This window comes from Henckelia pumila, chromosome 3, assembly GCF_033568475.1.
Source record: "Henckelia pumila isolate YLH828 chromosome 3, ASM3356847v2, whole genome shotgun sequence".
In the NCBI taxonomy this organism is placed as follows: domain Eukaryota; kingdom Viridiplantae; phylum Streptophyta; class Magnoliopsida; order Lamiales; family Gesneriaceae; genus Henckelia; species Henckelia pumila.
The window spans coordinates 127,162,044-127,234,132 of NC_133122.1; the positions used below are offsets into that span (position 1 = coordinate 127,162,044).

Below are 72,089 nucleotides of genomic sequence, written 5' to 3' on the forward strand. Positions count from 1 at the left end.
GCTCTTTCTCCAATCTTGTCTAGGATCTCGAAAGGCCCTATATATCTCGGACTCTGCTTTCCTTTCTTCCCAAATCTCAAAACTCCTTTCCAAGGTGACACTTTCAAGAACACATGATCACCTACCTGAAACTCCAAGTCTCTACGCCTCTTATCGGCGTAGCTTTTCCGTCGACTCTGTGCTGTCAACATTATGTCCTTGACTTTTGCTATCATGTCGATTGTCTGTTGCACTATTTCTCGTCCCAATACAGCTCTTTCTCCCATTTCATCCCAATGCAATGGAGTCCTACACTTTCTCCCATACAAAGCCTCATAAGGAGCCATTCCAATAGTAGCTTGATAACTATTGTTATATGTGAACTCCACTAAAGGAAATTTCGATTCCCAATTTCCTCCAAAGTCAATCATGCAAGCCCTAAGTAAATCCTCCAGTATCTGAATCACTCGCTCAGATTGTCCATCTGTTTGTGGATGAAAAGCTGTACTGAAGGCTAACTTTGTCCCCAATCCATGATGTAGACTCTTCCAAAAGTTTGATGTGAACCTGGGATCCCTGTCAGAGACTATCCTTGCTGGAACTCCATGCAATCTAACTACCTCTCGAATATACAACTCTGCATATTGATTCATCGAGAAGTTGTTTCTAACTGGTAAAAAGTGAGCTGACTTCGTCAACCTATCAACTATTATCCATATTGAATTCATTCTTCGTTGTGTAATTGGCAGTCCAATCACAAAGTCCATGGTGACATCTTCCCATTTCCAAGTGGGAATGTGTAATGGTTTCAGAAGTCCTGCTGGCCTTTGATGTTCAACTTTGACCTGTTGACATGTCAAACATTCGCTAACAAACTTAACGATGTCTTTCTTCATACCTGGCCACTAGTATAGCATCTGTAAATCCTTGAACATCTTTGTACTCCCTGGATGAATAGAATATGGTATAGTGTGAGCCTCAGTCATCACATCTTCCCTCAGTAAATCTACTGCTGGTACCCACTTTCGCCCTTTGTGATGCACGATCCCATCCTTCACTGTATACAATGCACCCCCTTTAGCTTCATCTTTAAGTTTCCAAGTTAATAATTGCTGGTCTGAAGCCTGACCTGTTCGAATCTTGTCGAGCAAACTTGGAACCATTGTTAAGGCTGATAGGGCACAAACTTCCATCGGCTCAACTACTTCCAATCTGAGTCGTTCAAAATCTGCAATCAACTCTTGTTGAGTTGTCATTTTGTTCAAGGTTGCAGATTTACGACTCAAAGCATCTGCTACTACATTAGCTTTACCCGGATTGTAGCTAATACTACAGTCATAATCTTTCACCAATTCGAGCCATCTTCTCTGCCTCATGTTCAACTCCTTCTGGGTGAAGAAGTACTTCAAACTCTTATGATCAGTGAAAATCTGACACTTCTCACCATAAAGGTAATGTCTCCACAGTTTGAGTGCGAAGACAACTGCTGCCAATTCAAGGTCATGGGTAGGGTAATTCTTTTCATGAATCTTCAACTGTCGTGAAGCATATGCTATCACCTTTCCATCTTGCATCAAGACAGCCCCTAATCCACTCTTGGAAGCATCTGTATAAATTACGAATCGACCTGTTCCTTCTGGTATGGCTAGTACTGGTGCTGTCATCAACTTTTTCTTTAACACTAAAAAGCTTTTCTCACACTGATTAGACCATTCAAACTTCACACTTTTGCGAGTTAATGACTTTAGTGGCAGCGCTATCTTGGAGAAATCCTGAATGAATCTCCTATAGTAACCCGCTAATCCCAAGAAACTCCGTATCTCTGTAGCATTCTTTGGAATAACCCAATTTTTAATTGCTTCTATCTTTGCTGGATCAACCTCTATTCCCTTAGCCGAAACTATGTGACCCAAAAATGCAATCTGTTCCAGCCAAAATTCACACTTACTGAACTTAGCAAACAATTGTTTTTCTTTCAGAATCTGCAAGACTGTAGTTAGATGCTGACGATGCTCATCTAAACTACGAGAGTATATCAGTATGTCATCTATGAATACTGTGACAAACTGATCTAAGAAAGGCTGAAACACTCTGTTCATAAGATCCATGAATACTTCCGGTGCATTGGTAACTCCAAATGGCATGACTAAAAACTCGTAGTGGCCATAACGAGTCCTGAAAGCCGTCTTATGAATATCTTCATCTTTCACCTTCAATTGGTGATAACCTGATCTCAAATCGATCCTGGAGAATACTACTGTCCCTTGTAACTGATCAAACAAATCATCAATCCTTGGCAGTGGATATTTGTTCTTCAATGTTACTCGATTCAGCTCTCTATAATCGATGCACAGTCTCATAGACCCATCTTTCTTCTTGACAAACAATACCGGTGCACCCCAAGGCGATATACTCGGTCTAATAAAGCCTTTATTGAGTAGCTCTTGTAGTTGCTCCTTCAATTCTTTCATTTCAGTCGGTGCTAATCTGTATGGTGCTTTGGAAGCTGGTTGGGTTCTGGGCATTAATTCAATCCCAAATTCTACCTCCCTAGCTGGAGGTAATCCTGCAATATCATCAGGAAATACTTCTGGGAAATCTCTCACTACCTCGACGTCTTCAAGTTTCGGTCGAGCTAATTCTTGGTCGCAAGTGACACTTGCGAGGAAACCTTCACATCCTTTATTCAACAGTTGCCATGCCTTACCTACTGAAATTAAAAGAGATGAATTATTTTTCGGTGTGGCATGGAATAGAAACGTTTCTCCATCCTTAGTTTTCAAGGAAACCGTCCTCCGTTTACAGTCTATGGTAGCCTCGTAACAAGACAACCAATCCATACCAAATATCACGTCAAAGTCCGACATTTTGAGGATAATAAGATCAGCATACAACTCATGACCTTGCATCTGTATACTGCATCCTTTGATAATCAAATCACTACTCAATTCTTCCCCTGAAGGCAAAGATATACTAAATCCTGAAATTGACATATCCGGTACCAAACCCGATTTATTAACAAATTCAACAGATGTGAATGAATGTGTAGCTCCAGTATCAATTAAGATATGAGCAGGAATACTGGAAACATTAATCATACCTGTGACGATGGCTGAGTTTGTGTCCACTTGCTCATGAGTCATGGCAAACACTCGGCCTTTGGCCGGTCCTCTTTGTTGGGGACATTCCTTTGCAAAATGTCCTGGTTGTTTGCACAAGTAACATACACCAGTTCCCATCATACATTGGCCTGAATGAAGTTTTCCACATTTTTGACAAGCTTTTGGTGCATTTGCCGGTTTTGGTGCTGGCAGGGCCAACTGTTTCTGCCCTTGAGGTCGAGGCTGTTGTTGTTGGTACGGTCGGTGTTGAGGAGGGGCTTGGTACGGCCTCTTTTTGTTAGAATTTCCTTGTTGGTCTCGACCCTGATAGTTAGATCTCTTTGCCTGTGACTCTTTGATAATATCGTTTCTGTCCTTTTCGGACAGCATGGCCTGATCTACCGCTTCTTTGTAATTTTTCGCTCCACTTAGTCTAACATCCTTTCTGATGAAGGCATTCAACCCTTCTGTAAAGTGTTTCAACTCTTCAGTAGGATCACCAGAAATCATCAGTACAAAGTATCTTCCCCTTTCAAACTTCTTTACATACTCCGCAATTGACATGTTTCCTTGACGGATCTCCAAAAACTCTCTAGCCAACCTGTTTTGGGTGCTCACCGTGAAATATTTGCCGTAGAACACATCCTTGAATCCATTCCAAGTAAGGGTGGTTAGGTTCAACGCTGCTTTGGCTCCATTCCACCAAACACGAGCGTCATCACGGAACATATAGGTAGCACATCTCAATCTATCCGCATCCGTGATCTGCATGAATTCAAAAGCAGTCTCCATAGCTTGGAACCATTGTTCCGCAATCAAAGGATCAGTCTCTCCTTTGAACTCAGGTGGTCCCAACTCTAAGAACCTTTTGTAGATATGGTTTTGATTAGCCGCAGGATGGTTATTTCCGGCATTAGCTGTCTGGGCTTGAAGCAACTGTTGGATTTGAGCTCCCTGAGCACGGCTTTGCTCTTGAAGCAGAGCAGTTAATCCCGCCAAAAACTGGTTGTTTTGATTGTTCTCACTATCTGGCCCGCAATCATTATGGTTGTTGTTAGCGGCATTGGCGTTGGCGTTGGTGTTATTTCCCTTACGTGATGCCATAGTCCTAAAGTCCAATATTATCCACACCGCTCAGTCACGATTCAATACGTAAATATACTTTAACATGTAACATGCATACAATATCTCATCGCATTATCATACACATAATCGAATAAACATCATAACTTACAGACATGAAGACTGAGCGTTGGAGTCGTGGCGAGTATGCATGAATGTTTCAAGAAAACCCAGAGCGAATTGCTCTGATACCAAACTGTAACGCCCTCAACCGATGAAGATGTTACAAAACTAACATAACCTTACAATAACGCGGAAAAGAAATTATTTTTTTTTTTTTGAAAGATGTATGCATACATCAAACCTTACTTAAAACATTTCAGAATAGTTTACAAACCAAATCCAAACCTTAAAATTTATAAAACTTGTTTACAACCTTAAAATACATCATAAAGTTGCAAATAGCTCAAGACATAGCATATCACACTCAACACATAACACACTCATGCATCGCCCGCCGGTCCGACTCCTTGCTCTTCTTCATGTCCGACATTAAACTCGTCGACATATGCATAAATGTCATCCTCATTACCTGCACCATTCAAGTATAGTGAGTCTAAAGACTCAACAAGTATATGCAGTAAAAATCGTGAGATTTCAAATATCATTTAAACGTAACATAACATAACATAAACTCATCATTTGGTGATGAATTATGCGAAATTGTGGCAACCGTCATAATGGGCACATTCATCCTTTTCTTGTTGATCAACAAGCATATGGCACTAAGCCTCATAACATTCGTTATTTGGAAAGGCCCTCTCCGGAGCTCATCCCGGAGCACGAGTCCCGTGTACTTATCTGTCTCATGAGCCATGTTTGGAAAGGCCCTCTCCGGAGCCCAAACCGGAGCACCAATCCCGTGTTTGCCACCACAAAGACACATAAGACATCAAAATCTTTTCATGCATCAACATATCATATCATGATTCATCTTAACATCATTCATCATATCATTTCATTCATTATGAAACATCATTGTTTCATCGTAAATTCCGTCATAACTTTCATTTCATGAACATAAAACTTTACTCCATTACTTCATGCATGTCATAGATGATAAAAATCATACTTTCATATTGAACATAGGTTTCATGAATGAAACTTAGACATTTACATGCATCACATAGCGTAATCGATCCACGTAAGTCGTTCTTGTCGTTCTTGACTTAAAACTTGAAACTTTTTGCATAGAAACTCTTAAATATATTTTATAAGCCTTTGAAGATCATAATCATGAATTTAGGACCCTAAAATAACATAAACAAATCATGAATTTCGAGTGAAAGGCGCGGCCGCTCAACTTCTAGGCGCGGGCGCGCCTGACCTGCGCAAATGGTTCATCTTGCTCGCTCCGAAACTCTATTTTTAAGTTAGAATTTGAAAACGTGGCAAACATAAAAGTTGTAGCTCTGGAGCTTGGCTTTCTAATGCCCAAAACCGCACCTCAATTGAAGTTTTCAGTAAAACGTTATGCTCATTCTCCCTAAATGTGTCACTGCCGGGAAATCAAAACACTCTACACACTTTGGGATGATTTTGACCAATCTTTCAAAATTATTTTGACAAAACTCAAAACATGAAAGTTGTAGATAAATAAGCTAGATTTCAAATAGAATTGGCCTCATATCATTTGGATTACTACCCTAATTGTTATCCTCAAAATCATAACAAGTATAGGTAATCCGATGCCACCAAACACAATTTCAACACTTCAAACTTCAAACATAAACTTCTTTTAATCAAAATCCTAACTACATAAATCATCAAAGCTCATTTTCTTGTAATTGAACATGGTTTAACTAACTTCAAAACATTAAAATCTTAAAAGAACATGAACCTCTTGAATCAACTCAAGTACTTGACAAGAACAACCTGCGCTTCACGATCTCGTAAAATCATAACTTCACGCTCTTGAAATTCATGAAAATCATGCATACATATTTCAACACACAACAATTCATATCAAAATACATAATAGCTTGAATTGGTTTCAAAATCTTTTAAATTTGTACTTGCCTTGAAATGAAGACGAAGTTGATTCGGATTCTTGGCAACGAGCTAACCACACCAAGAACGAGATTTGGAACTTTGGCTTGTGACTTTCTTCAAGAACCGTGAAGGTTCAATAAAGAAACAAGAAGGAGAAGATGATAGAATAGAGAGAAGGGGAAAGAATCGTGTAGAGGATAGGGAAGAAGAGAGAGTCAAGGGAACAAGGGGACATGGGAAGTAATGGGGTGGGGAACCGGGTAGATAGATAGGATAATGATCATTCAATACATAATGTGTGTTCATCTCTAAAATGCAGTCAGTCACCCGTCCCGACTCGTCTGATAAAAATACCATCCCCCGACTCATGCATCAAAAACATATCAATATTATACTTAAACGTTCGTAAAAATACACTCTATCATCTCGTTCGTAGGTTAGCATCTTCCCATGATTCCAAAATCAAACTCGACCTGAAACCATTAACTTAATCGAAAGCGTTAAACATAAAATAATTATATCATGAAACCATAATCATTAAATCATAACTTAAACAATTTATGGCATAAAATCATAAAAATTATTTTAAAATCATCGTAAGTGAGTTTAGTGGATTTGGACCTTACAGTAGGCGCTGAAATTTTCTACCGCTCGATCTGCAACATTTTACTGATCGAGCGGCCAAATTATATTTGAAGGATAGTAGGACAACATTTTTGCTCGCGATCGATCGGCAGACTTTTACCGATCGAGTGCGAGGCATTTTTCGGGAAGGAGTTTTTATTTTTGAAAACTCTTTTATTTTGGACGTTAGACTTTTATTAGGCTTTTTATTCCATTTTTCAGACTTTAATTATCATACTTTGAAGTTCTCTATTGACGGATAGGTTTTGTACTCCAACTTTCTCAAGATTTCTTCTTTTCTTTTGATTTTTCTTTGGTTTTTCATGAATCGTTGTGGCTAAACCTTAAAACTTGGTTGAGGAAGACAAGACCTTGATTTAGTTTATTCATGAGATTCAAATTTTTCAGTGTTTAATACTTATTGAGTATCAAAAGTTTTTCTGGTTTATTCTATGCTTGTTTGTGAGATTTTTAGATTGGCCATCTTAAGATTTTGTTTTACAATCTAATGCTAAATTAGAATTCAAATCCGTAATTGTTTGAATCATCTAATTTGTGAAGAAACTGCGTTTAATATTTTATGCTAGTGAATTTGTTAAATTGTAGGAACAACAATTGACTAGGCTAAATGTAAGAGTGGGTGCCCAGTGAGCCAACTGTGTGGCTATGGGCTTTGTTGACTCTTTGTATAAACAATCTTTTGTTTAATATTATTTACACTTTTATGGCAATGACTTTATATTACTTCATATTGTTATATTGTGATATACTATTGTTGTTTTGATAAAGACCTTGAATATACTATAGTGTATGTAAGATGTGGTAGAACATGGAGATGTCTATCATGAAATACATCTTATAGTCACTGTATATTCTAAAACCGTTCCTAGTCGATTGAGCCGTCCGATAATAAGGATAAGGATCGCTCGAGTTTGAGACTAGCATTTGCGATGCGGAGTACCACGTTTCATTGGTAGGGAACATGGAGATGTTCGAAGCATGCAAATGGATATTCATAGGATGAATAATCGAACTACCCTATCCGGACTTTCCAAGTGGTTATCACTTATCGAGTGGATAAAGTCCGCGGTTTTGGTTGTACACCATTAGTCCTTACGACTTGAAACATCATGGAGACTCTATATGCTAGTACTGTGCTTTGACTCGTTTACCGACTCTGAGGGGGTCATCAGGTGTCGAGATTGGGTACAGTTACGACACATATAGGAGTCAATGCATTGTTGTCAAGGATTCACCACATACTTGCGAGTGTGGATATCCTATGCGATCTGAGGAGATATTAGTGTGATAAATCTCTGGCCAGAGTAATTGATGTGATTTAAGAAATGGTTTCTTAGTAGCACATGCGATGTCACTAATTTGATCTTCAAGATGTATTGCATAGTTATCGAATCTTGAGCGACTCTCGATATACCAATGGTTGTTGATTCGATCGGGATATATGGATGAAGGGACCGTACTGTACGTTAACCAAAATCTACTGGTTCTTGTAGGCACTATCAGTGATACCTAGGGAATCATGGGGCGATGTTGCTAGGCGCTTTACCATGATTCGTTGGGCAAGTCGGAAAGTGTTGTTCCGAGTCACAAGGAGTTGTGAGCCCACGGCTAGCTGTATCCCTGAACCATTGAGGGTCACACAGTGTAATGGAGTTTTAATCCCCGTTGAGATAGTTGAATTTAAAGAGTTAAATTTAATGAACTAAGGAGTTGGACTTCTTAAAATAAGAGTAAGGGAGTAGGATTTCCTAAAATGACATAGGGATGGACATTTTTGGAAACCACTGAATTCGGATTCAGGAAAATTTATTTTGACTTTAAAACGTGCAGAAATGGTTTCTGTGCACATTGGTGAAATCGTTTCATCAATCGGAGTCACGATGAATTTTATATTAATTTCTGAACGAGCGGGCTTTGCTTGTCGGGCCCCAGCTTATGACTAATGGGCCCTAAGGTGTTAGTGGCCTGCATTATAAATAAGTTATTTCAGTACAGAAATTACACACAACAGGTCATAATTTTTGAGACAGGATTTTTGAAAACCCTAGCCTCTCAAAACGTTTTTTGGCCGCCCCCCTTCACTCTGCCCGAGAAATTCCGGTCTGTGATTTTGAATTGCAGTCAGGAATAACGAATCAAATTCGTGTATTCTCTTCGCAGAAAACTTCTGATAGATTTTCTAGTGCAATCTATCAGAGGGATTAAACCTCTGTTCGTGGACCTGATTGAAGGCGTTCATCGGTTCCAGGGAGAGACAACAAGAGCAGAATTGTTCTGTTGGTGTCCATTAATCTCGTTGCGAGATTTGAGGTAAAATTTATTTAATTGTTATTTAAATTTTACACACACGTAATTCAATCGATGAACGGTTGATACCCATACCATGGAAACGTTCCATGAAAAATTTTTAAACTTCCGCTGCACCGGGTATCAATCGTAATTGGTCTGAGAACTCGCCAGTTTTCCAACAGTGGTATCAGAGCCAGGTTGCTCAGATCAATCGATTGAATAATCAATTGTACAAAATTTTTGAGTCTCGGTTTATGAAACAAAATAAATATTTTTAATAAAAAAAATTTTTTTCGGGGCAAAACCTGGGCAGCGATTGGATCGCTGCCCGGTGGGGCAGCAATTGTTGCTGCCCCGGGCGGCGCACGGCGCCGCCCAAAGGGGGCGCACAGCGCCGCCCAAGGCGGCGACCGTCGCCGCCCAGGGCGGCGCACGGCGCCGCCCAGGGCAGCGCTGTGCGCTGCCCAGCGCAGCGCTGGGCGCTGCGCAGGGCAGCGCTGGGCGCTGCGCAGGGCAGCGCTCGGCGCTGCCCAGGGGCGGCGCTCGGCGCTGCCCAGCGCAGCGCTGGGCGCTGCGCAGGGCGGCGCTCGGCGCCGCCCAGGGCAGCGCACGGCGCCGCCCAGGGCGGCGCCAGGCGCTGCCCTAAGGGGGCAGCCGGGCTGCCCCCGGCCGCGCCCCGGGTGCGGGCCGACCCGGGAGTGTCCCGGGTGGCCCGCGGGAAAAATTAATTTTTAATTTTTTATTAATTTTAATATTTAAAATTTTATTTTTGGTCCGGTCAAAAATTGTTTTTGATTGGTTCACGAGATTTCGGATCGAATTGTTCGAGTCCGTAAATTTTAAAATTGATTTTGGATAAATTTGAATTTTTGGAAAATTTTAATATTTTATCCGTAAATTGAATTTTGAAATCAATTATTTTGGTACAATTGATGATAAGATATGATCTTATGATATATTAGATAAAATATGATTTTATTTGTAAAATTGGATTTTATAGATAAAATATGATTTTATTTGATATGGAGATAAAATATGATTTTATATGTGAAATGTGATTTTATATATAAAATATGATTTTATCTTGTTTAAATTTGAATTGCCACAGCATGTTATCCAATAAATTAATTTTGAATTAAATGTTATTGGATAAGGATGATCGATTGCCATGACCAATTTTGTAGGTGTATGTTAGGAATTTACATTTTGTCTTTATTGTTGTTGGTTTTATTAATGGGCCTGGTTTATGGCCCGATATGAATGTCATATGTAATAAAAGTGGGCTTGGTTTATAGCCCGTTCCCCCCCTAAAAATGTATCCCCTACTTGTCATTGTTATTTAATTGTAAATACATTAGATTTAGTGGGAGATCAAGATTTGAAGATGGTGGGCCCAGCAGACAATGAAGACTGAAGAAATGTAAATTGGAAGCATATGTAATAGGATTGCATTTGCATACTGCATATTACCTAGGATTGGACTAAGACCCGTGATTGGCAACCACTGGTCAATTAGAAATGGAATCGATCATCCTATATAATATGTGATATTATGATTGTATGCATGTTTAGACATAAATTGCGTGAATCCGGCAATGCATGCAATAAATTAAAAATGATGAGACAAATATTTTTATAAATAAAATCCCTCATTTTAAATATGATTTAAAATTTATATCAAGATAAATAAAGGAAATTTAAATATTGTTTAAATGTTCCCACCTTCCATCAACGGTCAATGTATGTGATGCTACCCGCGGATACGGTCCGGCTCATATTATTGGGGGGGCCCGTTCGTCGGAAAGCTGTACATTGGATCGACAAATGTTGTAAGTTGGGTGGAACTCCCATGGGATCGGCTCATATTATTGGGGATCCACATGGCGACCGTCCATCACAACTTAATATTGATGGGTCATCTTGACATGTCACTTTAAACGGCGTCATATTATTGGGCCCTTATTGGACATGAGGTAAATACATGGGGGTTGCTTTGGAAGCAATTGGGCTCTACCTTTTGAGAATTATGGTTGGCTGATATTATTCGGGACCATAAGTTTGTCAATTGGACTCCATGTTCTCACTAAGGAAAAAGTTTCCCGTTTTCACTAGAGGGTGGTGAAATCGTTAAAATAGTGGGAGTGAGATTCATAAAATTAAATTCGCCTATTTTATGTCTTAGTAAATTGTTAAACAATCATTGATATATGTCTGTTTTTCCTTTTCAGTATTTCACACAATGAATTCGCGAAATCCTTTATTCTCGATCCTCGAACAAAACAAGCTGACTGGCGCCAACTATACGGAATGGTTCCGGAAGTTGAAGATTGTCTTAACTTCGGAGAAAATGCTCTACGTGTTAGAGAAAGCACCTCCGAAGGAAGCACCAGCTGACATAAGTCCGGAGGAATTGGCCAAACTTGATGCATGGTGTGACCATGACATCAAGACCAAATGCTATATGCAAGCCTCGATGTCTGATGAACTCCAGAGGCGATTTGAGGACACGGTGAATGCTGCTGACATTCACACGCAACTCAAGGAACTTTTGGGGCTCAGTCGAGGGCTGAAAGGTTCTCTACTGTTAAGGAGTTGATGACGTGCCGCATGCGTGAAGGGACTTCGGTCCGTGATCATGGGGTACGAGTGATTTGGCTCATACAGAAGTTAGCGACCCTTGATTTGGTGTTGGAGCATGAACTCAATGTGGACTTGCTGCTTCTATCTCTTCCTTCTTCATTTGATGGATTCGTGATAAATTTTAATATGAACAAGATAGAGGCCACCCTTGAAGAGATGGTCAATATGCTCGTTACATATGAATCCACACTTAAGAAGGATAAGCCAGCTTTCTTGGTGGGCTCCTCATCTTCTGCTAAGAAGGGGCCAAGTATGAAGGGCAAGAAACGTTCTGCCCCACCCAAGAAAGTGGAACCCGAGAAGAAGCAAAAGACAAAGGCTTCAAACGATGGAAAATCCAAGGATGTTTGCCATTACTGCAAGAAGCCGGGTCATTGGAAGCGCAACTGCAAGGAGTATCTTGAGCAGTTGGGAACTGCAAAGGGTATGTTCTATATCGAAATAAACATGTCACTTAATACAACTTCTGTGGTATTGGATACCGGATGTGGTTCTCACATTTGCAATGATTTGCAGGTGATGACAAGAAGTCGCAGGCTTAGAATGGGTGAGACCCAGCTAAGGCTCGGGAATGGTTCCAGAGTTGAAGCTACGGCCATTGGAGATGTTTGTTTGATTTTGCAGAATGGTTTTAAATTATTGTTGAGAGATGTTTTATTTGTGCCAGATTTAATTAAAAACATTATTTCTATTTCTATGCTTGATAGAGATGGTTATTCTTGTAATTTTGTGAATGGGATTTGCAGTATTTACAAGAATGAATGTTTAATTGGAAATGGACAACTTGAAAACGATCTATATAATTTAAAACTAAAAGACGTTCCAGTGAATTGTATTGACAAACCGCGACAACAAACAAAAGGAAAATCGATAGTCAAAACCCGGCAAACCTTTGGCACGCTAGACTAGGTCATATTTCCTCAAGGAGGATGAACAAGCTAGTGGGAGAGGGCATGTTTGATATGTCTGATATTAACTCTCTACCTACTTGTGAATCCTGCCTAAAAGGGAAAATGACTAAATCTCCTTTTAAGGGGAAGCCTGAACGTAGTCAAAATCTGTTGGATTTGATCCATACAGATGTTTGTGGTCCATTTAGAGTAGGGACTCAACATGGCCACACCTACTTCATTACCTTTACTGATGATTATTCTAGGTATGGGTATTTATATTTAATGAAATATAAGTCTGAAGCATTTGAAAAGTTCAAAGAATTCAAGGCTGAAGTAGAAAACAAGCTAGGTAAAAGTATTAAAGCACTTCGATCGGATCGAGGTGGAGAATACTTGAGTACCGAGTTTTTGGACTATCTAAAAGAGAATGGGATTCTCTCTCAGTGGACTCCTCCTATGACACCACAGCTTAATGGTGTATCGGAGCGCCGTAATCGAACTTTGTTGGACATGGTTCGATCCATGATGAGCTTCACTGAGCTTCCACCTTCGTTTTGGGGCTATGCGCTTGAAACGGCGGTATTGTTGTTGAATAACGTCCACACTAAAGCAGTGGACAAAACACCATACGAGTTATGGAATGGCAAAGCTCCTAAGTATTCATACTTGAGGATTTGGGGATGTCCTGCTTACGTGAAGCGGACAGTGGGAGATAAGTTGGATAGTCGATCCAGCTTGTGTTATTTTGTGGGGTATCCGAAGAATTCAATCGGATATTATTTCTATTATCCTGCTGAAACAAAGGTGTTTGTTTCGCGGAATGCCACCTTCTTGGAGAAGGAGTTCTTATTGGATAAGAAAGGCGAGATGATGGAACTCGAAGAAGTTCGAGAAGAACCCGAAATACAAAATAACGATCCCACACCTCAGGAACCATTGCTGGACACGCCTGCACCTAGAAGATCCGAGAGGACTTCTAGACCTCCAGTTCGATATGGTCTTCTTCTTGAAGAGGGTCAAGATGAACCCGACATTGGATATGATCCAAGAAGCTTCAAGGAAGCAATTTCTGATGCGGATTCGAATTTATGGCTTGAAGCTATGCAGTCAGAATTGGATTCGATGCATACTAACCAAGTCTGGACTTTAGTGGATCCTCCCGATGGAATTGTTCCAATAGGGTGTAAATGGATCTACAAAAGAAAGCTTGGGCCTGATGGTAAGGTATTGACCTACAAGGCGCGATTGGTGGCGAAAGGTTATACTCAAAGGCAAGGAGTTGACTATGATGAAACCTTTTCACCAGTTGCTATGTTCAAGTCCATAAGAATCCTTATTGCCATAGCTGCATGGTATGACTATGAGATATGGCAAATGGATGTGAAGACTGCTTTTCTTAATGGAGACATTAAGGAAGAAATCTATATGAAGCAGCCTGAGGGGTACACATCCATAGGAAGCGAGCATAAGGTATGCAAGCTTCAGAGATCAATTTATGGTCTAAAACAAGCATCAAGAAGTTGGAACCAGAAATTTGATGAAACAATTAAAGACTTTGGTTTCATCAAGAACCCGGAGGAACCTTGCGTGTACAAGAAAGTAGTTAAGGATACTGTGACATTCTTAGTACTTTATGTTGATGACATCCTACTCATTGGGAATGATGTAGGGATGTTTCAGTCAACAAAGATATGGTTATCAGGTAGATTTTCGATGAAGGATTTGGGTGAGGCATCCTACATTCTTGGGATACAGATCTATAGGGATAGATCTAAGAGAATGATAGGACTCACTCAATCAACCTACATCGATACCATATTGAAACGGTTTTCAATGGATGGGTCCAAGAGAGGACATCTACCCATGTGTCATGGAGTTTCTCTATCCAAGTCTATGTGTCCCAAGACTGATGCAGAGATAGAGAATATGACACATGTACCATATGCGTCAGCTATAGGTAGTATCATGTATGGGATGATATCTACCAGACCGGATGTAGCATTTGCTCTGAGTGTCACGAGCAGATATCAGTCTAATCCTGGTCAGATGCATTGGAAAGCCGTGAAGGACATTCTTAAGTACTTGCAAAGGACTAAGAATATGTTCATGGTTTATGGAGGACGAGAACTCAAACTGGAAGGCTATACCGACTCTAGCTTCCAAAGTGATGTGGATGACTCGAAGTCAACCTCTGGATTTGTGTTCATGCTCAATGGCGGTGCTGTCTCTTGGAAGAGTTCCAAGCAGGACACCACAGCGGATTCCACCACTGAGGCTGAATACATTGCAGCATCAGCTGCTGCTAAAGAGGCCGTTTGGATGAGGAATTTCGTCCAAGAGTTGGGCGTCATTCCTGAATTTGTTGGTCCAGTCCCGGTGTACTGCGACAACACGGGTGCCGTTGCTCAAGCAAAGGAACCAAGGTCTCATCAAAGATCCAAACACGTACTGAGGAAATACCACATAATCCGGGAGATTGTGGAAAGAGGAGACATCAGTGTCGAACGAGTGGCCTCTGCAGACAATATCGCTGATCCACTTACTAAGCCTTTGCCAGGACCATTGTTTGACAAACATCGCGAAGCAATGGGTCTACGTAGTATGACTAGTTGGCTATAGGGCAAGTGGGAGATTGTAAGAGTGGGTGCCCAGTGAGCCAACTGTGTGGCTATGGGCTTTGTTGACTCTTTGTATAAACAATCTTTTGTTTAATATTATTTACACTTTTATGGCAATGACTTTATATTACTTCATATTGTTATATTGTGATATACTATTGTTGTTTTGATAAAGACCTTGAATATACTATAGTGTATGTAAGATGTGGTAGAACATGGAGATGTCTATCATGAAATACATCTTATAGTCACTGTATATTCTAAAACCGTTCCTAGTCGATTGAGCCGTCCGATAATAAGGATAAGGATCGCTCGAGTTTGAGACTAGCATTTGCGATGCGGAGTACCACGTTTCATTGGTAGGGAACATGGAGATGTTCGAAGCATGCAAATGGATATTCATAGGATGAATAATCGAACTACCCTATCCGGACTTTCCAAGTGGTTATCACTTATCGAGTGGATAAAGTCCGCGGTTTTGGTTGTACACCATTAGTCCTTACGACTTGAAACATCATGGAGACTCTATATGCTAGTACTGTGCTTTGACTCGTTTACCGACTCTGAGGGGGTCATCAGGTGTCGAGATTGGGTACAGTTACGACACATATAGGAGTCAATGCATTGTTGTCAAGGATTCACCACATACTTGCGAGTGTGGATATCCTATGCGATCTGAGGAGATATTAGTGTGATAAATCTCTGGCCAGAGTAATTGATGTGATTTAAGAAATGGTTTCTTAGTAGCACATGCGATGTCACTAATTTGATCTTCAAGATGTATTGCATAGTTATCGAATCTTGAGCGACTCTCGATATACCAATGGTTGTTGATTCGATCGGGATATATGGATGAAGGGACCGTACTGTACGTTAACCAAAATCTACTGGTTCTTGTAGGCACTATCAGTGATACCTAGGGAATCATGGGGCGATGTTGCTAGGCGCTTTACCATGATTCGTTGGGCAAGTCGGAAAGTGTTGTTCCGAGTCACAAGGAGTTGTGAGCCCACGGCTAGCTGTATCCCTGAACCATTGAGGGTCACACAGTGTAATGGAGTTTTAATCCCCGTTGAGATAGTTGAATTTAAAGAGTTAAATTTAATGAACTAAGGAGTTGGACTTCTTAAAATAAGAGTAAGGGAGTAGGATTTCCTAAAATGACATAGGGATGGACATTTTTGGAAACCACTGAATTCGGATTCAGGAAAATTTATTTTGACTTTAAAACGTGCAGAAATGGTTTCTGTGCACATTGGTGAAATCGTTTCATCAATCGGAGTCACGATGAATTTTATATTAATTTCTGAACGAGCGGGCTTTGCTTGTCGGGCCCCAGCTTATGACTAATGGGCCCTAAGGTGTTAGTGGCCTGCATTATAAATAAGTTATTTCAGTACAGAAATTACACACAACAGGTCATAATTTTTGAGACAGGATTTTTGAAAACCCTAGCCTCTCAAAACGTTTTTTGGCCGCCCCCCTTCACTCTGCCCGAGAAATTCCGGTCTGTGATTTTGAATTGCAGTCAGGAATAACGAATCAAATTCGTGTATTCTCTTCGCAGAAAACTTCTGATAGATTTTCTAGTGCAATCTATCAGAGGGATTAAACCTCTGTTCGTGGACCTGATTGAAGGCGTTCATCGGTTCCAGGGAGAGACAACAAGAGCAGAATTGTTCTGTTGGTGTCCATTAATCTCGTTGCGAGATTTGAGGTAAAATTTATTTAATTGTTATTTAAATTTTACACACACGTAATTCAATCGATGAACGGTTGATACCCATACCATGGAAACGTTCCATGAAAAATTTTTAAACTTCCGCTGCACCGGGTATCAATCGTAATTGGTCTGGGAACTCGCCAGTTTTCCAACACTAAATACAATCGCTGGTATTTGTGTTATCTAGATTTATCAGTTTTACTCATTTGAATGCTACCTTAAATTTAAATCTAGATCGCTGGTATCCGGGTTGATTTATTGGTAACGGTTAATCTAGAACATTGGTGTCTAATTAACTAGGATTAAGGTGAAATAGGAATTTAATTTTCAATGATGAATATTTGATACGATTAATTATTTTAAGGAAATCAATGATTGAATGAATGATATCAAGGGTGTATTCGACCGATACCAAGGCTCGTTTCTCATTGAATTCTTCAGTTATAATTTAATCTTGCGTGTTAGTTGTTAATAATTTCATTAAATATTGTTTTTAAATTTTTAGTAGTTAATCTTAACTCAAAACCCCCTTTATTTTATTTTAGGAACACACTTAAATTTCACTTTCCTCGTGGGAACGATCCCTTCTCACACTACTGCATATTTATTTATCTGATTGAGTTAGGTAATTTGGGCGTGACACGACTTAGCTACCAAATTTTGGCGCCGTTGGCAGGGAACAGTGTTTAATTTATTGTGTTCTTTTTTTATTTTTATTTTGTTTAGTATAATCTCACTCTCTTCTCTTTTCTTTGTTTCTAGTTTTTCTCTCGTTCATGCTTTCAGGTGATTTATCTGAAGAAGACTTTCTCTACGACCCGGAGATCGAAAGAACTTTACACAAGCGAAGGAGAGAAGCTTGTAGAAGACAGGAAGAGGAAGAGATTCGTAATGAAATTCCTGAGCAAGAAATGACTGCTAAAGCTAATCTGTGTCTTAGAAAATTGGGCACTCCTGATCCTAACCAACAACCCTTATGCATTACTTTTCCTACTTTAGAAAATAAGGCTACTTTTGAGCTTAAATCTGGATTGATTCACTTATTGCCTTCTTTTCATGGTCTTGCAGGTGAGGAACCTAACAACCACTAGATGGAATTCCATGTGGTTTGCACAAGTATGAAACCCCATGGAGTGATAGAGGAGCAGATGATAGAGGAGCAGATCCAACTGAGTGCCTTTCCTTTCTCTTTGAAGAGTGCTGCTAAGGACTGGCTGTATTATTTACCCTCTGGATCCATCACGACTTGGACTGAGATGAAAAGAATTTTCCTACAGAAGTACTTCCCAGCTTCTAGAGCCGCAAATATCAGGAAGGAAATCTATGGGATAAAACAATACACAGGGGAATCACTTCATGAATACTGGAAGCGGTTCAAAAAGCTTTGTGCTAGCCGTCCGCAACATCAGATAAGTGAAAACCAATTAATTCAATTTTGATATGAAGGTTTGTTGCCTCATGACAGGAGTATGCTAGATGCAGCCAGTGGAGGAGTTTTTGTGGATAAAACTCTGGTAAGCGAGGAATTTAATTGAGAACATGGTGTTGGAAAACTGGCGTTCAGATCAATCACGATTGATACCCGGTGCAGCGGATGTTTAAAAATTTTATTATGGAACAATTCCATATTGTGGGTATCAACCGTTCAACGATTAAATTATAAGTGTGTGTAAAATTTAAATAACAATTATTAAATTTTACCTTCAATCTCGAATCGAGATTATTGGACTCCAACAGATTTCTCTGCTCTTGTTGTCTCTCCCTGGAACCGATGAACTCCTTCAATCAGGTCCACGAATAGAGGTTTAATCCCTCTGATAGATTGCACTAGAAAATCTATCAGAAGTTTTCTGCGAAGAGAATAACGAATTTGATTCGCTTATTCCAGACTGCAATTCAAAATCACAGACCGGAATTTCTCAGACAGAGAGAGAGGGGGGCGGCCGAAATATTTGAGAGAGAGGAGGCTAGGGTTTTCGAAATTTTGCTCTCAAAATTATGACCAGTTGTATGTAATTTCTGTACTGCAATAACTTATTTATAATGCAGGCCACTAACACCTTAGGGCCCATTAGTCATAAGTTGAGGCCCGACAAGCAAAGCCCGCATGTTCAGAAATTAATATAAAATTCATCGTGACTTCCGATTGATAAACCGATTTTACCAATGTGCACAGAAACCATTTCTGCACATTTTATAGTCAAGATAAATTTTCCTGAATCCGAATTCAGTGGTTTCCAAAAATGTCCATCCCTATGTCATTTTAGGAAATCCTACTCCCTTACTCTTATTTAAGAAGTCCAACTTCTTTATTCATTAAATTTAACTCTTTAAATTTAACTATCTCAACGGGGATTAAAACTCCATTACACTGTGTGACCCTCAATGGTTCAGGGATACAGCTAGCCGTGGGCTCACAACTCCTTGTGACTCGGAACAACGATTTCCGACTTGCCCAACGAATCATGGTAAAGCGCCTAGCAACATCGCCCCATGATTCCCTAGGTATCACTGATAGTGCCTACAAGAACCAGTAGATTTTGGTTCGCGTACAGTACGGTCCCTTCATCCATATATCCCGATCGAATCAACAACCATTGGTATATCGAGAGTCGCTCAAGATTCGATAACTATGAAATACATCTTGAAGATCAAATTAGTGACATCGCATGTGCTACTAAGAAACCATTTCTTAAATCACATCAAGTACTCTGGCCAGAGATTCGTCACACTAATAATCTCCTCAGATCGCATAGGATATCCACACTCGCAAGTATGTGGTGAATCCTTGACAACAATGCATCGACTCCTATATGTGTTGTAACTGTACCCAATCCCGACACCTGATGACCCCCATAGAGTCGGTAAACGAGTCAAAGCACAGTACTAGCATATAGAGTCTCCATGATGTTTCAAGTAGTAAGGACTAATGGTGTACAACCAAAACCGCGGACTTTATCCACTCGATAAGTGATAACCACTTGGAAAGTCCGGATAGGGTAGTTCGATTATTCATCCTATGAATATCCATTTGCATGCTTCGAACATCTCCATGTTCCCTACCAATGAAACGTGGTACTCCGCATCGCAAATGCTAGTCTCAAACTCGAGCGATCCTTATCCTTATTCTCGGACGGCTCAATCGACTAGGAACAGTTTAGAATATACAGTGACTATAAGATGTATTTCATGATAGACATCCCCATGTTCTACCACATCTTACATACACTATAGTATATTCAAGGTCTTTATCAAAACAACAATAGTATATCACAATATAACAATATGAAGAAAGATAAAGTCATTGCCATTAATAAAAGTGTAAATTGTATTAAACAAAAGATCGTTTGTACAAAGAGTCATCAAAGCCCATAGCCACAAGTTGGCTCACTGGGCACCCACTCTTTCAATCTCCCACTTGCCCTATAGCCAACTAGTCATACTACGTAGACCCATTGCTTCGCGATGTTTGTCAAACAATGGTCCTGGCAAGGGCTTAGTAAGCGGATCAGCGATATTGTCTGCAGAGGCCACTCGTTCGACAGTGATGTCTCCTCTTTCCACAATCTGCCGGATGATGTGGTATTTCCTCAGTACGTGTTTGGATCTTTGATGAGACCTTGGTTCCTTTGCTTGAGCAATGGCACCCGTGTTGTCACAGTGCACCGGGACTGGACCAACAAATTCAGGAATGACGCCCAACTCTTGGACGAACTTCCTCATCCAAACGGCCTCTTTAGCAGCAGCTGATGCTGCAATGTATTCAGCCTCAGTGGTGGAATCCGCTGTGGTATCCTGCTTGGAACTCTTCCAAGAGACAGCACCGCCATTGAGCATGAACACAAATCCAGAGGTTGACTTCGAGTCATCCACGTCACTTTGGAAGCTAGAGTCGGTATAGCCTTCCAATTTCAGATCTCGTCCTCCATATACCATGAACATATTCTTAGTCCTTCGTAAGTACTTAAGAATGTCCTTCACGGCTTTCCAATGCATTTGACCGGGATTAGCTTGATATCTGCTCGTGACACTCAGAGCAAATGCTACATCCGGTCTGGTAGATATCATCCCATACATGATACTACCTATAGCTGACGCATATGGTACATGTGTCATATTCTCTATCTCTGCATCAGTCTTAGGACACATAGACTTGGATAAAGAAACTCCATGACACATGGGTAGATGTCCTCTCTTGGACCCATCCATTGAAAACCGTTTCAATATGGTGTCGATGTAGGTTGATTGAGTGAGTCCTATCATTCTCTTAGATCTATCTCTATAGATCTGTATCCCAAGAATGTAGGATGCCTCACCCAAATCCTTCATCGAGAATCTACCTGATAACCATATCTTTGTTGACTGCAACATCCCTACATCATTCCCAATGAGTAGGATGTCATCAACATAAAGTACTAAGAATGTCACAGCATCCTTAACTACTTTCTTGTACACGCACGGTTCCTTCGGGTTCTTGATGAAACCAAAATCTTTTATTGTTTCATCAAATTTCTGGTTCCAACTTCTTGATGCTTGTTTTAGACCATAAATTGATCTCTGAAGCTTGCATACCTTATGCTCGCTTCCCATGGATGTGAACCCCTCAGGCTGCTTCATATAGATTTCTTCCTTAATGTCTCCATTAAGAAAGGCAGTCTTCACATCCATTTGCCATATCTCATAGTCATACCATGCAGCTATGGCAATAAGGATTCTTATGGACTTGAACATTGCAACTGGTGAAAAGGTTTCATCATAGTCAACTCCTTGTCTTTGAGTATAACCTTTTGCCACCAATCGTGCCTTGTAGGTCAATACCTTACCATCAGGCCCAAGCTTTCTCTTGTAGATCCATTTACACCCTATTGGAACAATTCCATCAGGAGGATCTACTAAAGACCAAACTTGGTTTGTATGCATCGAATCCAATTCAGACTGCATAGCTTCAAGCCATAAATTTGAATCCGCATCAGAAATTGCTTCCTTGAAGTTTCTTGGATCACATCCAATGTCGGGTTCATCTTGATCCCCTTCAAGAAGAAGACCATATCGAACAGGAGGTCTAGAAGTCCTCTCGGATCTTCTAGGTTCAGGCGTGTCCGGTAATGGTTCCTGAGGCATAGGATCGTTATTTTGTATTTCGGGTTCTTCTCGAACTTCTTCGAGTTCCATCATCTCGCCTTTCTTATCCAATAAGAACTCCTTCTCCAAGAAGGTGGCATTCCTAGAAACAAACACCTTTGTTTCAGCAGGATAATAGAAATAATATCCGATTGAATTCTTCGGATACCCTACAAAATAACATAAGCTGGATCGACTATCCAACTTATCTCCCACTGTCCGCTTCACGTAAGCAGGACATCCCCAAATCCTCAAGTACGAATACTTAGGAGCTTTGCCATTCCATAACTCGTATGGTGTTTTGTCCACTGCTTTAGTGTGGACGTTGTTCAACAACAATACCGCCGTTTCAAGCGCATAGCCCCAAAACGAAGGTGGAAGTTCAGTGAAGCTCATCATGGATCGAACCATGTCCAACAAAGTTCGATTACGACGCTCCGATACACCATTAAGCTGTGGTGTCATAGGAGGAGTCCACTGAGAGAGAATCCCATTCTCTTTTAGATAGTCCAAAAACTCGGTACTTAAGTATTCTCCACCTCGATCCGATCGAAGTGCTTTAATACTTTTACCTAGCTTGTTTTCTACTTCAGCCTTGAATTCTTTGAACTTTTCAAATGCTTCAGACTTATATTTCATTAAATATAAATACCCATACCTTGAATAATCGTCAGTAAAGGTAATGAAGTAGGTGTGGCCATATTGAGTCCCAACTCTAAATGGTCCACAAACATCTGTATGGATCAAATCCAACAGATTTTGACTACGCTCAGGTTTCCCCTTAAAAGGAGATTTAGTCATTTTCCCTTTTAGGCAGGATTCACAAGTAGGTAGAGATTTAATATCAGACATATCAAACATGCCCTCTCCCACTAGCTTGTTCATCCTCCTTGAGGAAATATGACCTAGTCTAGCGTGCCAAAGGTTTGCCGGGTTTTGACTATCGATTTTCCTTTTGTTTGTTGTCGCCGGTTTATCAATATAATTTATTGGAACGTCTTTTAGTTTTAAGTTGTATAGATCGTTTTCAAGTTGTCCATTTCCAATCAAACATTCATTCTTGTAAATATTGCAAATCTCATTCACAAAATTGCAAGAATAACCATCTCTATCTAGCATAGAAACAGAAATAATGTTTTTAATTAAATCCGGAACAAATAAAACATCTCTTAAAAATAACTTAAAACCGTTCTGCAAAATTAAACAAACATCTCCAATGGCTGTAGCTTCAACTCTGGAACCATTCCCGAGCCTCAGCTGGGTCTCACCCATTCTAAGCCTGCGACTTCTTGTCATCACCTGCAAATCATTGCAAATGTGAGATCCACATCCGGTATCCAATACCCAAGAAGTTGTATTAAGTGAAATGTTTATTTCAATATAGAACATACCCTTTGCAGTTCCCAACTGCTCTAGATATTCCTTGCAGTTGCGCTTCCAATGACCGGGCTTCTTGCAGTAATGGCAAACATCCTTGGATTTTGCATTGTTTGAAGCCTTTGTCTTGTGCTTCTTCTCGGGCTCGACTTTCTTGGGTGGGGCAGAACTTTTCTTGCCCTTCATACTTGGCCCCATCTTTGCAGAAGATGAGGAGCCCACCAAGAAAGCTGGCTTATCCTTCTTAAGTGTGGATTCATATGTCACAAGCATATTGACCATCTCTTCAAGGGTGGCCTCTATCTTGTTCATATTAAAATTTATCACAAATCCGTCAAACGAAGAAGGAAGAGACAGAAGCAGTAAATCCACGTTGAGTTCATGCTCCAACACCAAATCAAGGGTCGCTAACTTTTGTATGAGCCAAATCACTCGTACCCCATGATCACGGACCGAAGTCCCTTCACGCATGCGACACGTCATTAGCTCCTTAACAGTAGCGAACCTTTCAGCCCTCGATTGAGCCCCAAAAAGTTCCTTGAGTTGAGCGTGAATGTCAGCAGCATTCACGGTGTCCTCAAATCGCCTCTGGAGTTCATCAGACATCGAGGCTTGCATATAGCATTTGGTCTTGATGTCATGGTCCCACCATGTATCAAGTTTGGCCAATTCCTCCGGACTTACGTCAGCTGGTGCTTCCTTCGGAGGTGATTTCTCTAACACGTAGAGCATCTTGTCCGAAGTCAAGACAATCTTCAACTTCCGGAACCATTCCGTATAGTTTGCGCCAGTCAACTTGTTTTGTTCGAGGATCGAGAATAATGGATTACGCGAATTCATTGTATGAAATACTGAAAAGAAAAACAGACATATATCAATGATTGTTTAAGAAATTTACTAAGACATAAAATAGGCGAATTTAATTTTATGAATCTCACTCCCACTATTTTAACGATTTCACTACCCTCTAGTGAAAACGGGAAACTTTTTCCTTAGTGAGAACATGGAGTCCAATTGACAAACTTATGGTCCCGAATAATATCAGCCAACCATAATTCTCAAAAGGTAGAGCCCAATTGCTTCCAAAGCAACCCCCATGTGTTTACCTCATGTCCAATAAGGGCCCAATAATATGAAGCCGTTTAAAGTGACATGTCAAGATGACCCATCAATATTAAGTTGTGATGGACGGTCGCCATGTGGATCCCCAATAATATGAGCCGATCCCATGGGAGTTCCACCCAACTTACAACATGTGTCGATCCAATGTACAGCTTTCCGACGGACGGGCCCCCCCAATAATATGAGCCGGACCGTATCCGCGGGTAGCATCACATACATTGACCGTTGATGGAAGGTAGGAACATTTAAACAAATTTAAATTTCCTTTATTTATCTTGATATCAATTTTAAATCATATTTAAAATGAGGGATTTTTAATTATAAAAATTTGTCTCATCAATTTTTCAAATTATTGCATGCTTGCCGGATTCACGCAATTATGTCTAAAACATGCATACAATCATAATATCATATATTATATAGGATGATCGATTCCATTTCTAATTGACCCGTGGTTGCCAATCACGAGTCTTAGTCCAATCCTAGGTAATATGCAGTATGCAATGCAATCCTATTACATTAGCTTCCAATTTACATTTCTTCGTCTTTATTGTCTGCTGGGCCCACCATCTTCAAATCTTGATCTCCCACTAAATCTAATGTATTTACAATAAATAACAATGACAAGCAGGGGATACATTTTTAGGGGTGGGAACGGGCCATAAACCAAGCCCACTTTTATTACATATGACATTCATATCGGGCCATAAACTAGGCCCATTAATAAAACCAACAACAATAAAACAAATGTAAATTCCTAACATACACCTACAAAATTGGTCATGGCAATCGATCATCCTTATCCAATAATATTTAATTCAAAATTAATTTATTGGATAACATGCAGTGGCATTTCAAATTTAAACAGGATAAAATCATATTTTATATATAAAATCTCATTTTACATATAAAATCATATTTTATCTCTTTATCAAATAAAATCATATTTTATCTACAAAATCCAATTTTATAGATAAAATCATATTTTACTTAATATATTCATAAGATCAAATCTTATCATCAATTGTACCAAAAATAATTGATTTCAAAATTCAATTTAAGGATAAAATATTAAAATTTTCCAAAAATTCAAATTTATCCAAAAATCAATTTTAAAGTTTACGGACTCGAACAATTCGATCCGAAATCTCGTGAACCAATCAAAAATAATTTTTGACCGGACCAAAAATAAAATTTTAACACATTAAAATTAATTTTAAATAAAAAATTTAATTTTTCCCGCGGGCCGCCCGGGACACTCCCGGGCCGGCCCGCACCCGTGGGCGCGGGCCGGGGCAGCCCGGCTGCCCCTTTAGGGCAGCAACAGTTGCTGCCCTGGCGGCGCCTGGCGCTGCCCTGGGCGGCGCCGAGCGGCGCCCCTGGGCGGCGCGTGCGCCGCCCTGCGCAGCGCCCAGCGCTGCGCTGGGCAGCGCCGAGCGCCGCCCCCTGGGCGACGCCGTGCGCCGCCCGGGGCAGCAACAATTGCTGCCCCACCGGGCAGCGATCCAATCGCTGCCCGGGTATTGCCCCGAAAAAAAAAAATTTTTATTTAAAAATATTTATTTTGTTTCAAAAACCGAGACTCAAAAATTTTTGTACAATCGATTAATTTAATCGTTTGATCTGAGAAACCTGGCTTTGATACCACTGTTGGAAAACTGGCGTTCAGATCAATCACGATTGATACCCGGTGCAGCGGAAGTTTAAAAATTTTATTATGGAACAATTCCATATTGTGGGTATCAACCGTTCAACGATTAAATTATAAGTGTGTGTAAAATTTAAATAACAATTATTAAATTTTACCTTCAATCTCGAATCGAGCTTATTGGACTCCAACAGATTTTTCTGCTCTTGTTGTCTCTCCCTGGAACCGATGAACTCCTTCAATCAGGTCCACGAATAGAGGTTTAATCCCTCTGATAGATTGCACTAGAAAATCTATCAGAAGTTTTCTGCGAAGAGAATAACGAATTTGATTCGCTTATTCCAGACTGCAATTCAAAATCACAGACCGGAATTTCTCAGACAGAGAGGGAGGGGGGCGGCCGAAATATTTGAGAGAGAGGAGGCTAGGGTTTTCGAAATTTTGCTCTCAAAATTATGACCAGTTGTATGTAATTTCTGTACTGCAATAACTTATTTATAATGCAGGCCACTAACACCTTAGGGCCCATTAGTCATAAGTTGAGGCCCGACAAGCAAAGCCCGCATGTTCAGAAATTAATATAAAATTCATCGTGACTCCGATTGATAAACCGATTTTACCAATGTGCACAGAAACCATTTCTGCACATTTTATAGTCAAGATAAATTTTCCTGAATCCGAATTCAGTGGTTTCCAAAAATGTCCATCCCTATGTCATTTTAGGAAATCCTACTCCCTTACTCTTATTTAAGAAGTCCAACTTCTTTATTCATTAAATTTAACTCTTTAAATTTAACTATCTCAACGGGGATTAAAAACTCCATTACACTGTGTGACCCTCAATGGTTCAGGGATACAGCTAGCCGTGGGCTCACAACTCCTTGTGACTCGGAACAACGATTTCCGACTTGCCCAACGAATCATGGTAAAGCGCCTAGCAACATCGCCCCATGATTCCCTAGGTATCACTGATAGTGCCTACAAGAACCAGTAGATTTTGGTTCGCGTACAGTACGGTCCCTTCATCCATATATCCCGATCGAATCAACAACCATTGGTATATCGAGAGTCGCTCAAGATTCGATAAATATGCAATACATCTTGAAGATCAAATTAGTGACATCGCATGTGCTACTAAGAAACCATTTCTTAAATCACATCAAGTACTCTGGCCAGAGATTCGTCACACTAATATCTCCTCAGATCGCATAGGATATCCACACTCGCAAGTATGTGGTGAATCCTTGACAACAATGCATCGACTCCTATATGTGTTGTAACTGTACCCAATCCCGACACCTGATGACCCCCATAGAGTCGGTAAACGAGTCAAAGCACAGTACTAGCATATAGAGTCTCCATGATGTTTCAAGTAGTAAGGACTAATGGTGTACAACCAAAACCGCGGACTTTATCCACTCGATAAGTGATAACCACTTGGAAAGTCCGGATAGGGTAGTTCGATTATTCATCCTATGAATATCCATTTGCATGCTTCGAACATCTCCATGTTCCCTACCAATGAAACGTGGTACTCCGCATCGCAAATGCTAGTCTCAAACTCGAGCGATCCTTATCCTTATTCTCGGACGGCTCAATCGACTAGGAACAGTTTAGAATATACAGTGACTATAAGATGTATTTCATGATAGACATCCCCATGTTCTACCACATCTTACATACACTATAGTATATTCAAGGTCTTTATCAAAACAACAATAGTATATCACAATATAACAATATGAAGAAAGATAAAGTCATTGCCATTAATAAAAGTGTAAATTGTATTAAACAAAAGATCGTTTGTACAAAGAGTCATCAAAGCCCATAGCCACAAGTTGGCTCACTGGGCACCCACTCTTTCACATGGCTGCCAATTCTCAACAATTTGGCACCAACAGGAATGATCATGTACCAAGGAAAAAAAATGAGGTTAATGTCCCTTCCCTTGAGCAACAATTGATTGAATTGACGTCTCTTGTGCATCAAATGGCTATAGGGAATGGACAAACAGCAAAGGCATGTGGAATCTGCGCTGCAATGGGACACACCACTGATATGTGTCCTACTCTTCAAGAGGAATCGGTCGAACAGGTTAATGCTACTGGAGGATTTCCCGGACCACCACAGCGGAAGTATGATCCATATTCCAACACATACAATCCTGGTTGGAAGGATCATCCAAATCTAAGATATGGAAACCCTCAGGCAAATCAACCTGGACCTCAGGCACCACCGCACAATCAAGCTTATAGGCCACCGTATCCTCAACAGCAGCAATATCCTCAGATTCCAACTCCAGGTGAGTTTCTCGAAAATATTGTTAAGGATCTTGCTACTAATACTGTAACTTTTCAACAGGAAACAAGAGCAAGTATCCAGAAATTGAATACCCAGATGGGACAGCTCGCCACCGCAATCAATAAGTTGGAAGCAGAACATTCCAACGCTTTTCCATCCCAAAAAATTCTGAACCCAAGAGAGAACACAAGTGCCATTACTCTAAGGAATGGGAAGAAGTTGAAGGTCAAGGAGAAAGAAGTTGATGCTTCGCCCAAGGAGAAGCTACAAGAAGAACCAAAGGCGAATGATAGAGAAGCATCCAAGGAAGAAGCGCCAAGAGGTAAGTTTCCTCCCCTTTCTGAATATAAACATGTTTCCCCTTTTCCCTTAGCATTTAAGGAGTCTAGAAAATATGAAGGGATAAAGGAACTTTATGAGACTTTTCATAGATGTGAGGTGAACATTTCATTGCTAGATGTTATTAAGTAGGTACCTGGTGAAAGAGTGGGTGCCCGGTGAGCCAACTTGTGGCTAAGGGCTTTGATGACTCTATGTATAAACAATCTTTTGTTTAATATAATTTACACTTTTATAAAGGCGTTTACTTTATCTTTTATCATATTATTATGTTGTGACATACTATAAGATGTTTAGATGAAGACCTTGAATATACTATAGTGTATGTAAGATGTGGTAGCACATAGGGATGGCTATCATGAAACACATCTTATAGTCACTATATATTCTAAACAGTTCCTAGTCGATTGAGCCGTCCGTAAATAAGGATAAGGATCGCTCGAGATTGAGACTAGCATTTGCGATGCCGAGTACCACGTTTCATTGGTATGGAACATAGAGATGTTCAAAGCATGCAAATGGATATTCATACGATGAATGATCAAACTACCCTATCCGGACTTTCCAAGTGGTTATCACTTATCGAGTGGATAAAGTCCGCGGTTTTGGTTGTACACCATTAGTCCTTACTACTTGAAACATCATTGAGACTCTATATGCTAGTACTGTGCTTTGACTCGTTTACCGACTCTATTGGGGTTATCAGGTGACGGGATTGGGTACAGTTACGATACATATAGGAGTCGATGCTTTGTTGTCAAGGATTCATCACATACTTGTGAGTGTGGATATCCTATGCAATCTGAGAAGATATTAGTGTGATGAATCTCTGGCCAGAGTACATGATGTGTTTTAAGAAATGGTTTCTTAGTAGCACATGCGATGTCACTATTTGATCTTCAAGATGCATTGCATAGTTATCGAATCTCGAACGACTCTCGATTTACCAATGGTTGTTGATTCGATCGGGATATATAGATGAAGAGACCGTACTGTACGCTAACCAAAATCTATTGGTTCTTGCAGGCACTATCAGTGATACCTAGGGAATCATGGGGCGATGTTGCTAGGCGCTCTTACCATGATTCGATGGGCAAGTCGGAAATTGTTGTTCCGAGTCACAAGGAGTTGTGAGCCCACGGCTAGCTGTATCCCTGAACCATTGATGGTCACACAAGTAATGGATTTTTAATCCCCGTTGAGATAGTTAAATTTAAAGAGTTAAATTTAATGAACAAAGAAGTGGGACTTCTTATTTAAGAGTAGAGGGAGTAAGATTTCCTAAAATGACATAGGGATGGGCATTTTTGGAAATCACTGAATTCGGATTCAGAAAATTTATCTTGACTTTAAAAGATGCAGAAATGGTTTCTGTGCACATTGGTGAAATTGGTTTATCAATCTGAGTCACGATGAATTTTATATTAATTTCTGAACATGCGGGCTTTGCTTGTCAGGCTTGAACTTATGACTAATGGGCCCTAAGCTGTTAGCAGCCCACATTATAAATAAGTTATTGCAGTACAGAAATTACACAACAGAGGTCACAATTTTCGAAAACCCTAGCTGTTTTTCTCTCTAAGAGGGATTCGAATTCCGTTCGTGGACCTGATTGAAGAATTGTTCGTCCATCAGTTCCTGGGATATACAACAAGAGCAGAGTAATCTGTTGGTGTCCATAATCTTGTTTCGAGATTGGAGGTAAAAATTTAATTGTGATTTAATTTTTACACGCACAATTTAATCGTAAAGTTTTGATACCCATTATGGAATCGTTCCATATACAAATTTTAAACTTCCGCTGCACCGGGTATCAATTCTGATTGATCTGATCACCATTTTCCAACAGTGGTATCAGAGCAAGGTTGCTCAGATCAAGCGATTAAATTAATCGATTGTACAAAAAAATTTTAAGCCTCGGTTTTTGAAACAAAATAAATTTTTTTAAAAATAAATTTTTTTTTTTTTGGGCAAAACACGGGCAGCGATTGGATCGCTGCCCGGGGGGGTGGGGGGGCAGCGATGGGCTGCCCGGCCCGAGCCCCTTTGGGGCCCGGGCGGCCCGGGAAAAATTAATTTTTTATTTTAAATTAAAATTTTAATATGTTAAAATTCTATTTTTGGTCCGATTGAAAATTGTTTTTGATTGGTCCACGAGGCGTCGGATCGAATTGTTCGAGTCCGAAAATTTTAAAATTGATTTTTGGATAAATTTGAATTTTTGGAAAATTTATAGATTTTATCCGTTAAATCAGATTTTATGAAATTAATTATTTTTGATACAATTGATGATAAGATATGATCTTATGGAAATATTGAGTAAAATATGATTTTATGTATAAAATTGGATTTTATATGTAAAATATGATTTTATTTGATAAAAAGATAAAATATGATTTTGTATGTACAATAAGATTTTATATATGGAATATGATTTTATCCTTTTAATTTAATTGTCATTGCATGTTATCCAATAAATTAATTTTGAATTAAATATTATTGGATAAGGATGATCGATTGCCATGACCAATTTTGTAGGTGTATGTTAGGAATTTACATTTGTTTTATTGTTGTTGGATTTATTAATGGGCCTGGTTTATGGCCCAATATGAATTGTCATATGTAATAAAAGTGGGCCTGGTTTATGGCCCGTTCCCACCCCTTAAAATGTATCCCCTACTTGTCATAGTTATTTATTGTAAATACATTAGACTTAGTGGAAGATGAAGATTTGAAGACGGAGGTGGGCCCAGCAGACAATAAAGACTGAAGAAATGTAAATTGGAAGCTCAATATAATAGGATTGCATTGCATACCTGCATATTACCTAGGATTGGACTTAGAGTCGTGATTGGCAACCACGGGTCGATTAGAAATGAAATCGATCATCCTATATAATATATGATATTATCGTTGTATGCATGTTTTAGACTAAATTGTATGAATCCCGCAAGCATACAAATTTTAAATGATGAGACAAATTTCGCCTATTTTATGTCTTAGTAAATTAATTAAACAATCACTGATAATTGTCTGTTTTTTTTCAGTATTTCATAAAGATGAATTCGCGCAATCCACTATTCTCTATTCTCGAACAAAATAAACTAACTGGCGCAAACTATACGGAATGGTTCCGTAAGTTGAAGATTGTCTTGACCTCGGAGAAGATGCTCTACGTGTTAGAAAAATCTCCTCTGAAGGAAGCACCAGCTGACATAAGTCCGGAAGAGTTGGCCAAACTTGATACATGGTGGGACCATGATATCAAGGCCAAATGCTATATGCAAGCCTCGATGTCTGATGAACTCCAGAGGCGATTTGAGGACACCGTGAATGCTGCTGACATTCACGTAGAACTCAAGGAACTTTTTGGGGCTCAATCGAGAGCTGAAAGGTTCGCTACTGTAAAAGAGCTAATGACGTGTCGCATGCATGAAGGGACTTCGGTCCGTGATCATGGGGTACGAGTGATTTGGCTCATACAGAAGTTGGTAACACTTGATTTGGTGTTGGAGCATGAACTCAACGTGGACTTATTACTTCTCTCTCTTCCTTCTTCGTTTGACGGATTTGTGGTGAATTTCAATATGAACAAGATAGAGGCCTCCCTTGAAGAGATGGTCAATATGCTTGTAACATATGAAGCCACTTTAAAGAAGGATAAACCAGTTCTCTTGGTGGGCTCCTCTTCTTTAGCTAAGAAGGGGCCAAGTACAAAGGGTAAGAAACGTTCTGCCCCACCCAAGAAAACCGGACCCGAGAAGAAGAACAAGACAAAGGCTTCAAACATGGAAAAATCCAAGGATGTTTGCCATCACTGCAAAAAACCCCGGTCATTGGAAACGTAACTGCAAGGAATATCTAGAGCAGTTGCGAACTGCGAAGGGTATGTTCTATATTGAAATAAATGTTTCACTTAATACTACTTCTTGGGTATTGGATACCGGATGTGGATCTCACATTTGCAATGATTGCAGGTGATGACAAGAAGTCGCAAGCTTAGAATGGGTGAGACCCAACTGAGGCTCGAAAATGGTTCTAGAGTTGAAGCTAAAGCTGTGGGAGATGTTTATTTAATTTTGCAGAACGATTTTAAGTTACTTTTGAGAGATGTTTTATTTGTTCCAGATTTGATTAAAAACATTATTTCTGTTTCTATGCTTGATAGAGATGGATTTTCTTGCAATTTTGTGAATGAGATTTGCAATATTTACAAGAATGAATGTTTGATTGGAAATGGACAACTTGAAAACGATCTATATAACTTAAAATTAAAAGACGTTCCAATAAATTATATTGATAAACCGGTAACAACAAACAAAAGGAAAATCGATAGTCAAAACCCGGCAAACCTTTGGCATGCTAGGCTAGGTCATATTTCCTCAAGGAGGATGAACAAGCTAGTGGGAGAGGGCATGTTTGATATGTCTGATATTAACTCTCTACATACTTGTGAGTCCTGCCTGAAAGGAAAAATGACTAAATCTCCTTTTAAGGGGAAACCTGAGCGTAGTCAAAATCTGTTGGATTTGATCCATACAGATGTTTGTGGTCCATTTAGAATTGGTACTCAATTTGGCCACACCTACTTCATTACCTTTACTGATGATTATTCAAGGTATGGGTATTTATATTTAATGAAATATAAGTCTGAAGCATTTGAAAAGTTCAAAGAATTCAAGGCTGAAGTAGAAAACAAGCTAGGTAAAAGTATTAAAGCACTTTGATCAGATCGAGGTGGAGAATACTTAAGTACCGAGTTTTTGGACTATCTGAAAGAGAATGGGATTCTCTCTAAGTGGACTCCTCCTATGACACCTCAGCTAAATGGTGTATCGGAGCGTCGTAATCGAACTTTGTTGGACATGGTTCGATCCATGATGAGCTTCACTGAGCTTCCACCTTCGTTTTGGGGCTACGCGCTTGAAACGGCGGTGATGTTGTTGAACAACGTCCACACCAAAGCAGTGGACAAAACATCATATGAGTTATGGAATGGCAAAGCTCCTAAGTATTCGTACTTGAGGATTTGGGGATGTCCTGCTTACGTGAAGCAGACAGTGGGAGATAAGTTGGATAGTCGATCCCCCTTATGTTATTTTGTAGGGTATCCGAAAAATTCAATCGGATATTATTTCTATCATCCTGCTGAAACAAAGGTGTTTGTTTCAAGGAATGCCACCTTCTTGGAGAAGGAGTTATTATTGGATAAGAAAGGCGAGATGATGAAACTCGAAGAAATTCGAGAAGAACCCGAAATACAAAATAATGATCCTACAACTCAGGAACCAATGATGGACACGCCTATACCTAGAAGATACGAGAGGACTTCTAGACCTCCTATTCGATATGGTCTTCTTCTTGAAGGGGATCAAGATGAACCCGATGTTGGATGTGATCCAAGAAACTTCAAGGAAGCAATTTCTGATGCGGATTCAAATTTATGGCTTGAAGCTATGCAGTCGGAAATAGATTCGATGCATACAAACCAAGTTTGGTCTTTAGTAGATCCTCCCGATGAAATTGTTCCAATAGGGTGTAAATGGATCTACAAGAGAAAGCTTGGGCCTGATGGTAAGTTATTGACCTACAAGGCACGATTGGTGGCGAAAGGTTATACTCAAAGACAAGGAGTTGACTATGATGAAACCTTTTCACCAGTTGCAATGTTCAAGTCCATAAGAATCCTTATTGCCATAGCTGCTTGGTATGACTATGAGATATGGCAAATGGATGTGAAGACTGCATTTCTTAATGGAAACATTAAGGAAGAGATCTATATGACGCAGCCTGAGGGATACACATCCATGGGAAGCGAGCATAAGGTATGCAAGCTTCAGAGATCAATCTATGGTCTCAAACAACATCAAGAAGTTGGAACCAGAAATTTGATGAAACAATAAAGGATTTTGGTTTCATCAAGAACCCGGAGGAACCGTGCGTGTACAAGAAAGTAGTTAAGGATGCTGTGACATTCTTAATACTTTATGTTGATGACATCCTACTCATTGGGAATGACGTAGGGATGTTGCAGTCAACAAAGATATGGTTATCAGGTAGATTCTCGATGAAGGATTTGGGTGAGGCATCCTATATTCTAGGGATACAGATCTATAGAGATAGATCTAAGAGAATGATAGGACTTAATCAAGCTACTTACATCGAAACCATATTGAAAAGGTTTTCAATGGATGGGTCCAAGAGAGGACATCTACCTATGTGTCATGGAGTTTCACTATCCAAGTCGATGTGTCCCAAGACTGATGAAGAGATAGAGAAAATGACACATGTACCATATGCGTCAACCATAGGTAGTATCATGTATGGGATGATATCTACCAGACCGGATGTAGCATTTGCTCTGAGTGTCACGAGCAGATATCAAGCTAATCCCGGTCAAATGCATTGGAAAGCCGTGAAGGACATTCTTAAGTACTTACGAAGGACTAAGAATATGTTCATGGTATATGGAGGAAGAGAACTGAAATTGGAAGGCTATACCGACTCTAGCTTCCAAAGTGACGTGGATGACTCGAAGTCAACCTCTGGATTTGTGTTCATGCTCAATGGCGGTGCTGTCTTTTGGAAGAGTTTCAAGCAGGACACCACAGCGGATTCCACCACTGAGGCAGAATACATTGCAGCATCAGCTGCTGCTAAAGGGGCCGTTTGGATGAGGAATTTCGTCCAAGAGTTGGGCGTTATTCCGGAAGTTGTTGGTCCAGTCCCGGTGTACTGTGACAACACGGGTGCCGTTGCTCAGGCAAAGGAACCAAGGTCTCATCAAAGATCCAAACACGTACTAAGAAAATACCACATCATCCGGGAGATCGTGGAAAGAGGAGACATCACTGTCGAGAGAGTGGCCTCTGCAGACAATATCGCTGATCCACTTACTAAGCCCTTGCCAGGACCATTATTTGACAAACATCGCGAAGCAATGGGACTGCGTAGTATGACTAGTTGGCTTTAGGGCAAGTGGGAGATTGAAAGAGTGGGTGCCCGGTGAGCCAACTTGTGGCTAAGGGCTTTGATGACTCTATGTATAAACAATCTTTTGTTTAATATAATTTACACTTTTATAAAGGCGTTTACTTTATCTTTTATCATATTATTATGTTGTGACATACTATAAGATGTTTAGATGAAGACCTTGAATATACTATAGTGTATGTAAGATGTGGTAGCACATAGGGATGGCTATCATGAAACACATCTTATAGTCACTGTATATTCTAAACAGTTCCTAATCGATTGAGCCGTCCGTAAATAAGGATAAGGATCGCTCGAGATTGAGACTAGCATTTGCGATGCCGAGTACCACGTTTCATTGGTATGGAACATAGAGATGTTCAAAGCATGCAAATGGATATTCATACGATGAATGATCGAACTGTTGGAAAACGCGGCGATCAGATCAATTAGGATTGATACCCGGTGCAGCGGAAGTTTAAAAATTTTATATGGAACGATTCCATAATGGGTATCAACCTTACGATTAAATTGTGTGTGTAAAAATTAAATAACGATTATAAAATTTTTACCTCCAATCTCGAAGCGAGATTATGGACACCAACAGATTTCTTTGCTCTTGTTGTATATCCCTGGAACTGATGGACGAACTGTTCTTCAATCAGGTCCACGAACGGATATTTAATCCCTCTGAAAGATTGCACTAGAAAATCTATCAGAATTTTCTACGAAGAGATTAACGAATTTGATCCGTTAAACCAGACTGTAATTCAAAATTCACAGACTGGATTTTACCGAGCAGAGGGAAGAGGGGGTCGGCCACTTCAGAGGAAAATCACTAGGGTTTTTCGAAAATTTTGTGGCCTGTTGTGTGTAATTTATGTACTGCAATAACTTATTTATAATGTAGGCCACTAACAGCTTAGGGCCCATTAGTCATAAGTTCAAGCCCGACAAGCAAAGCCCGCATGTTCAGAAATTAATATAAAATTCATCGTGACTCCGATTGATAAACCGATTTCACCAATGTGCACAGAAACCATTTCTGCACCTTTTAAAGTCAAGATAAATTTTTCTGAATCCAAATTCAGTGGTTTCCAAAAATGTCCATCCCTATGTCATTTTAGGAAATCTTACTCCTCTACTCTTAAATTAAGAAGTCCAACTTCTTTGTTCATTAAATTTAACTCTTTAAATTTAACTATCTCAACGGGGATTAAAAATCCATTACTCTGTGTGACCCTCAATAGTTCAGGGATACAGCTAGCCGTGGGCTCACAACTCCTTGTGACTCGGAACAACAATTTCCGACTTGCCCATCGAATCATGGTAAGAGCGCCTAGCAACATCGCCCCATGATTCCCTAGGTATCACTGATAGTGCCTGCAAGAACGAATAGATTTTGGTTAGCGTACAGTATGGTCCCTTCATCCATATATCCCGATCGAATCAACAACCATTGGTATATCGAGAGTCGTTCGAGATTCGATAACTATGCAATACATCTTGAAGATCAAATAGTGACATCGCATGTGTTACTAAGAAACCATTTCTTAAAATACATCATGTACTCTGGCCAGAGATTCGTCACACTAATATCTCCTCAGATCGCATAGGATATCCACACTCGCAAGTATGTGGTGAATCCTTGACAACAAAGCATCGACTCCTATATGTGTTGTAACTGTACCCAATCCCGACACCTGATGACCCCAATAGAGTCGGTAAACGAGTCAAAGCATAGTACTAGCATATAGAGTCTCAATGATGTTTCAAGTAGTAAGGACTAATGGTGTACAACCAAAACCGCGGACTTTATCCACTCGATAAGTGATAACCACTTGGAAAGTCCGGATAGGGTAGTTCGATCATTCATCGTATGAATATCCATTTGCATGCTTCGAACATCTCTATGTTCCTTACCAATGAAACGTAGTACTCTGCATCACAAATGCTAGTCTCTAACTCGAGCGATCCTTATCCTTATTATCGGACGGCTCAATCGACTAGGAACAGTTTAGAATATACAGTGACTATAAGATGTGTTTCATGATAGACATCTCCATGTTCTACCACATCTTACATACACTATAGTATATTCAAGGTCTTTATCAAAACAACAATAGTATATCACAATATAACAATATGAAGAAAGATAAAGTCATTGCCATTAATAAAAGTGTAAATTATATTAAACAAAAGATTGTTTATACAAAGAGTCATCAAAGCCCTTAGCCACAAGTTGGCTCACCGGGCACCTACTCTTTCAATCTTCCACTTGCCCTATAGCCAACTAGTCATACTACGTAGACCCATTGCTTCGCGATGTTTGTCAAATAATGGTCCTGGCAAGGGCTTAGTAAGTGGATCAGCGATATTGTCTGCAGAGGCCACTCTTTCGACAGTGATGTCTCCTCTTTCCACAATCTCCCGGATGATGTGGTATTTTCTCAGTACGTGTTTGAATCTTTGATGAGACCTTGGTTCCTTTGCCTGAGCAACGGCACCCGTGTTGTCACAGTACACCGGGACTGGACCAACAACTTCAGGAATGACGCCCAACTCTTGGACGAAATTCCTCATCCAAACGGCCTCTTTAGCAGTAGCTGATACTGGAATGTATTCTGCCTCAGTGGTGGAATCCGCTGTGGTGTCCTGCTTGGAACTCTTCCAAGAGACAGCACCGCCATTGAGCATGAACACAAATCCAGAGGTTGACTTCGAGTCATCCACGTCACCTTGGAAGCTAGAGTCGGTATAGCCTTCCAATTTTAGTTCTCTTCCTCCATATACCATGAACATATTCTTAGTCCTTCGTAAGTACTTAAGAATGTCCTTCACGGCTTTCCAATGCATTTGACCGGGATTAGCTTGATATCTGCTCGTGACACTCAGAGCAAATGCTACATCCGGTCTGGTAGATATCATCCCATACATGATACTACCTATGGCTGACGCATATGGTACATGTGTTATTTTCTCTATCTCTTCATCAGTCTTGGGACACATAGAATTGGATAGAGAAACTCCATGACACATGGGTAGATGTCCTCTCTTGGACCCATCCATTGAAAACCATTTCAATATGGTGTCGATGTAGGTTGATTGAGTGAGTCCTATCATTCTCTTAGATCTATCTCTATAGATCTGTATCCCTAGAATATAGGATGCCTCACCCAAATCCTTCATCGAGAATCTACCTGATAACCATATCTTTGTTGACTGCAACATCCCTACATCATTCCCAATGAGTAGGATGTCATCAACATAAAGTACTAAGAATGTCACAGCATCCTTAACTACTTTCTTGTACAAGCATGGTTCCTCCGGGTTCTTGATGAAACCAAAATCCTTTATTGTTTCATCAAATTTCTGGTTCCAACTTCTTGATTCTTGTTTTAGACCATAAATTGATCTCTGAAGCTTGCATACCTTATGCTCGCTTCCCATGGATGTGTACCCCTCAGGCTGCTTCATATAGATTTCTTCCTTAATGTCTCCATTAAGAAAAGCAGTCTTCACATCCATTTGCCATATCTCATAGTCATACCAAGCAGCTATGGCAATAAGGATTCTTATGGATTTGAACATTGCAACTGGTGAAAAGGTTTCATCATAGTCAACTCCTTGTCTTTGAGTATAACCTTTTGCCACCAATCGCGCCTTGTAGGTCAATACCTTACCATCAGGCCCAAGCTTTCTCTTGTAGATCCATTGACACCCTATTGGAACAATTCCATCGGGAGGATCTACTAAAGACCAAACTTGGTTTGTATGCATCGAATCTATTTTCGACTGCATAGCTTCAAGCCATAAATTTGAATCCGCATCAGAAATTGCTTCCTTGAAGTTTCTTGGATCACATCCAACATCGAGTTCATCTTGATCCCCTTCAAGAAGAAGACCATATCGAATAGGAGGTCTAGAAGTCCTCTCGGATCTTCTAGGTACAGGCGTGTCTATCAATGGTTCCTGAGGTGTAGGATCGTTATTTTATATTTCGGGTTCTTCTCGAATTTCTTCGAGTTCCATCATCTTTCCTTTCTTATCCAATAAGAACTCCTTCTCCAAGAAGGTGGCATTCCTTGAAACAAACACCTTTGTTTCAGCAGGATAATAGAAATAATATCCGATTGAATTCTTCGGATACCCTACAAAATAACATAAGCTGGATCGACTATCCAACTTATCTCCCACTGTCCGCTTCACGTAAGCAGGACATCCCCAAATCCTCAAGTACAAATACTTAGGAGCTTTGCCATTCCATAACTCGTATGGTGTTTTGTCCACTGCTTTAGTTTGGACGTTGTTCAACAACAATACCGCCGTTTCAAGCGCATAGCCCCAAAACGAAGGTGGAAGCTCAGTGAAGCTCATCATGGATCGAACCATGTTCAACAAAGTTCGATTACGACGCTCCGATACACCATTCAGCTGTGGTGTCATAGGAGGAGTCCACTTAGAGAGAATCCCATTCTCTTTTAGATAGTCCAAAAACTCGGTACTTAAGTATTCTCCACCTCGATCCGATCGAAGTGCTTTAATACTTTTACCTAGCTTGTTTTCTACTTCAGCCTTGAACTCTTTGAACTTTTCAAATGCTTCAGACTTATATTTCATTAAATATAAATACCCATACCTAGAATAATCATCAGTAAAGGTAATGAAGTAGGTGTGGCCATATTGAGTACCAACTCTAAATGGACCACATACATCTGTATGGAGCAAATCCAACAGATTTTGACTACGCTCAGGTTTCTCCTTAAAAGGAGATTTAGTCATTTTTCCTTTCAGGCAGGATTCACAAGTAGATAGAGAGTTAATATCAGACATATCAAACATGCCCTCTCCCACTAGCTTGTTCATCCTCCTTGAGGAAATATGACCTAGCCTAGCATGCCAAAGATTTGCCGGGTTTTGACTATCGATTTTCCTTTTGTTTGTTGTTGCCGGTTTATCAACATAATTTATTGGAACATCTTTTAGTTTTAAGTTATATAGATCGTTTTCGAGTTGTCCATGTCCAATCAAACATTCATTCTTGTAAATATTGCAAATCCCATTCACAAAATTGCAAGAATAACCATCTCTATCAAGCATAGAAACAGAAATAATGTTTTTAATCAAATCCGGAACAAATAAAACATCTCTCAAAAGTAACTTAAAACCGTTCTGCAAAATTAAATAAATATCTCCCACGGCTTTAGCTTCAACTCTGGAACCATTTCCGAGCCTCAGCTGGGTCTCACCCATTCTAAGCCTGCGACTTCTTGTCATCACCTGCAAATCATTGCAAATGTGAGATCCACATCCGGTATCCAATACCCAAGAAGTAGTATTAAGTGAAACATTTATTTCAATATAGAACATACCCTTCGCAGTTCGCAACTGCTCTAGACATTCCTTGCAGTTACGCTTCCAATGACCGGGCTTCTTGCAGTAATGGCAAACATCCTTGGATTTTTCCATGTTTGAAGCCTTTGTCTTGTACTTCTTCTCGGGTTCGATTTTCTTGGGTGGGGCAGAACGTTTCTTACCCTTTGTACTTGGCCCCTTCTTAGCAGAAGAAGAGGAGCCCACCAAGAAAGCCGGTTTATCCTTCTTTAATGTGGATTCATATGTCACAAGCATATTGACCATCTCTTCAAGGGAGGCCTCTATCTTGTTCATATTGAAATTCACCACAAATCCGTCAAACGAAGAAGGAAGAGACAGAAGTAGTAAGTCCACGTTGAGTTCATGCTCCAACACAAAATCAAGGGTTACCAACTTCTGTATGAGCCAAATCACTCGTACCCCATGATCACGGACCGAAGTTCCTTCACGCATGCGACACGTCATTAGCTCCTTTATAGTAGCGAACCTTTCAGCCCTCGATTGAGCCCCAAAAAGTTCCTTGAGTTGTACATGAATGTCAGCAGCATTCACGGTGTCCTCAAATCGCCTCTGGAGTTCATCAGACATCGAGGCTTGCATATAGCATTTGGCCTTGATATCATGGTCCCACCATGTATCAAGTTTGGCTAACTCTTCCGGACTTATGTCAGCTGGTGCTTCCTTCGGAGGAGATTTTTCTAACACGTAGAGCATCTTCTCCGAAGTCAAGACAATCTTCAACTTACGGAACCATTCCGTATAGTTTGCGCCAGTCAACTTATTTTGTTCGAGGATCGAGAAAAATGGATTACGCGAATTCATTTTTATGAAATACTGAAAAGAAACAGACAAATATCAGTGATTTTTTAAGCAATTTACTAAGACATAAAATAGGCGAAATTTATTTTATGAATCTCACTCCCACTATTTTAACGATTTCACTACCCTCTAGTGAAAACGGGAAACTGTTTTCCTTAGTGAGAACATGGAGTCCAATTGACAAACTATGGTCCCGAATAATATCAGCCAACCATAATTTTCAAAAGGTAGAGCCCAATTGCTTCCAAAGCAACCTCCACGTGTTTACCTCATGTCCAATAAGGGCCCAATAATATGACGCCGATTATTGTGACATGTCAAGATGACCCATCAATATTAAGTTGTGATGGACGGTCGCCATGTGGATCCCCCAATAATATGAGCCGATCTCATGGGAGTTCCATCCAACTTACAACATGTGTCGATCCAATGTACAGCTTTCCGACGAACGGGCCCCCCCAATAATATGAGCCGGACCGTATCCGCGGGTAGCATCTCATACATTGATCGTTGATGGAAGGTAGGAACATTTAAACAAATTTAAATTTCCTTTATTTATCTTGATATCAATTTTAAATCATATTTAAAATGAGGGATTTTAATTATGAAAATTTGTCTCATCATTTTTAAAATTTTGTATGCTTGCCGGATTCACACAATTTTGTCTAAAACATGCATACAACAATAATATCACATATTATATAGGATGATCGATTCCATTTCTAATCGACCCGTGGTTGCCAATCACGAGTCTTAATCCAATCCTAGGTAATATGCAGTATGCAATGCAATCCTATTACATTTTGCTTCCAATTTACATTTTTTCTGTCTTTATTGTCTGCTGGGCCCACCTCCATCTTCAAATCTTGATCTCCCACTAAATCTAATGTATTTACAATAAATAACAATGACAATTAGGGGATACATTTTTAAGGGGTGGGAACGGGCCATAAACCAAGCCCACTTTTATTACATATGACAATTCATATTGGGCCATAAACCAGTCCCATTAATAAATCCAACAACAATAAAAACAAATGTAAATTCCTAACATACACCTACAAAATTGGTCATGGCAATCGATCATCCTTATCCAATAACATTTAATTCAAAATTAATTTATTGGATAACATGCAATGGCAATTTAAATTTAAAAGGATAAAATCATATTTCATATATAAAATGTTATTTTACATACAAAATCATATTTTATCTTTTTATCAAATAAAATCATATTTTATCTATAAAATCCAATTTTATACATAAAATCATATTTTACTCAATATTTCCATAAGATCATATCTTATCATCAATTGTACCAAAAATAATTAATTTCAAAAATTCAAATTTATCCAAAAATCAATTTTAAAATTTTCGGACTCGAACAATTCGATCCGACGCCTCGTGGACCAATAAAAAATAATTTTCGATCGGACCAAAAATAGAATTTTAACATATTAAAATTTAATTTAAAAATTAAAAAATTAATTTTTCCCGCGGGCCGCCCGGGACATTCCCGGGCTGCCCGCGCCCTAATGGGGTCGGGCTGGGCAGCGATCACATCGCTGCCCCCCCGGGCAGCAATCCAATCGCTGTCCGGGTTTTTGCCCGAAAATTTTTTTTATTTATTTTTTATTTTTTAAAATATTTATTTTGTTTCAAAAACCGAGGCTTAAAAATTTTTGTACAATCGATTAATTTAATCGCTTGATCTGAGCAACCTGACTCTGATACCACTGTTGGAAAACGCGGCGATCAGATCAATTAGGATTGATACCCGGTGCAGCGGAATTTTAAAAATTTTATATGGAACGATTTCATAATGGGTATCAACCTTACGATTAAATTGTGTGTGTAAAAATTAAATAACGATTATAAAATTTTTACCTCCAATCTCGAAGAGAGATTATGGACACCAACAGATTTCTCTGCTCTTGTTGTATATCCCGGGAACTGATGGACGAACTGTTCTTCAATCAGGTCCACGAACGGATATTTAATCCCTCTGATAGATTTCACTAGAAAATCTATCAGAAGTTTCTACGAAGAGATTAACGAATTTGATCCGTTAAACCAGACTGTAATTCAAAATTCACAGACTGGATTTTACCGAGCAGAGGGAAGAGGGGGTCGGCCACTTCAGAGGAAAATCACTAGGGTTTTTCGAAAATTTTGTGGCCTGTTGTGTGTAATTTCTGTACTGCAATAACTTATTTATAATGTAGGCCACTAACAGCTTAGGGCCCATTAGTCATAAGTTCAAGCCCGACAAGCAAAGCCCGCATGTTCAGAAATTAATATAAAATTCATCGTGACTCCGATTGATAAACCGATTTCACCAATGTGCACAGAAACCATTTCTGCACCTTTTAAAGTCAAGATAAATTTTTCTGAATCCAAATTCAGTGGTTTCCAAAAATGCCCATCCCTATGTCATTTTAGGAAATCTTACTCCTCTACTCTTAAATTAAGAAGTCCAACTTCTTTGTTCATTAAATTTAACTCTTTAAATTTAACTATCTCAACGGGGATTAAAAATCCATTACTCTGTGTGACCCTCAATGGTTCAGGGATACAGCTAGCCGTGGGCTCACAACTCCTTGTGACTCGGAACAACAATTTCCGACTTGCCCATCGAATCATGGTAAGAGCGCCTAGCAACATCGCCCCATGATTCCCTAGGTATCACTGATAGTGCCTGCAAGAACCAATAGATTTTGTTTAGCGTACAGTACGGTCCCTTCATCCATATATCCCGATCGAATCAACAACCATTGGTATATCGAGAGTCGTTCGAGATTCGATAACTATGCAATACATCTTGAAGATCAAATAGCGACATCGCATGTGTTACTAAGAAACCATTTCTTAAAATACATCATGTACTCTGGCTAGAGATTCGTCACACTAATATCTCCTCAGATCGCATAGGATATCCACACTCGCAAGTATGTGGTGAATCCTTGACAACAAAGCATCGACTCCTATATGTGTTGTAACTGTACCCAATCCCGACACCTGATGACCCCAATAGAGTCGGTAAACGAGTCAAAGCACAGTACTAACATATAGAGTCTCAATGATGTTTCAAGTAGTAAGGACTAATGGTGTACAACCAAAACCGCGGACTTTATCCACTCGATAAGTGATAACCACTTGGAAAGTCCGGATAGGGTAGTTCGATCATTCATCGTATGAATATCCATTTGCATGCTTCGAACATCTCTATGTTCCTTACCAATGAAACGTGGTACTCTGCATCACAAATGCTAGTCTCTAACTCGAGCGATCCTTATCCTTATTATCGGACGGCTCAATCGACTAGGAACAGTTTAGAATATACAGTGACTATAAGATGTGTTTCATGATAGACATCTCCATGTTCTACCACATCTTACATACACTATAGTATATTCAAGGTCTTTATCAAAACAACAATAGTATATCACAATATAACAATATGAAGAAAGATAAAGTCATTGCCATTAATAAAAGTGTAAATTATATTAAACAAAAGATTGTTTATACAAAGAGTCATCAAAGCCCTTAGCCACAAGTTGGCTCACCGGGCACCTACTCTTTCACGAACTACCCTATCCGGACTTTTCAAGTGGTTATCACTTATCGAGTGGATAAAGTCCGCAGTTTTGGTTGTACACCATTAGTCCTTACTACTTGAAATATCATTGAGACTCTATATGCTAGTACTGTGCTTTGACTCGTTTACCGACTCTATTGGGGTTATCAGGTGTCGGGATTGGGGTACAGTTACGACACATATAGGAGTCGATGCTTTGTTGTCAAGGATTCACCACATACTTGCGAGTGTGGATATCCTATGCAATCTGAGGAGATATTAGTGTGACGAATCTCTGGCCAGAGTACATGATGTGTTTTAAGAAATGGTTTCTTAGTAGCACATGCGATGTCACTATTTGATCTTCAAGATGCATTGCATAGTTATCGAATCTCGAACGACTCTCGATTTACCAATGGTTGTTTATTTGATCGGGATATATGGATGAAGGGACCGTACTGTACGCTAACCAAAATCTATTGGTTCTTGCAGGCACTATCAGTGATACCTAGGGAATCATGGGGCGATGTTGCTAGGCGCTCTTACCATGATTCGATGGGCAAGTCGGAAATTGTTGTTCCGAGTCACAAGGAGTTGTGATCCCACGGCTAGCTGTATCCCTGAACCATTGAGGGTCACACAAGTAATGTATTTTTAATCCCCGTTGAGATAGTTAAATTTAAAGAGTTAAATTTAATGAACAAAGAAGTGGGACTTCTTATTTAAGATTAGAGGGAGTAAGATTTCCTAAAATGACATAGGGATGGGCATTTTTGGAAATCACTGAATTCGGATTCAGAAAATTTATCTTGACTTTAAAAGATGCAGAAATGGTTTCTGTGCACATTGGTGAAATTGGTTTATCAATATGAGTCACAATGAATTTTATATTAATTTTTGAACATGCGGGCTTTGCTTTTCAGGCTTGAACTTATGACTAATGGGCCCTAAGCTGTTAGCAGCTCACATTATAAATAAGTTATTGCAGTATAAAAATTACACAACAGAGGTCACAATTTTCGAAAACCCTAGCTGTTTTTCTCTCTAAGTGGCCGCCCCCCTCTCCCTCTCTGCTCGAAAATTCCAGCCTGTGAATTTTGAATTTGCAGTCTGGTTTAACGGATCAAATTCGTTAATTCTCTTCGTAGAAACTTCTGATAGATTTTCGAGTGCAATCTATCAGAGGGATTCGAATTCCGTTCGTGGACCTGATTGAAGAATTGTTCGTCCATCAGTTCTTGGGATATACAACAAGAGCAGAGTAATCTGTTGGTGTCCATAATCTCGTTTCGAGATTGGAGGTAAAAATTTAATTGTGATTTAATTTTTACACGCACAATTTAATCGTAAAGTTTTGATACCCATTATGGAATCGTTCCATATACAAATTTTAAACTTTTGCTGCACCGGGTATCAATTCTGATTGATCTGATCACCGTTTTCCAACACCTGGATATGTGAAGTTTTTGAAGGAATTGTGCACAGAAAAGAGGAAACAGACACTGAAGGGTTGTCAAAAAGCGGAGTTGGTGAGAATGTATCTGTTGTGATCCAACAAAAATTGCCCGCAAAATGCAAGGATCCAGGTATGTTTTCTATCCCATGCACTATAGGGAATGTTAGACTTGAGAATACCATGTTAGATCTAGGAGCATCAATCAATGTTATTCCATACTCTATTTATGCATCCTTGAAACTTGGTCCTTTGAATAAAACTAAATTTGTTATACAGTTAGCTGATAGATCTAATGCATACCCTAGGGGAATAGTAGAAGATGTGTTAGTGAAAGTGAATAACTTAGTATTTCCTGCGGATTTTTATGTGCTCGACATAGAAAACGGTTATCACAATAGTGCTATACTGTTAGGCAGACCATTCTTAAAAAAATCTATGACTAAAATTGATGTTCACAGTGGGACACTCACTATGAAATTTGATGGAGAGGTTGTGAAATTCAATATTTATGATTCCATGAAATTTCCTGACAGTGATGATTGTGTATATTCTGTTGATATTGTGGATTACTTGGCACAAGATTATTATGAGCATGCAGGAAAAGATGAGCTGGAGGTGGCTATTACAGCACCCATTCTGCAGGATGATGGAATTGGATGCAGTGAAGAAGCACAAGAAATTGAGAACATTCTGAACAGTGCTCCTGAGCTACCTCAGTTAGGTAATTTTTATTAATTATCTTTACCAATTTCTAATACTCGACGCATCCCATCTGTTTTGCAGGCACCAGTTGTTGAACTGAAGACGCTTCCCAAACATCTGAAGTTTGCTTTCCTTGGAGAAGGAGAAAAATTACCAGTCATAATCTCCAACAGTTTGGAAGCCGAACAAGAGGAGCAATTGGTCAAAGTTCTAAGGGAGCACAAGACTGCTATTGGGTGGACCATAGCAGACATCAAGGGAATTAGCCCTTCTACATGCATGCACAGAATTCTGATGGAGTAAGGAGCGAATCCTTTGCATCAGGCGCAAAGAAATTTGAACCCACCTATGATGGAGGTGGTGAAGGCTGAAATTTTGAAACTTCTTGAAGTAGGAGTCATCTACACACTAGTAGAAAATGTGTCTTTTACTTCTTCAGTTTTTACTTCGCCAATTAGTAAATACGAAGTAAAAGGTAACAATCTACTTCGGTACTAACCCAGATGAAGTAAAAACGAATCTTTTACTTCGGTACTTGAAAAACGCGGGCTTCACTAATTATTTTGGACATTATTTTACTTCAGCACACTATTATTGCTGAAGTAAAAAGTAAAAAAATTAATATTTTTTATTATAATTGATGAAGTAAAAATTAACCGGATATTTTGACCTCAACACTTGTGAAAAAACAAAACAATATCCGATCCCCTTTCTTCTTCGTCGTGGGAAAGAAAACCTAGCTAGCTGCTCGATCCCTTTCTTCTTCAGCCGCCCCCCATCAACCACCGCCGGGAACCGATGCCAACACCCTATTTCGAAAGCAAAAGGTCTGAATCTCTCTATTTTTCTTTCAATTTAGGTTTTACATGTTTGGAAGATTTCAGTGCAGAAAGTATGTTTCCTTTTCTATCTCTGAACCTTCTTTGCCGAACAAAATCCTTCTCTATTGATTCATTCAACTTAAATATTAGCCATCATTAATTTCGTCTTGATTAAAATATTTTAGAGATTGAACGACATGCATTATAAATTTGTACCTAATTAGCATAAATGTTCGACGATCGGGTGAGTAGTGTGTGTCTCCAGGGGGCATAATTCACGTTGCTCTGTTTCATATTCTTGCGCATTTGTGTTCATGGACTCTTAAAATCTACTGTAAGTATTACCTTGATTGTGACGAGTGATAGGTGCCTCATCTGGGAGATTATGATGAATGAAAATAATTCTCACGGCCTAACTGCTTTTTCACCATATGAGAAATGACCATTTAGTTAAATCTTTGAAGTGCAAGGTTAATCATCATAAATTATCCTATTTAGTTTTTCTAGTCAAAGGACGAACCCTATATATCTCTGTGTTTAGGTCCGCAAGCAAATGTGTTCTTTAAGCTTTGTTCCCATTAAAAAAAATTCTTTAGTAATTCAGCTTTTGATTTGATTCATCGTATCTCTGTTCCATTTGTGTTAGCTGCATTATTTTGATACTCTATCTATATAGTTATTCTTGCGCATATAGAGGAGTGTTGTATGTGTAGTGGTGTGTGTGTGTGTAAATATAGTTTATCTGTGGAGGAATTTGGTTTTTTTAACATTCTGTAGGCTAGATTTTGTTTCAGTTTGGGTTTTACTTTAAAATACTGGTATTTTTTTCTTGAGTGGTTGCCACAAATATGTACCTTGAACATTGAAAATTATAAAGCATATTGTGGTCCTAGAGCTTTAGGTGTTTTGAAAATAGAGAAATGTCAAATGTTAGCCTTTTTTCTTAAAGGAAATGACTGTGAGTTAGTCGCCACATCATAGTTTTCATAATTCTACTATTTCTTAAAGCGCTTAGCTTTAGTTGTTTAGAATGCATGAGTTTCTGTGTCACACAATAGCTTGGGCATGGTGTCAAATAATTTGTGCGAGTTGCTATTTCAAGTAACAACCATTTTTACGTGAGTATATTCTATGCCATTGTGGTTAGAAACAGCTTTGGTCTTTGGTTAGAGAGTTTTTCATGTAGGGGCTTGGGGACAAGTTAAGTAACGTGTAAGGGTTTGATGCAAAATAGAATGGGAAAGTGATACTGAGTAGATGACAGTCTGAATGGAGGAAACACTGAAAAAAAGTTACCTGTCAATTCGTTTGGTCTTTGGAGTGTTGGATCCCAACACTGGACATGCCTGAATCATTCCACAATATAATTCTAGTAAATTATTTTTTGTTGCTTTCTTTGCTAAACAATCTACAGTTCTGATAGTTACCACTCCATCTGGTTTTTTTTTTTCCAGCACTATAGTCGCTCGCACCTCAATCTAACAACTCTAAACATGGATTCTTGCACTACACATTGGACAAGTTTTTTATGGAATCTGATTTTAACTTTCTGGATGTTTCTATAGTGGAGCATTAAGTGCTCAAGAGAGAAGTTAAAAGACTACGAAACTTGTATAAGCAGCAAACTTCACTGCCGCAACAAAAGCAGGAATTTTTAGAACTTTTTCTACTTCGGTGGACCTTTAATGTGCTTTGAAATTAAACCTGGTCGCATATTTTCTCCATGTGCTTACAATATTTTGATTATATGATGATTCATTGTTCTCATTGGGAATTTCATTTCTTATGCTAGTAATTGTGCTCGATACGACTGTTAAATTAATTTCCTAGCTTTTGTGCTTGAAAAAGTAAGTTTATTGTCATAGTGGTTATAAGTTTCGTTGTGGTGAATATCTTCTTGTAGCAATCATGTTTTAGTGGTCCTTCCCTGTTAATCTTAGTGGCAATGCATTTTCTGAATTAGATTAGATACATCCTTCCTTGCTCATTTTCTGTTTAAATAAATTAATATTTCGCATATTCTATTTTTTATTTCTGCTCACTAGTAAAATTAATTTCCAGTTTTGACTTTGAAACCAAAAGTATTCATTCTTGATTTTGAAAACAGTTTCCTGTATTTGAGCTTGGCTCGGTAATATTTGAATTTAAATTTTTTTTCTAGAACTATTCCTAAAATTAGCATTGATTTTTGGAGTCACATTGATGTTTTGCGCTATAGAGGTGGTTGCAAGCCATCCATTTTTTAAAAAATCCCTTTGGTTTTGAAAAACCAAGTAACTAGTGCTTGAAGTGGAAATCATTCATGATTCTTGTATATTAATCTTTTAGTATTTGTTATTATATATAAATATCATAAATTTAATTGTTTGTTGAAGATAAGTTGTGAATTATGGATAAATCTTGGATTCGCTCGGATAGAAGATCTAAACAGTATCAGGAGGGTGTTGAACAGTTCATCAGCAGTTGTTTGCAAAATCTCCACGTTGACCCAAATTTTATTCATTGTCTTTGTTGCAAATGTATAAATCTGAAAAAAGGACCGGTTACGTCGATTCGAGAGCATATTTTTTTTCATGGTTTTAGTCAAAATTATGTCAATTGGATTTGGCATGGCGAGTCTGCCGAAAATGATAGAGTAAATTGGAGTACCAACCAGGATCCAACTGATGATTATCACAAAGACTTTGAAACAACTAATATGTGTGAGGCAGCATACGAGAACTACACAGAAAATCCAGAAGAACTTGTGAATTTTTTGGAGGACGCAGAGAAACCATTGTACAATGGATGTAAGCGTTACACAAAGTTGAGTGCACTAGTGAAACTGTACAATACCAAAGCAAGGCATGGGATGAGTGATGCTCTATTTTCAGATCTATTAATTGATTTTGGGGATATGCTACCAGATAATCACAATCTGCCATCCTCAACTTATGATGCAAAAAAGACATTGAGTTGTTTGTCGTTGAGTCATGAAAAGATCCATGCTTGTTCCAATGATTGCATCCTTTATAGAAAACAATATAAATACTGTGTAAGCTGCCCTAAATGTGGCTTGTCGTGTTGGAATCTAACCAAAAAGAACATTGAGAAGAAAGGTGTTCCTGCCAAGGTGATGTGGTATTTTCCCCCCATACGAAGATTCAAACGTATGTATAAATCTTTAGAGACCTTAAAAAATTTAACTTGGCATAAAGAAACCACAAGAGTTGCTGGTCAGTTACGTCATCCATCTGATTCACCATCTTGGAGGTTGGTTGATCATATGTGGACCGACTTTGAAAGTGAGCCAAGAAATCTTCGCTTAGCACTTGCAGCTGATGGCATTAATCCTCATAGCAACCTTAGTAGTCGGTACAGCTGCTGGCCAGTCATGTTGGCCACATATAATCTGTCTCCAAACATGTGCATGAAGAGGAAATTCATCATGTTAACTATGCTCATTTCGGGACCTTAACAACCAGGTAACGATATAGATGTATACCTTGATGTGCTAGTTGAAGATTTGCAATGATTGTGGGAAGGAGTTGATGGTGTCTATGATGCTTATCGAAAACAGTTTTTCACTCTTAAAGCAGTTTTATTATGGACCATCAATGACTTTCCTGTCTATGGTAACCTTAGTGGATGTACTACACATGGTTATTTTGCATGTCCAGTATGCGGAGAAAATACTTATGCAAAGCATTTGGAAAATGGAAGGAAAATGTCATTTTTTGGTCATAGACGATGCTTACCACGGTTTTATCCCTATCGGAGGCAAACTAAGGAGTTCAATGGCGTAGAAGAACATGGAGAAACACCTACACCATTATCTGGGGTTACCTTATATGACAAGCTTTCGAACATAAAGTGTGAGTTTGAAAGAAGATCATTGTGAAAGGTAAAAAGAGAAAGAAGGAGAAGGAGAATAATGTGGAAGGCAGTACAAAGGAAAAGGATTTAGGAGCAACAGATTTCAGAAAATGTTGGAAGAAGAAGTCAATTTTTTTCAATCTTCCTTATTGGAAACACCTGCATGTTAGACATTGTCTCGATGTGATGCACATCAAGAAGAATGTTTTTGAATCCCTCATTAATACTTTGATGAATGTTAAAGGAAAAACTAAGGACAATGTGGCAGCTAGGTTGTACATGCTTCAAATAGGAGTTAGGCCTGAATTGAGACCTGAATTTGGTGAGAAAAAAACATATCTTCCTCCTAGTGCATGCTCATTTGTTGGAAAACGGTGATCAGATCAATCAGAATTGATACCCGGTGCAGCGAAAGTTTAAAATTTGTATATGGAACGATTCCATAATGGGTATCAAAACTTTACGATTAAATTGTGCGTGTAAAAATTAAATCACAATTAAATTTTTACCTCCAATCTCGAAACGAGATTATGGACACCAACAGATTACTCTGCTCTTGTTGTATATCCCAGGAACTGATGGACGAACAATTCTTCAATCAGGTCCACGAATGGAATTCGAATCCCTCTGATAGATTGCACTCGAAAATCTATCAGAAGTTTCTACGAAGAGAATTAACGAATTTGATCCGTTAAACCAGACTGCAAATTCAAAATTCACAGGCTGGAATTTTCGAGCAGAGAGGGAGAGGGGGGCGGCCACTTAGAGAGAAAAACAGCTAGGGTTTTCGAAAATTGTGACCTCTGTTGTGTAATTTTTATACTGCAATAACTTATTTATAATGTGGGCTGCTAACAGCTTAGGGCCCATTAGTCATAAGTTCAAGCCTGAAAAGCAAAGCCCGCATGTTCAAAAATTAATATAAAATTCATCGTGACTCAGATTGATAAACCAATTTCACCAATGTGCACAGAAACCATTTCTGCATCATTTAAAGTCAAGATAAATTTTCTGAATCCGAATTCAGTGATTTCCAAAAATGCCCATCCCTATGTCATTTTAGGAAATCTTACTCCCTCTAATCTTAAATAAGAAGTCCCACTTCTTTGTTCATTAAATTTAACTCTTTAAATTTAACTATCTCAACGGGGATTAAAAATCCATTACTTGTGTGACCCTCAATGGTTCAGGGATACAGCTAGCCGTGGGATCACAACTTCTTGTGACTCGGAACAACAATTTCCGACTTGCCCATCGAATCATGGTAAGAGCGCCTAGCAACATCGCCCCATGATTCCCTAGGTATCACTGATAGTGCCTGCAAGAACCAATAGATTTTGGTTAGCGTACAGTACGGTCCCTTCATCCATATATCCCGATCAAATAAACAACCATTGGTAAATTGAGAGTCGTTCGAGATTCGATAACTATGCAATGCATCTTGAAGATCAAATAGTGACATCGCATTTGCTACTAAGAAACCATTTCTTAAAACACATCATGTACTCTGGCCAGAGATTCGTCACACTAATATCTCCTCAGATTGCATAGGATATCCACACTCGCAAGTATGTGGTGAATCCTTGACAACAAAGCATCGACTCCTATATGTGTCGTAACTGTACCCAATCCCGACACCTGATAACCCCAATAGAGTCGGTAAACGAGTCAAAGTACACTACTAGCATATAGAGTCTCAATGATGTTTCAAGTAGTAAGGACTAATGGTGTACAACCAAAAACCGCGGACTTTATCCACTCGATAAGTGATAACCACTTGGAAAGTCCGGATAGGGTAGTTCGATCATTCATCGTATGAATATCCATTTGCATGCTTTGAACATCTCTATGTTCCATACCAATGAAACGTGGTACTCGGCATCGCAAATGCTAGTCTCAATCTCGAGCGATCCTTATCCTTATTAACGGACGGCTCAATCGACTAGGAACTGTTTAGAATATACAGTGACTATAAGATGTGTTTCATGATAGCCATCCCCATGTGCCACCACATCTTACATACACTATAGTATATCCAAGGTCTTCATCTAAACATCTTATAGTATGTCACAACATAATAATATGATAAAAGATAAAGTAAATGCCATTATAAAAGTGTAAATTATATTAAACAAAAGATTGTTTATACATAGAGTCATAAAAGCCCTTAGCCACAAGTTGGCTCACCGGGCACCCACTCTATCAATCTTCCACTTGCCCTAAAGCCAACTAGTCATACTACGCAGTCCCATTGCTTCGCGATGTTTGTCAAATAATGGTCCTGGCAAGGGCTTAATAAGTGGATCAGTGATATTGTTTGCAGAGGCCACTCTCTCGACAGTGATGTCTCCTCTTTCCACGATCTCCCGGATGATGTGGTATTTCCTCAGTACGTGTTTGGATCTTTGATGAGACCTTGGTTCCTTTGCCTGAGCAACGGCACCCATGTTGTCACTGTACACCGGGACTGGACCAACAACTTCAGGAATGACGCCCAACTCTTGGACGAAATTCCTCATCCAAACGGCCTCTTTAGCAGCAGCTGATGCCGCAATGTATTCTGCCTCAGTGGTGGAATCCGCTGTGGTGTCCTGCTTGAAACTCTTCCAAGAGACAGCACCGCCATTGAGCATGAACACAAATCCAGAGGTTGACTTCGAGTCATCCACGTCACTTTGGAAGCTAGAGTCGGTATAGCCTTTCAATTTCAATTCTCTTCCTCCATATACCATGAACATATTCTTAGTCCTTCGTAAGTACTTAAGAATGTCCTTCACGGCTTTCCAATGCATTTGACCGGGATTCACTACAACAAATATGCTCATTAACAACACTGAAAAGACAACGGTTTTATACACAAACTGTTGTCTTTTTGCCTTTAACAACGGTTTTTACAAAAACCGTTGTCGTTAACCGTATTTTTAATTAAAAAGACAACGGTTTTTAAAAATCCGTTGTCTTATATTCGTCAAAGACAACGGTTTTTAAAAACCGTTGTCAATGAGCGCGTTTTTGATGTTCTATGACAACGGTTTTTAAAAACCATTGTCAATGAGCGCGTTTTTGATTTTCTATGACAACGGTTTTAAAAACCGTTGTCTATTAGAGTTTTTCTGAAGGTCTAAGACAACAGATTGTAATCTGTTGTCCTTGTTATTTATTTATTTATTTATTTTTTATTTTTAATATTTTAAAAAATATAATAATATTTAAAAAATATAATACATATAACATTAACCCATATACTACGTCTGCCTTAAGAAGAATCGAGAGAAACCCAATCCCTAGCCAAACCCTTCGCCCCCTTCAACCCAGCTCACCTCCGGCGCCGATGGATCGCCGAAAAATGGTTGTCCGACCTCTTTGCACCTAGCCCAAGCCTTGGCAACGGCAATCGTGACTTCAATCGTGAGTTTAAAGCTTGGATCGGAGCTTCAGTGTCGCGACTTTCACGTGTAAGTTTTGTTGCTTTCTTCTCTTTCTTCGGGCTCATGTTTCTAGGTATTTTTAGTAGATGTTGAGAGTCTAGATTTATTGTTGTTTGGGTTTTAGGTGAATGTCGAGAAAAGGTGAAAAACGAGACTCTATTTTGTGTTTTTTTTTGGGTTCTTTTATTAGCTCATCCGTTTGTGTAAAACCATTGCCTGTGATATTGTTTTCGAGTTCATACCACAAAACTCATGTTACTCTTTGGTTTCCTTGTACAATGTGTGTTGTTTATCAACAAAAAAAATTGACTATATATTTTTGAAAGAAAAAGAATGGAAAAGAAATACGTATAGAGTACGTACCTGTGATAGAAGAAGAAGATGATGATAATGGTGGGTCTGTGCTTAGAGGAGGCATGGTGACAGAAGTTGGCCATTTGGTTCTTTCTTAAATTTCAATAATGTACTATGTGTTATAGCTAGAAGTGTGGCCTTCTTTAATACAATACAATTAGTTGCCTTTTTTTCTTTACTAGAATTAAAGTTGGTATTCATTGAGATGTTATTATATAATTTTTTAGAATAAAACTTCATCAAGTATAAAAATTGCAAATTTTTAAACTTTATAGTTATAATTAGAACCACTGCCTTAGGAAGTTATAGTACCGCATCTTGGTTCTAACTGCAGCTAATTCTATATACATCAACAAATCTTGCTGCATAGCCAATCCTTGATCCATACACAATGTGAAATTTGTACACTTTTTTGATCAGTTTCTGTTGGTTTCAAAAGCCATTGCTGTCCGCTCGATGTTCTTCATCGAGATCGCGTAAATCTTGTTCCTCAGTCTCCCAAAAATTTCGATTTTAGAATCTTCCAAATCAATAGAACTCAATCTTCCACCATCTTTTCGAAGACTTCCCTCTTTATTTACTATCAAATCCAGCCAGTCGCTCACCTTTTTCACTCTGTACATCATCCCAGCAATCGAGTTTTCACACTCCCTTGATGAGAATTTTCGCTCAACTTGGTCCAGATATTCCTCCACATCGTTGAGAAACAGCTTTCTACTTTCGGCGTGTAACAATGAAGCCAAGTCATTGGCAGCAATTAGAGTACTTCCCTTAGTCCATTCATTCTAATCATCTCTTTCTGTTGCAAGCAAAAGTGGAACACTGGTGTTGCTTGCGGTCTTCTTCAAGATGCACGTGACTTTTGGTTTCGCGTTTTGGATTGACTTGCTCGATTTTTTGACAGTGGAGGCCATTGGAATTGCCAAGGGATCCACGACAGAGGAGGCAGAGGATAAATGTAGGCGTGCGCATCCATTTAAAAGAGTGAAGTAATCAATTGAAAGAGTGCCCCCTCAAACAATGGCTCGGTAATGACGAGTTCTGGTGTAGAATTCTAGAGAAATCCCATAACTTTTGCGCTTGGTTGAGGAGAAAAAGGTCAGTGAAGAAATTTTTTCCCTGTATCTGATTACTAAATTCAGTTTATCCTGTGATGAATGATTCTTTTATTGGAAAAAAAATCGGCTAATGTTGATAATCAGAACCGACCCATTAGGGGCAGATCTCCTCCTCGAAGAAATTTTTCATGAGTTTGTGTTTAGTGTTTTTAAAATTACAAGTTTTGGTTGCAAATCCACTGAATCGCCCAAATAATTCCTATGATTTTATTTTTTGGATTTAATTTAGTCTTTTATATCTAAAAGTATGAACATTTTTTATGATGATACAACTGAATTGATTTTGTATAATTTTCTGAAAACAAGAATTTAGCTAGCATCGATTTGCTCCTTATTTACCTAGATCGATGTGTGTATTTAAAATTTAGTCCACCAAAACTGAAACTAGCTAGATCTGAGTGTCTAATGTCTAGATTCAAACTTGAGATCTGAGTGTCTAATGTCTGATCAATTTTGGTAGATTAACTGATTATACATGAATCGTGTATTAAAGAAAACTAATAAAATGTGACAATTTTATTGGACAAAACAGATAATTTTATCTTAGAAATGTAGATGTCATTAAAAGAGTACATGAATTATAAAGGTGATAGTTAAAACAACTTAACCAATAAATGACAGTGCCATGCATTAATAATTAATTATAATCATATATGGTTCATAAATTTGAGATATAATAGATTTTCCTCTTGGCAGTGATTTATAGTACATTAAAAAAGATTAATAACTAGAAGCTAATAATAATTGAATTAATCTCGAATGGTGATTCCATAAAAGTATATATATTTCTTTATTGTTAAGTTTATGCATGTTACATCTGCAATTTTACTTTTTATGCATTTTTATATATACAAGATGTTTATGCATGTGATCATCTAGTAGACCCAAATATTTTTTTGTTTTGAATTCATATGATCAAATATATATCTTACACAAAATACATAGAAATTAAAATAACACTCTCAAACAACAATTGTTTGTATCCAATCCCCGTACCAGATCTCTTTTAATTTATATCTATCTTGCACTCAATTTTCCTTTCCAAAAGTGGCAAAGTATGGAATACTAGTATTATTAATTTGTAATTAAATTAATTGTTTCAATATCTTGTAGCTCATATTTTATATTACAACTAGTCATTTGACGGGATTGATGATTCCCAAGAATCAACAGTTAAATAATTCTGACATTTGCTGTCAAATTAGACTATTTGACAAGGTCGTCAAAGAACAACCGTATATCAACTAGGCAAGTAGTTTTAATTAGATAATTAATGTATAAAATTTCTCAAAAAGAAAAAAAATGTAACTCGATCACTATAAATAGAAGAAGTGAGTTGGAAGATTAACATCACAATCAAATTTTGAAAACCGCAGAAAAATTTCAAAGAAAAGTCATATATTATGGGAGTGAAGGAAGTTGATGGTGCAACTAGCTACGCCAACAATTCTGCCCATCAAGTAATGTTTTCTTGGCAACCAATACTTTTCATAAAAAATGTTCATACTTCTCTGTGTGTTTTCTTGGCCATAATGGTGCGTGTTCTAAATTGATACAGGATTATTTCCAGCTGTGTTAGATAACTTCAGTGCCAATGTCTCTGTGGATGGGAACTGATCTGTGAATCTTGTCTGTGGTATACTGCTGGTAAGACAATCCTCTTCTTCATTTCTTATTTTTGATTTTTGAAATATGAACATCAAAAAATGGTTCTATTTTGTTACTGTTTTCTTTGCCATTGAATTCTTTTCAAAATTTTTCATTATGTTCTAGGTTGAATATCAAATCATAAAATTTGTTTTTCTGAGAAATTCGCTCCTTTTCACTCAAATATTGGACATTAGTAGAATTAGTTCTTTCCTTATTTTTCCATAGTCCGTTGATTGGTGGATTAGATCAATATTTAAGGATTTTATTATAAAGATTAGAAACTAGTGTTAACTGGTATATTTCTTCAACAAAATTGAATGATAAAACATTGATTAATTTTTTTTAAGTTTTGAAGGATTAGACTCAGTGCTGGTTGCTTATTTGTATGAGTAATGGACAAAGCTTGGATGTCAAAGAACAGATTATCACATGAATATGAGGTTGGGGTAGAATCTTTTCTGCAATTTGCAATGCAAAATGCCAACGATCCAAATGAAATACCTTTCCCCTGCACAAGATGTGGTAATCTACAGATGAAAGATGTTCGCACTATAAGGGCACATTTGTGTTCTAATTGCATGGATTTAACATATCATACATGGATTTGGCACGGGGAAAGATCTACGGTCAAGAACCCAATGAATGATAGTGATCAAGTAGGACCAATTGAACACAAATATTTTGCCGAGGAAACTATAGATATGGTACATGATGCATATGATAGCTATGCTGAGAATCCAAGCCAATTTCATAAGATACTTGAAGATTCCGAGAAACCTTTATACTCTGGATGCACAAAATTTACAAAGTTAACAGCACTTGTGAAATTATTTAATTTGAAAGCAAAATATAGTTGGAGCGATAAAAGTTTCACTGACTTGCTAAGTTTGTTAGGAGAAATGCTTCCTGATCACAATGAATTGCCTTTATCCTACTATGATGCAAAGAAAAGCTTCAGTGCATTAGGAATGAATTATGTGAAAATACATGCTTTCCCTAATGATTGTATCTTGTACCGGAAAGAGTTTGAGTACTTGTCCAATTGTCCTATTTGCGGTATGTCTAGGTGGAAGTTGGGTAATAATTCTGTGGTGAATGAAGGTACTCCTGCAAAGGTTCTTTGGTACTTCCCACCTATTCCTAGATTTCAAAGATTATTTCGGAACAAAGAGGTGTCTAAAGAGTTAACTTGGCATGCTGATAAAATAATTTGTGATGGATACTTGCGTCATCCAGCTGATTCGCCGGCTTGGAAAGTAGTGGATCACAAATGGCCGGATTTTACATCGGAGTCAAGAAATCTTAGATTGGCCATATCAGCAGATGGGATCAATCCCCATAGTTTGATGAGTTCTGCATATAGCTGTTGGCCAGTTGTGATGATCACTTACAACCTTCCTCCATGGTTGTGTATGAAGAGAAAATTTATGATGCTGACTTTATTTATTTCTGGACCCAAACAACCTGGAAATTATATTGACGTTTATTTAGCACCTCTAGTTGATGACTTAAAATGTTTATGGGAGATAGGTGTTGATGCATATGATGCATATCGGAAAGAATATTTCTCGCTCAGAGCTGTCTTACTATGGACAATCAATGATTTTCCTGCTTATGGGAACATGTCAGGTTGTGTTGTGAAAGGATATCAAGCATGCCCTATCTGTGGGGAAGAAACATATTCGACCAGGTTGAAGCATAGTAGAAAAATGTCATATACAGGTCATCGAAGGTTTCTTCCTAGAAATCATCCTTACCGAAGGCAAAAAAAAGCTTTTAATGGGAAATAAGAGTTTAACCCCGCACCAAAACCATTAACTGGGCTTGAAGTGTTGGAAAGAGTTGATAAGATTAACTATCGTGCGGGAAAAATGAGTGGGAAGCTTCAGCGCAAGGAGTTGGAAACAAAATCATGTTGGAAAAGAAAATCCATATTATTTGAACTAGAGTATTGGAAACATCTACATGTTCGACATGTGCTTGATGTGATGCACATTGAAAAAAATGTTTGTGAAAGTCTTATTGGTACGCTACTTAATGTTCCAGGAAAAACAAAGGATGGGGTAGCCGCTAGACTAGACCTTGTGGAGATGAATGTGAGGACTGATTTGGCACCAAAGACGGAGGAGAATAGAACTTTTTTGCCAGCAGCTTGTTTTACACTAAGTAGGACTGAGAAAAGAAAACTTTGCAATTCTTTGTTTGGAATGAAAGTCCCGACAGGTTACTCCTCCAATGTTAAAAATCTGGTGTCAATGAAGGACTTAAAACTTTTTGGCCTCAAGTCACATGACTACCACACTTTGATGCAACAATTGTTTCCAATCGCCATCCGCGATGTCTTGCCTAAACATGTTAGAGATACTATCATCCGGTTGTGTGGGTTCTTCAATGTTTTATGCAATAAAGTGATAGATGTCTCAAAGTTGGATGGTCTGCAAAGAGAGATTGTTACCCTATTGTGTATGCTTGAAAAATATTTTCCACCATCGTTTTTCGATATAATGGTTCATTTAACTGTCCATCTTGTGCGGGAGGTAAAATTGTGTGGACTTGTTTGGTATAGGCAGATGTACCCATTTGAAAGATTCATGAAGATCTTGAAAGGCTATGTGCGAAATCGCAATCGGCCGGAAGGGTGTATAGCCGAATGTTACGTTGCTGAAGAGGCTGTGGAATTTTGCTCCGACTACATGTCTAACGTTCATACAATTGGGATCCCAACAAGGCATCGACAATTACAACTTACTAGGCCTTTATCTGGTGCCGTAGTGTACTCCACTAGCCTTGATGAGTTGCATCAAGCGCATCGCTATGTGTTGGAAAATGATGTTGACGTTGATCCATATATCGAGTAATTTCTCTAACTTATTAGTAATTTCTTTCAACTTTTTTGATCTATTGTTTAACATAAACACATTTATTTTTTTATTAGGGAACACATGACATTTCTGAATGAAAAATTTCCCAATAAAGCTAAGTCCAAAAAGTGGTTACAAGATGAGCACAACCGCGCGTTTGCTAACTTGTTACGTGACCGTGTAAGTGTCATAAGCATTGAAATAGAAGTTTTGAAGTTCGTGATAAAATTTATCACATTGTGAAATATAGGTTGGAAGTGGTGTTGGTCATTCCACCTGTCAAATATCAGAAAGATTAAAGTGGATAGCCCGTGGACCTAGCAATCAAGTGTTAAAGTACTCTAGCTATCTGATTGATGGGGTAAATTATCATACCAAAGAGTGTGATGATACACGAGTTATTCAAAACTCTGGAGTAAGCTTAATTGCAAAAACAATGCAAGTTGCCAGTGCAAAGCACAAACATCCAGTTGTGTCAGACATGATTTTCTTTGGAGTCATTCAAGAGATATGGGTACTTGATTACCACAAATATCAAGTTCCAATGTTTAAATGTAATTGGGTTGAGAATAATAACGGTATTAAAGTTGATGATCTTGGTTTCACGTTGGTGAACTTGAAAAGATTTGGATTCAAATCTGACTCTTTTATCTTAGCCAGTCAAGCAAAGCAGGTGTTTTATATTGAAGATCCTCAAGATCCTACATGGCATGTTGTACTTACTACTCCTACCAAGGAGTACATTGAATTCATATCTGAGGATGTGTTGGAAAACTCTGTAATTCATTATCAATCTTTTACTAGAGGATTTCTACCAATGGAACCATTGAATGTTGATGAAAAAGATGAAAATGAACCACCATGCATTCGTGAAGTTTGTGATGGAACTTGGGTTGACAATGCATAATGTAACCCACTGAAATCCTTTTTTTACTGTTTAGTATATAAATCTCGTTAATTTATTTTCTTTGTATTTTATCTTGAAATTTATAGTTCGTTTTCATTATCACTCTTTATTTCGTTTTAATACGTATGCCTAAGAAGATGTCAACTTTTGCAGGAACTGTCATTGGGGAAACTTGAGGTCTGATTTGGCATTGAATAATCTTCTAATTTCTGGCACTATGGAAGCTCGTGAACAGTTTCGTAAGGGTTATCACAATGGTAAAGCTGCTGAAAACAATGAGGCAGAACCGGTGGAATCTACTGAGACCGAGATGACAAGAAGTTCTAGAGGACGTACACGTTTGGATAAGGTCGTTAGGCAAAGGGTGCAGGGAGTTAGAAAGGATGTAATGTTCAATAAAATTGGACAGCCAATAGGAGAGTTTGCGGCTGAAATGCAGAGTTATATAGGAGTTCTCGCTCGAGAAAAGATTAAGATCAGTTACAAGAATTGGAAGCAAGTTCCAAGTGATGTTAAAGAGTTAATATGGGAATCAGTTAATGTAAGTAAGAAGTATTTGACAGTTTAAATAATTTAAATGTTATGTATGGGTGGGTTGATATATACTTTTCTTTACAGCTGACATACAATGTTAGCCCAAGCTGGAGGAAGGGCTGTTTGCATTCAGCGAATAGTAAGTGGCGGCAATACAAGGCGCATCTAACTGAGAAGTTCATTTTCTCGAAGTTTGATAAACCAGAGGAGTTGAAAGAACCGCCAAGTGGCTACGGTATTCCACGGGATGATTGGAGTTCCTTTGTAATCACTCGCATGTCCGTTGACTTCATGGTAAGATCGATTATTAATTACTTCTTAAAAACAATTTAACATGTCATTATTATATATACCGATACATTAACACATGTGGATAATTATCTAGAACTTAAGTGCTGAGCAAAAGAAGAGAAGAAAGCAGAACATATACCCACATCGGCTTTCCCGTAAAGGTTATGCACAATTTGCTGATGAAATAGTAAGTATTTTTTTCATAGCCTATCTTCTATAACAATGGCAATCATTTGATATTTTTTATCTTGTTTGAAGGCAAGTGAATTATGTGATGATGATGATGTCAATCGGGCTCTTATTTGGAAGAAAGGACGGGTGAATAAGGAGGGTGAAGTTGAAGGAGATGATCTGAAAATGAAAATAGAAAAGATTGTATGTAATAAGTACATGAATCCAATAGTATTTATTCAACTAAACTGTTTTTTGGTAAAAAATAATTTCTTGTGCTTGACAGGATGAATATGTGAAGAAAAAACGGGATGGTAAGTTGCAATTTGAAGGGTCAAAAAAGGATATCCTTTCAAATGTACTTGATTCAGAAGAGCATGGTGGACGTGTCAGGGGTGTTGGAGGTCATATAACTCCAACTGTCTACTTTAATGTTGGTACATTATGGAAGAGGCCTACTGGTGATGGACACTTATTGATGCAGCATAAAAAAAAGTTGTCAGAGGCAAAACTATTGATTTTAGAACAATCTACTCGCCTTGCAGATCAAGATGAACGCATAAAAAAGTTGGAAGAAATGTTAAAAAATGGTGCATGCGCCTCTGAGATTGAAGAGAAAGGTAGTTGCTCCGTAAAGTTACATCTCAGGAATGAAGACAAAATCAAAACAGAAAAGAGTGCCCCATATTATGCAACTTTCATTGATGATGACATGCAAATTCTAAGCAAAGACGATTTCTTGCAGGTATTGCCTACGCTACTGTTATTATGTAATTCAATGAATGTCACCCGGGAGTTGAATCAATTTATAACATGATGAAACTTTGTTTTATAGGGCTAGTTGGTTACGTTGACACTGGAATCTAATATTGTAGTTTCATACGGTACAATTGTTCATGTCAATGGAGGTGGTAACTTACTTCATGGAGTTCCATTGCCCGTAAATTGTATGCGCATCGCCATTGATGTGGCTGTGGAGAAATCAGCACAACTGCCATTCCCAATTCCAAATGAATGTGATACTATTGGTGATGCTGTAGGTTCTCACGTGGCTTGGCCTGTGTACTTGGTATTGATGCGGGATGAGGTAAATATGATATTATAGTTGGACTTAACTTGTCCAATAAAATTTAGTGAACTGTACCTAACATATACATCTACATTTGCAATTTTTAGAAGCATGGAAAGAAGAAAAATGTGAAGAAAACAAGTACTGTTTTGGCATCGCATGTACCGAAGTCCTTGAATATGTTGCATTTTTTCTGCAAGCATGCTCTTGATGAGGAAAATAATATATCAATCAATTTAGATCATGATTTGTTTGATGAAGAATACGAACTACTTGTGCACCTTGAAGACATCATTCCCTTTTATGAGTTGGAGCCAGTATCTGCCAATTGTATGGTTGTTTACATTTGGTAGGTTTTCAATTAACATGAACTTTTATACCTTAATTTTTTTAGCATATACGTTGTACATACTTTAATTAATTAAGCATAATAACATTTTTCTGTTGATAATGGTAGGCATCTTTACAGAAAGATGAAAAGTGATAACAATGTTGAGAAATATAGGTTCATGAATCCACACACCATCCAATTCATTCCATTTGTGACCAACCTTGACAGAAATGGTAAAATTGAACACTTCAATGAAAGAGCGACTGTTTTGGCAGATAGGTTGAGTGGTTCATCGATAAATCAACTAGTTTTGGTGCCAGTTAATGTTGGGTAAGAAAATGTTATAATATCATATGAAATTGATTTTTGGAAACTGTTTAGAGAAATGTATGCACTAATAATATATTGTTACGCATAGGTTTCATTGGATTCTCACTGTTATTGATCCTTACGTAGAGATGGTTTATTTTTTGGATCCACTGAGTCATCGTAATCGTTATGAAGACTGGAAATATGTAGTGAATATGTGAGTACATATTTGTTTTTATCGAGGACTTAATTATGTGATTCAACATTAATGTGTTAATATTATGTATGAAGGAGCTTGAAATTGTTTAATTCTAACAAAGAAAGGAAAGGCAGAAAACATGCAATATGGGAAACAGTAAAGGTATGTATGCATGTCTACTTGTGATTCATCTACAAATATTATTTATAGATGAGACATTCTGCTTTCTTCTACACAGGGTCCTTGACAACCAGATGCAAAACAATGTGGTTATTATGTGATGAGATTTATGAAAGATATTATTGAAGGAAATGTTAACAGTGAAAAGCATTCACTGTCCGCTATAGTAAATCTTCTCAAATAATTGTTTTGTTATTTTTTTCCAAAGTCATTTACATTTATTTGGGTAATAATATAATTTATTTGTGGTTTGAAGTTCGTGAAAACAGAGTACTCAATGGAAGAAATTAATGAAGTTCGTTTCGAATGGGCGGAATGCATACAAGATTATATTCATTACTAGGTACGTATATTTATGGACGAACAACGGAAATTTTACAGATAAGGTACTCTACCTATGACTGTCAGTGTGAATTAAGTATTGTTTTATGCTTATCAGATTTAAATCTCCAGCTGCATGTTTATGCCAAGACCTACAGGACCTGATGATTTTGTCGTTTGCATGTAGAATATTGGTGAGTCCACTTAGTTGCTATTTGTCGTTTGTGCTCACATAATAAATATTGGTGAGTCCACTTAGTTGCTACTTCTACTGGCCAAGTCTTGCCTAAACTTGTAGAATATTTTCCATATGCATGTTGTGCATTATAGGTTTGTTGAATTATGAAGTGGTATAACAAGACGGTTGGCAGAGTATTTAAGTGTTTTGTTTAATTTGGTTATATGCAAGATTAATTTGGTTCAAATCTTTCATTTTTAAACAAATTTTTGTTCAAATATGGCCCTGTCAATGGAGGCCAGAGCTGTGGCTATCTAAGTGACAGTCCCCCTGTCTAGAGCTGTGGCTCTCTAAGTGACAGTCCCCCTGTCTCCCCCCTCTGAAATTGATGAATCCGATGATCACTATCCATTGGCTACATTCCCCACTGCACCTGGGGTCGTCGCTAAAGGATGTCCTATTCATTAATGTCTATTTGTTGTCTGTTTTGCGGTGTGCATGAAGCATCTACGAGTCATTGTCTATTTTTCTGCCCGATGGTGCATAAGGTTTGGAAGTGTACTGAATTTTTGTCATATTTAAAGAAGTGTAGTATGTTGTCTCCTATTGATTGTGCATTATTGATACGAGATAAATTTTCAAAGAAAGAGTTTGAGTTGTATGTGATGTATCTTGGGCCACATGGAAAGATTGCTGTTAGATTAAACATGAGCAACTTAAGCAACATGTCTCGATTAAGATTGATTGGGTGATGCCTTATTTGATTGAATTCCATAAAGAAAGGGATGTAAGTTTGATATTTAATAGAGATAATCACCTAAGGAAAAAACATGGAAGAAACCGTGTGTGGGAGTCTTTAGACTTGATGTGGTGCAGGGTACGACGAACTCAATGGATGTTTTAGTGTGGCTCTGAAATATTTTTAGCTGCCATGTTACACAACTTAATTTTTTACTGTCTATTTGATTATCATGATAAGAAAAATAAAGCGTGTATGTTCTTCTTAAATGGTTCTCCAAATGATGATGTCGGAATGAGGATATCATCGTATTTGGTTTGTGATATATAATTTTTTTGTGCTTGATCGTAACCGAAAATTTTTCGTTAGATAATAGTTGAGATAGGTTAAACTCTGCTATGAACGGCTTAAGAGCCCAATCAAACCAGCTGATTGAGAAAGGTTGCAGGGGATGGTAATGGTGGTTTATTTTGTTCATTCGGGCTTGTGAGCTAAGCTAGTTTGTTGTTTTTTTTGCATTTACTGATTGGAAAGAAAATCTTGAGGTGGGCTGTGGAATTTTGGCCTGTTGCTTTGAGATGTTTACTATTCAGAAAGATTCAGTATTTTTTAAGCTGTTTTTGGGAATTGTAATGGGGAGTTGCTTGAGTAGCCATTCCAAGTTAAATCTGAGAGCCTTTTTCATTCTGACACAGGTAATTTGTTCTTCTAACCCTTCTTTTTTTGGGGATCTTATGTAATTTTTGTTTTCGACATTATTGATCCATAATTGTTTTCGACATTATTGCTCCATAATTTCGTAATTGGCTTGTAACACTATTTGATATTTGCTGTTACTTGTAGTTTTGGCTGTCGGGTGACTGGAAGTCATGTCGGGCATGGGCATGAAGCTGTGGAATGAACTTGCTGTTTTGGGAATGTGGAATGAACTTGCTGTTTTGGGAAATTGAGGAGAAGCGCTTTGTTTCAAGATCGAACTCTTAACAATTGAGGAGAAGCTGTTTTTGAAAATCATGATCGAAAATACTTGTAAATTGGTCAGATAAGTAGATCTATATTTTTTGTACAACTTCCATGACATGTTGGGTTCGAAATTACTAGCGCTACAATTTCTATAAAAGTATTTAGATGTATGTCACAGCTTTTGAGACTTGAAGATATATATTATTTCACATATTTTATGTATGTAGTAAATATTTTATTTTGTATGGGTATATACCACTAATTAAAATAGACAATGGTTTTTTAATTCATTGTGAATAATAGCTCTTGCGGAAAGGCAATTTAAGACAATGGTTATAAACTGTTGTTAAAAATAACATACGACAACGGTTTTAAAACGTGGTTGAATAATAAGCAAACGACAACGGATATAAGAAGTTGCATATATGTTGTCGTAACCTACATAAGACATCATTTTTAAAATGTGGTTATTTCTAAACATACGACAACGGATATAAAGTGTTGCAAATCTGTTGTCGTATGCCAACATAGAAAACGGTTTATAACTGTCGTAAAATACAACTTAAGACAACGGTTATAAACCGTGGTCAAAAGGTGTGGTATGCCAACATAGACAACGGTTTATAACTGTCGTAGAAGACAACTTAAGACAATGGTTATAAACCGTGGTCAAAAGGTGTGTACCACAACAGATATTTAATGTTGCATATCTGTTGTCATATGTTGGAATCCACAATGGATATAAACCATTGTCGTATGTTATACATACGACAACACATAAAAGTACAACGGTTTTTCGACCCCTACGACAATGGATTAAAACCGTTGTCCTTTCCAGTTTTTCTTGTAGTGATTGGCTTGATATCTGCTCGTGACACTCAGAGCAAATGCTACATCCGGTCTGGTAGATATCATCCCATACATGATACTACCTATGGCTGACGCATATGGTATATGTGTCATTTTCTCTATCTCTTCATCAGTCTTGGGACACATGGACTTGGATAGAGAAACTCCATGACACATAGGTAGATGTCCTCTCTTGGACCCATCCATTGAAAACCTTTTCAATATTGTGTCGATGTAGGTTGCTTGAGTGAGTCCTATCATTCTCTTAGATCTATCTCTATAGATCTGTATCCCTAGAATATAGGATGCCTCACCCAAATCCTTCATCGAGAATCTACCTGATAACCATATCTTTGTTGACTGCAACATCCCTACATCATTCCCAATGAGTAAGATGTCATCAACATAAAGTACTAAGAATGTCACAGCATCCTTAACTACTTTCTTGTACACGCACGGTTCCTCCGGGTTCTTGATGAAACCAAAATCTTTTATTGTTTCATCAAATTTCTGGTTCCAACTTCTTGATGCTTGTTTGAGACCATAGATTGATCTCTGAAGCTTGCATACCTTATGCTCGCTTCCCATGGATGTGTATCCCTCAGGCTGCGTCATATAGATCTCTTCCTTAATGTTTCCATTAAGAAATGCAGTCTTCACATCCATTTGCCATATCTCATATTCATACCAAGCAGCTATGGCAATAAGGATTCTTATGGACTTGAACATTGCAACTGGTGAAAAGGTTTCATCATAGTCAACTCCTTGTCTTTGAGTATAACCTTTCGCCACCAATCGAGCCTTGTAGGTCAATAACTTACCATCAGGCCCAAGCTTTCTCTTGTAGATCCATTTACACCCTATTGGAATAATTCCATCGGGAGGATCTACTAAAGACAAAACATGGTTTGTATGCATCGAATCTATTTCCGACTGCATAGCTTCAAGCCATAAATTTGAATCCGCATCAGAAATTGCTTCCTTGAAGTTTCTTGGATCACATCCAACGTCGGGTTCATCTTGATCCCCTTCAAGAAGAAGACCATATCGAATAGGAGGTCTAGAAGTTCTCTCGGATCTTCTAGGTATAGGCGTGTCCATCAATGGTTCCTGAGGTGTAGGATCATTATTTTGTATCTTGGGTTCTTCTCGAATTTCTTCGAGTTCCATCATCTCGCCTTTCTTATCCAATAAGAACTCCTTCTCCAAGAAGGTGGCATTCCTTGAAACAAACACTTTTGTTTCAGTAGGATGATAGAAATAATATTCGATTGAATTTTTCGGATACCCTACAAAATAACATAAGGTGGATCGACTATCCAACTTATCTCCCACTGTCTGCTTCACGTAAGCAGGATATCCCCAAATCCTCAAGTACGAATACTTAGGAGCTTTGCCATTCCATAACTTGTATGGTGTTTTGTTCACTGCTTTAGTGTAGACGTTGTTCAACAACAATACCGCCGTTTCAAGAGCATAGCCCCAAAACGAAGGTGGGAGCTCAGTGAAGCTCATCATGGATCGAACCATGTCCAACAAAGTTCGATTGCGACGCTCCGAAACACTATTAAGCTGAGGTGTCATAGGAGGAGTCCACTGAGAGAGAATCCCATTCTCTTCCAGATAGTCCAAAAACTCGGTACTTAAGTATTCTCCACCTCGATCCGATCGAAGTGCTTTAATACTTTTACCTAGCTTGTTTTCTACTTCAGCCTTGAATTCTTTGAACTTTTCAAATGCTTCAGACTTATATTTCATTAAATATAAATACCCATACCTAGAATAATCATCAGGTAAGGTAATGAAGTAGGTGTGGCCAAATTGAGTACCAATTCTAAATGGACCACAAACATCTGTATGGATCAAATCCAACAGATTTTGACTACGCTCAGGTTTTCCCTTGAATGGAGATTTAGTCATTTTTCCTTTCAGGCAGGACTCACAAGTAGGTAGAGAGTTAATATCAGACATATCAAACATGCCCTCTCCCACTAGCTTGTTCATCCTCCTTGATGAAATATGACCTAGCCTAGCATGCCAAAGGTTTGCCGGGTTTTGACTATCGATTTTCCTCTTGTTCGTTGTTACCGGTTTATCAACATAATTTATTGGAACGTCTTTTAATTTTAAGTTATATAGATCATTTTCAGGTTGTCCATTTCCAATCAAACATTCATTCTTGTAAATATTGCAAATCCCATTCACAAAATTGCAAGAAAAACCATCTCTATCAAGCATAGAAACATAAATAATCTTTTTAATCAAGTCTGGAACAAATAAAACATCTCTCAAAAGTAACTTAAAATCGTTCTGCAAAATTAAATAAACGTCTCCCACAGCTTTGGCTTCAACTCTAGAACCATTTCCGAGCCTCAGCTGGGTCTCACCCATTCTAAGCTTGCGACTTCTTGTCATCACCTGCAAATCATTGCAAATGTGAGATCCACATCCGGTATCCAATACCCAAGAAGTAGTATTAAGTGAAACATTTATTTCAATATAAAACATACCCTTCGCAGTTCGCAACTGCTCTAGATATTCCTTGCAGTTACGTTTTCAATGACCGGGTTTCTTGCAGTGATGGCAAACATCCTTGGACTTTTCCATGTTTGAAGCCTTTGTCTTGTTCTTCTTCTCGGGTCCGGTTTTCTTGGATGGGGCAGAACGTTTCTTACCCTTTGTACTTGGCCCCTTCTTAGCAGAAGAAGAGGAGCCTACCAAGAGAACCGGTTTATCCTTCTTTAAAGTGGCTTCATAAGTTACAAGCATATTGACCATCTCTTCAAGGGAGGCCTCTATCTTGTTCATATTGAAATTCACTACAAAACCGTCAAACAATGAAGGAAGAGAGAGAAGTAATAATTCCACAATGAGTTCATGCTCCAATACCAAATCAAGCGTTACCAACTTCTGAATGAGCCAAATCACGCGTACCCCATGATCACGGACCGAAGTCCCTTCACGCATGCGACACGTCATTAACTCTTTTATAGTAGCGAACCTTTCAGCTCTCGATTGAGCCCCAAAAAGTTCCTTGAGTTGTACGTGAATGTCAGCAGCATTCACGGTATCCTTAAATCGCCTCTGGAGTTCATCAGACATCGAAGCTTGCATATAGCATTTTGCCTTGATATCATGGTCCCACCATT

At 38.6% G+C, this 72,089-nt stretch overlaps 2 protein-coding genes across 2 annotated transcripts; one reads left to right on the top strand and one right to left on the bottom strand.

Annotated features, from left to right (window-relative positions):
• Nucleotides 1-884: 884 nt before the first annotated feature.
• On the bottom strand, nucleotides 885-4,184 carry LOC140889464 (uncharacterized). Its single transcript, XM_073297184.1, has 5 exons — nucleotides 3,080-4,184; nucleotides 2,526-2,959; nucleotides 2,037-2,249; nucleotides 1,424-1,679; nucleotides 885-1,321 (listed from the first exon to the last, which is right to left on the bottom strand). The coding sequence occupies exons 1-5, from the start codon at nucleotides 4,182-4,184 to the stop codon at nucleotides 885-887; spliced, it is 2,445 nt and encodes an 814-aa protein (XP_073153285.1).
• Nucleotides 4,185-28,667: 24,483 nt separating this feature from the next.
• LOC140889466 (uncharacterized) lies at nucleotides 28,668-52,866 on the top strand. The gene is made up of 3 exons (XM_073297185.1): nucleotides 28,668-28,893; nucleotides 51,171-51,980; nucleotides 52,517-52,866. Exons 1-3 carry the CDS (start codon nucleotides 28,668-28,670, stop codon nucleotides 52,864-52,866), a joined length of 1,386 nt encoding a protein of 461 aa, XP_073153286.1.
• The last annotated feature ends 19,223 nt before the right edge of the window (nucleotides 52,867-72,089 follow it).

Excerpts from the sequence above, each read along its gene's own strand:
- LOC140889464 (XM_073297184.1), bottom strand. The coding sequence starts at position 4,184 with ATGGCATCACGTAAGGGAAATAACACCAACGCCAACGCCAATGCCGCT. Across the intron at positions 2,960-3,079 it reads AAACTCAGCCATCGTCACAG|GATTTAGTATATCTTTGCCT; the intron begins GTATGATTAATG and ends TGTCAATTTCAG. Across the intron at positions 1,680-2,036 it reads TCTTAGATCAGTTTGTCACA|TGTGAGAAAAGCTTTTTAGT; the intron begins GTATTCATAGAT and ends TGGTCTAATCAG.
- LOC140889466 (XM_073297185.1), top strand. The coding sequence starts at position 28,668 with ATGGGACAGCTCGCCACCGCAATCAATAAGTTGGAAGCAGAACATTCC. Across the intron at positions 28,894-51,170 it reads CAAGGAAGAAGCGCCAAGAG|GACCGGTTACGTCGATTCGA; the intron begins GTAAGTTTCCTC and ends ATCTGAAAAAAG. Across the intron at positions 51,981-52,516 it reads TAATCCTCATAGCAACCTTA|GTAAAAAGAGAAAGAAGGAG; the intron begins GTAGTCGGTACA and ends TCATTGTGAAAG.